General features: G+C 41.5%; 1 non-coding gene across 1 annotated transcript; it reads left to right on the plus strand.

Annotated features, from left to right (window-relative positions):
• The first annotated feature begins 14,726 nt into the window (after positions 1-14,726).
• Positions 14,727-14,864, plus strand: LOC119948432. Its single transcript, XR_005456828.1, has one exon. It is a non-coding gene; the product is annotated as a small nucleolar RNA SNORA7 (small nucleolar RNA).
• The last annotated feature ends 57,225 nt before the right edge of the window (positions 14,865-72,089 follow it).

The following is a 72,089-nucleotide window of genomic DNA, read 5'->3' on the forward strand; positions in this document are numbered from 1 at the left end:
AGCCACAGAAAAAAGGTACTGAAATAGTAACTGTGCTATTTGTTAAGCACTTACTATGTGCCAAGCACTGTTCTAAGTGCTAGGGTAGAGACAAGATAATCAGGTCAGATGCAGTTCCAGTCCCACATGGGGCTCACAGTTTAAGTGGGAGGAAGAACAGGTATTTACTCCCCATTTTACAGCTGAGGAAACTGAGGCAGCAAAGAGTTAAGTTACTCTCCCAAAGTCACCCAACAGAAAAGGTCAGAGCTGGGATTAGAACTCAGGTCCTCTGACTCCCAGGTTTGGGCTCTTTCCAAATAGGCCATACTGCATGGCTTAGTGGATAGAGCATAGGCCTAAGAGCCAGAAAGTCATGGGTTCTAATTCTGCCTCTGTCACTTGTCTGCTGTGTGGCCTTGGGCAAGTCACTCCACTTCTCTGTGCCTCAGTACCTCTTCTGTAACATGGGGATTAAGACTGTGAGTCCCATGAGGGGCAGGGAATGTGTCCAACACGATTTATTTGTATCCACCCCAGCACTTAGTAAAGTGCCTGGCACGTAGTAAGCACTTAACAAATGCAATTATTATTATTATTAGAAAGATAAATAAGGTCAACAACATAGCATACTTCAAGATTATTTAGTCTTAATCTTGTCTCAATTTATGCTGTCGAGTCACCTCCATCTGCAATCATTCTGATAGCGTAACCATAGAGATTTCTTGGTAAAAATACAGAAGTGGTTTACCATTGCCTTCTTCCGCACAGGAAACCTGAATCTCTGCCCTCAACATTCTCCCATGCTGCTGCGGCCCAGCACAGGTAAGTTGCCTTCCACTGCGGCCCAGCACAGGTAAGTTGCCTTCCACTTGCTAGCCACTGCTTAAGCTAGGAATGGAATGGGTAGGCCTGTGCTTGACTCTCCCTCCCACAGCCAAGACTGGTAGAGTACGGGAAACTCTCCAGGTGTGATCCTGAGAGGAATTAGCCTTAACAGGGTAACTGTTTTCTAATCTGTACTTTGCCACACTATTTTTAGGCCTTAATATTATCAATCATTCTATCAATGGCATTTTTTTGTCTGTCTTTCTTTTCAGGGTTACCTTCTGCTCTATCCCAGTCTAGTCTTGTGGATTAGATTTCCCCTTGGAACAATCCCACCAGGCAAAAAGAAAAGCCTGACAAGGTGCAATAAAGGGAAATTTCCACCTTTCTTATAGCCTTCTGGAGTCTAGTTGTCTGTTGCCAAGAGGTTGACACTGACTAGAATTTCATCATGAATGCTGCTTTAGAACATAGACTGTTTGTAGGTGGTTTGAGGAAATGTCATGGCAGCGACAGAGAAAGCATGGGGGGAGACCTGACAGGGAGACAGAAAATCATTTGGTTAGCTGAAACCTTTAAACCTTATTGCTATGCTACAATGTCAATAAAGTAAGCATTTCTCTTTGCTTTTCTCTTTTTGTTCAGCTTTTCTTTTTATTGTCCTCCATTTCACAAGGGAATAGAATACAAAAAGCAAGGACCCAAATCAAGCCCTTTATTGAATAATAAAAGAAGGATGATATCAATATGTTTTTATCTGGTCAAGAAATTTCTCCATTTTGTGCCCTGTGCTCTAATACTCTTATGGCTACTAATGGCTTTTTAATCTCATCGACTGTAATGTTAGAGTTTTAAATCTATTTACTTCAATTTCCTGACATGCATCAGAGACAAAAGAGGTATTTACTGGCTTTGTGTTACATTTTTTATTAGATTAGAAGGTGCCCAGACTTTTGCATCAGCAACTTGACTTGAAGGTTCAAGGCGGGGCAGTGAGGGGGAAGGAAGAAAGGTCACTGGGTAAGTAGTTTCACTGGCCAAGAAGAAGCACCCTATCTCATCTGAAATGCTAATCTAGATTCACACTCCATTAGATATAGTATTGCATATGAACCTTGCCAATTTTCCCATAGGCTGCAGATTGTCATTGCTTTTCCTGTATTTTTCATAAAAGAGATATAGCAGTAGACATTTCATGAGTCTTCCCTCACCTTATTAATATTTGATTCTGTTATGTTGTCTATTATGGGCTGCCTTCTCTGTACACTTCACCCTCTATTTCTTATGCTATCAATGGGATTTTCCCACTTCATTTAGGATTCCATAGAGATCGGTACTGTATATCAGAGACTCAGTTTAGATCATACTTGCAGAGTGAAGTGAAACTCAGGCAGTGTTCCAAATAATTTGAACAAAATACCCACATGTGTCAGAGACATATGTATACCAGTGGGAAAGAATTTGAAGGCTTAGAAAATAAAAAGCTCAGTGACTGCTTCACTTTCTTCATTACGGTAAAACAATCCTTAGAATAAAGGTATTAGAATAGGACTTGGTCCTCTGAATCCAAGATCCCCATTCAATTATTCATCTAGTGAAAAAGAATGCTCCACTGAGAAAAACAGAGAACTGACAATGTTAGATTTAATACTCACAGTATTAGGAAGTTAGGGCCTAGCCCTATTTAACTTGGCTTTGCTTCTTGGATGAACTCCCCACCACTCAGAATGTACTCTGACCATTACTACGGACTTGTTGCATCGTGTATGCAGAATGGAGGGTGCATATGCTCCCTGATGATTACTACTACTGATAATAACAATAATTTTGGTATTTGTTAAGCGCTTACTATGTGCCAAACACTGTTCTAAGCACTTGGGGAGATACAAAGTAAACAGGTTGTCCCACATGGGGCTCACAGTCTTAATCCCCATTTTCCAGATGAGGTAACTGAGGCACAGAGAAGTTAAGTGACTTGCCCAAAGTCACACAGCTGATAAGTGGCGGAGCCGGGATTAGAACCCATGACCTCTGACTCCCAAGCCTGTGCTCTTTCCACTGAGCTATGCTGCTTCTCTACTAATGGTACCTGATGATTGCTATTGACCAGTTTCTTTATGTATTATGAATATTGGGCAAAAGGTACATTTAGATGCTATTTTATGATGGAATTGTTTGTTAAAATATCAAAGACTTTGTGAACCAAACTCCTCAAAAGCATTATCTAAAGTCTCAGAACCCATGATCAAATTGGCAAGTGAAGCAAAAGAGACTGACTTTAAGCAATCTGCAGAAGAAAAGTAAAACAGAAGGAAGCAAGTAGCACCTAATAGAGTCTCATCATGAGCCTTGAGAGGGAGACTGGCCTGTAAATATCCTCAAAACACCTAGTTCATGACGTGTTGACAGCCAATCACAATACGATGTTATCCAAATGCTGAAAATGTAAAATGGGAGCTATATAACCCCCTAGAAAAATGAAGATCTTGGATCTGGAGTCTAAGAAGGGACTCCCTACTATTTCTCTACATGATCTGTGGTCAATGTTTTGCTCGTTCACCAAGAGCCAGGTAACAGTTAAGGATTAAATGATTGAGAGGAGGTTGCATACCTTTTTGTGGTTTCCTGTCAGGAATCCAAACCCCAGCAAGCAATTTGTCCCAGGGTGCCTTTATAAGTCAAGAAATTAGCAGGGGAGGTAACCTCTAGGTAGCAGTGCTTTCCCCTGGGTTGCAAATAAGAGGCATTTGGACCTGTACCCTCTAAGCACTTTCATTCATTCAATCGTATTTACTGTGTGCATTTGATATTCACCCTGCCCTCAGCCTCATGGCACTTATGTACGTATCCGTAATTTATTTTCATGTCAGTCTCCACTCTAGACTGTAAGCTTCTGTTGGGCAGGGAATGTGTCTACCAATTGTGTTGTATTCTCTCAAGTGCTTAGTATAGTGCACTGCACACAGTAAGCACTCAATAAATACCACTGATCGAACCTGGTAAAATCATATCTTCTTGTCCTGTAAACTATAAGCTCATTGTAGGCAGGGAACCATGTCTACCAACTCTGTTAGACTGTACTCTCCCAGGCTCTGCACACAGTAAGCACTCAATCCATATGACTGATACTTCTCAGATCCTGGCTGATTGTTCTTTCAGGAACACTTTCCGGCTAGTTTGGTTTGGGGTCTGTGGTTTTCCTAGTAGCTGGAGTAGTAAAAGAAGTAATGGTATTTATGAATACCATTTATGTAACTGAGGCACAGGGAAGTTAAGTGACTTGCCCAAAGTCACACAGATGATAAGTGGCAGAGCCGGGATTAGAACTCATGACCTCTGACTCCTAAGCCCGCACTCTTTCCACTGAGCCACACTGCTTCTGATCCCATTCACTAGCAATGGGATCAGAATAAAAAATATAAATGAATGTCCAATTAAATATACATTTATAAAAATAATATGTATATTTTCCTTGAGACTCCTTGAGACTTTCCTTTCAGGGCTGCTGCAAACTATTTGGATAAGACAAACCAGTGGTAGGAGACCACATGCCTTTAAGAGAGAAATCCTCTTGGGACACAAACTTGTGTTAAGCTTTAGAACCAAGTCTTAGAACCCTCAGAAATGAGTAGTGGAGAATTCATTAAATGGTATTTATCGAGTGCTTACTGTGTGCAGAGCACTGTATAAAGTGCTTAGAAATTACAATTCAGCAAAAAAGAGAGACAATCCCTTCCCACACTGGGCTGAATTAGGCATGGGTGTGGACACTGGCAAAAGCGGGTTTTAGGAGCTAAGTTTCCCAGTTGAGTTTATTGAAAATCTCAGAGCCACTAACGTGCTGGCTTTGTATTCATTCTGAGGGAGGATTTAGGGCAGCCTAAGGGCCATTTCCATTTGATACCACCAATTAGAAGTAGGAATTCTTTGAACTAACTGAAGAATGTCTGTCATTTCAAACCTCTGGCTCCTCTAGACTGTAAGCTTCTTGTGGGCAGGGATCATGTATACCAAGTCTATTGTATTGTACTCTCCCAAGCACTTAGTATTGGGATCTGGACACAGTAAGCATTCAATCAATAACACAATGATTGATTGTTCAATTGATCATCCTCTTACTGTGGTCATCCTCCCAACACTCTGTTCTGGGTCCTGTAATCAGCTCATTAAATACTCATTCTTTTGAGGAGTTCATCTGCTCACATGGATTCAGGGACCACCACTAAGCAGCCGACTCCCAAATCAATTTCTCTAGCCCTGACCCTACACGTGGCTCAGTGGAAAGGGCACGGGCTTTGGAGTCAGAGGTCATGGGTTCAAATCCCAGCTCCGTCACTTGTCAGCTGTGTGACTTTGGGCAAGTCACTTCACTTCTCTGTGCCTTAGTGACACCTCATCTGTAAAGTAGGGATGAAGACTATGAGCCCCACGTGGGACAACCTGATTACCTTGTATCTACCCCTGTGCTTAGAACAGTACTTGGAACACAGTAAGTGCTTAACAAATACCATCATTATTACTGCACCTTCACTTGCAGCCCCTCATATCCTCTTGCCTCCAGGACATCTCAACTTGGATGTCCTGCTAGCATCTCAAATTCAATATTTATAAAAACAAAACTTCTCACCGTATCCTCTAAACTCATTTCTTGCCCTAGCTTGTTAGTCTCAGTCACTAACACCACCATATTTTCCAACTCAAAAGCCTGCAAATTTGTGTTATTCCCACCTGTTTGCTATGTTCAGGCCTTATGCTGAGTCCTGATGGGTATTTTTTTTTTCCTGCAAATTTTCCCCATCCTTTCCATCCAAACTGCTACCAACCTGTTAAAAACTCTGGTTTTACCAGGTCTAAACTATTGCACTGGCCTCCTGGCTGGTCTCATTGTTTCCAGCCTCTCCTACCTCCAATCTGCACAGGTGGCTACTACCAAATCTGGGAACTATACCATTTTTCACGATTCTGACTAAAGTGGTGACATTATCAAATTTTGGAGCAAGAACTACATTTGCACATGTTAGCAGGCAAATTTTTTAAGCACTTATATGTCAAGCATTGTTCTAAGCACTGGATTAAATACAAGATAATCAGGTTGAATACAATTCCTGTCCCACATAGGGCTCATATTCTAAATTGGAAGGTGGAGGATTTAATCCCTATTTTTCAGATGAGGTAACTGAGGCACAGAGAAGTTAAGTGACTTCCCCAAGTTTACACAACAGGCAAGAGGTAGAGCTGGGATTAGAACTAAGGTCCTCTGACTCTCAGGACTGTGCTCTTTCCACTAAGTTATGCTATTCCTTGACAAACATCACTCTCAGTGGTGGAAGGAATGTTAAGACAATCGCTGTAGAGTTTTTGCAATCTCTTTGACATTCCTTCTTCACCTATAATAATAATAATGGCATTTATTAAGCGCTTACTATGTGCAAAGCACTGCTCTAAGCACTGGGGAGGTTACAAGGTGATCAGGTTGTCCCTCGGGGGGCTCCCAGTCTTAATCCCCATTTTACAAATGAGGTAACTGAGGCACAGAGAAGTTAAGTGACTTGCCCAAAGTCACACAGCTGACAATTGGCAGAGCCAGGGTTTGAACCCATGACCTCTGACTCCAAAGCCCATGCTCTTTCTACTGAGCCACGCTGCTTCTCGCGAGCCACGCTGCCTATGATGAGATTGGCACCATCTCTACTCTTCATTTTAGCAAAGATGAAGGCTTTGCTAAGCATCTTTTGGCCAGCATGTGAAGGTCTTCAAATGTTGTCTGTATATCTCTTGCTGTGCTGCAAGCAGTCCCTTGGAGTCATTCTCATTAAACCTGATCTCATGTTTTCATCCATAGTCTTAAAGGCTGTCTGGTAAGTTGTGGGCAGGGAACACGTCTACCAACTCTTTTATATGGTACCCTTACAAGCACTTAATGTAGTGCTCTGCACACAGTAAGCGCTCAATAAATATGATTGATTAATAAGTAGTTTCTTATATAGACACCCAGTCAATCTTCAGTTACCCGATAAAGGAAGATAAAGTTTCTGGTAAAAAAAAAAAAAATGGGCTGTTTGATGTTGCAGTGAAGTTATTTGCATCTCACTTCAATCTCCAGAAGTTTAACATCCAGCCACTTGTATAGCTTTACTGCCACTTTGTGAGACATTAGTATTATTGTTAATGAAAGTTCAGAACATATATACTATAAACCATAGCCACAAGATTTAAGTACAGCATTCTCATTTGATTTTCTTCATAAACATTGTCTTACAAATCCAGTCAACTAGGGACAAATGCAATGTTACCCACTTCAAATATTTTCTCTTCATTCCTTTGGAAAATATTTGGGGCAGATTTGCTATAATGTAAGCTAAAATAATTTTGCTCATTTTGGCTAAAGAATATTTTTTGCCAAGGTCAACACTAAGAAATTATTTGGAAAATAAGGGCTCTGAAAATACTCTTTGATCTCAATTATAGGGATAATTCAGGACAAATTGTTGTAATGGCCTGAAATTACTGCACATCTGAGAATGAAACGTATTGCTTATCATCATAATCGTTAATAGTATTTATTGGGGGTAGACCACTGTAAAAAGTACAAAGTGCTTAGCATATATATGGAAGTGTAAGACATGATCCTGGCTCTCAAGGAATTTATAATCTAATTAGTAAGACAAGGAGACATAAATTGGCAAATATTCAATAGTTAAAAGAGCATGAGAGTAGATATGAATAATTAATACTATGATAAATAAATTATTAATGAATAAACAAGAGTGCTGACGTGGCTGAGAGGACTTCATCTCTGGAAAGATTATGGCAGAGCTGTGTGTCAAAATAATCACTGAATGCCTCCTGGAGATGGTGGCCTTTTAGAAGAGAGGGACATGGAGAGGGAAGAGGCTTGGTGAAGCTGATGTGAGAAGAAAATTCCAGGCGGGGAGGAAGGAGGGAACAATGGATTATAGGAAGAAGAGTTAAATGCAAGAGATGGCTATTCAATTAATTTGCTTAAGGAGACTGGCATATGCACACCTGATTTGAAGTTATCATTTGCTATTATAAACTCTTTGAGGGAAGGACCTCAGCTTTAGGCTAAATGAACTACTACTACTACTAATGATGATATCTTTTAAGGTCTTATTATGTGCAAAGCACTGTTCTAAGCACAGGGGAGGTTACAAGGTGATCAGGTTGTCCCACAGGGGGCTCACAGTTTTAATCCCCATTTTACAGATGAGGTAACTGAGGCACAGAGAAGTTAAGTGAGTTGCCCAAAGTCACACAGCTGATGGTTGGCGGAGCCAGGATTTGAACCCATGACCACTGACTCCAAAGCCCATGCTCTTTCCACTGGACTATGCTGCTTGGAATTTAGTTAGTATCATGAAGATCCCCTAGTACATGATCTCTCATCATCTCATTTACTCCTCCATGCGATTGTAAGATGCTTAAATGGTTTAGGAGTAAAAATTAGGCTTAAAATATCACAGGTCTATGTATATTATTATTATTATTATTTTAAAAACTGACCTACTGCTGTTTGAGATGGAGAAGCAATAAAGTGTGTATGACAAAGAATATTATACCAATTTCAAAATGTCACAGAAGGTCAGTTTTTAAAATAATAATAATTTAATAGTAATAATTTAAATAGCAAGTGACAACAAAAATGAAAGATTTCAAGGCCTCTTTTCATTGAGCAAGTCACATTCACTGGCCAATATTCAACTAAAAAGAAATACATTAAATGACATCACAAGAAAAAGTATAGGAATGAGTTAAATGCATAGTATTCTTCACTAGCCAGCGTATTTGTTACAGTCTGTCCTTCCTCCACCCTGCTTATTTTTTTCCCCCATTCCCCATACTTCCACACCTCCCTAGTGTGTTTGATTAGTTTGGAATGGCATGCCATGTTTTTATATGGGGGAGTGATATTTATCAGCCCAGCAACTGGACTGATGCACCCATGCATAGTCCCACTACATAAATCCCAGAAGAGGCCTTGGCTGCAGTGTCATGGTGGGGAATTGGGATCAATCAATCAATCAAAATTGCTCTCAATTATTGAGAGCAGCGTGGCCTAATGGATAGAGCATGGGCCCGGAAGTCAGAAGGACCTGGGTTCTAGTTCCAGGTCTGCCGTTTGTCGGTTGTGTGACCTTGGGCAAGTCACTTCACTTCTCTGTGCCACAGTTACCTCATCTGTAAAATGGGGATTAAGACTGTGAGCCCCATGTGGGACATGGACTGTGTCCAACCTGATTAGCTTGTATCTACGCCAGAGCTTAGAAATGACATAAAAAAAGCTTACTGTGTACAGAGCACCGTACTAAGCACTTGAGAGCTTACAAAATAACAGAATTGATAGACACATTCCCTGTCCATCATGAGCTTAAAGTCTAGAGGGGGAGAGAAAGCTCAATATAAATAGGTAAGTGCATTATGAACCTGTGCTTAAGTGCTTACGGGCTGAGGGAGGGATGAATAAAGGAAGTAAATCAGGGCAACACAGAAGGGAGTGGGAAAAGCAGAAATGAGGGCTTAGTCAGGGAAGACCTCTTAAAGGCAATGTGCCCTCACTAAGACTTTGAAGGTGGGGAGGGTAATTGTCAGATATGAAGGAGGGAATTCCAAGCCAGATGCAGTATGTGGGAGAGAGATCAGCAGCGAGATAGATGCAATGGAGGTACAATGAGTAGGTGGACATTTAGAGGAGCAAAGTGGGTGGGCTGGGTAGTGGTAGGAGAGTAGCAAGGCGAGGTAGAAGGGGGAAAGGTGATCAAGTGTCCACTTCTAAGGTGAAGCAGATATTACCTTTCCTAGAAGTTCCATGAGCAAGAATTCAAGCAACAATTGGAAAAACACTATGTCCTGAAAATCTTACCCAAACCCCTGAATACCTGAGTGTCTAATCTCTTCGTTTCCAGGGCAAATCTGCTTAAATGCCTCCATATCCTGTATCCAATTACTGCAAGTGAACTATGTTAACCCACAAATAATAATAATAATTGTGGTATTCGTTAAGCAATTACTATGTGCTATTCACTGTACTAAACACTGGGGTGGATACAAGCAAATTGGGTTGGACACAGTCCCTGTCCCACATGGGGCTTACATTCTCAATCCCCAATTTACAGATGAGGTAACTGAAGCACAGAGAAGTGAAGTGACTTGCCCAAGGCCATACAGCAGATAAGTGGTAGAGCTGGGATTAGAACCCCTGACCTTCTGGCTCCCAGGCCAGTGCTCCAAAGCTCAGAAGCTACACCTGCTGTTTTTGCTCACTGCACCATCAGTAAGACAATGAACAAGGAAAGTGCAGAAGAATGTGAGCCCCAAACCACAACATATGGCCCAAATGTGAGAACAACCACTAAAGTGGCTAACAAATTACTTAAAAAAAAAAGAAAAAAAGAATCAGAACTATCAAAGTTCTCCATACATTCTACTGAAGTGTGTGGATCAAACAAGGAGGAGGAGACTGCCTTCTGGGGCTATGCCATCCATGGTTATGATTTCTGACCAATGCACTACACAGAGCATCTCATATTGTGAAAAGGTTTAGCAGGAATCCTGAAAGAGCTGGCTAACGTGGATGGTGGAGACCACAGTGGGTTGGTAGCCACCCTGGCCCAACCTGCTGGTCTATGCCTTGGCACCACCCTGTGGTCAATTTGACCATAAATATTTTGTTTGTAAAATTTTTACACGCATGTCACAATGTTCTGCACCCCTGCCTCTTTTTATTTGCTACACCCTCTTTCCTATGAAAACGTGACAGACATGGATGGGACAGTGTGAGTGGTGTTGCACAAACCACTAGCACTATCATCAATTCCTTTCCACAGGTATTCAATCCTGAAGTCTTCTATTTTTTTTATAATGGTATTTGTTATGTGGTTACTATAGTCCAGACACATACGAAGCAGTAGGGTAGGTACAAGATAATCAGGTGGACATAGTCCATTTTCCCACATAGGGCTCCCCATTTTACAGATGAGGTAACTGAGGCCTAGAGAAGTTAAGTGACTTGCCCAAGGTCACACTGCAGACAAGTGATGGATCTGGAATTCAAACCCAGGCCCACACTCTTTCCACTAGGTTACGTAGCTTCTCATGCCTGGGCACATGTTTTCTTGTGTCTGGTTCTGTACCTGGCCACACTGCTTATCTTCCCGCCTGAACCCAGACTCATCCACTGAGATCAAATATGGAACATCTTAAACAACCATACTTATTGAATGTTTAATATGTGCAGAGCACTGTACTAAGCACTTGGAAGAGTACAATGTAACAGAGTTGGTATATGCATTCCCTGCCCATGAGGAGCTTACAGTCTAATAAGTATAGTCTATATTAATATCTACAGAAACCTGGAGTGTTACTAGATACCAGGCAGACCAACATATCTTATCAGTCATCATCAGTGGCATTTGTTGAGCACTTACACTGTATGCAGAGTATTGTAGCAAGGACTTGGGAAAGTACAACACAGTAGATTTGGTAGACACTCTCTGTGCCTACAATCTGCTTACCTTAGTGGGACAAAGCAAAGTATGTTTTTCAGATGGCAGGCAAAACATTAGCCCTGGCTATTCAACTTTGAGAGACTCCAGACCATCACCCAGATGAATCCATTTAAAGACAGGGTAATCAAGAAATAGCCACAGACTCCCTAATCTGGAAGTTTCTCCTGGCCCATTAGGGCCTCACCAGAATTCTAGACCCACAAATCCTCCAGACAAGGCCGAACAGGAGTTCCTTATATAGAAATGCTCTGAACTAGCTGGTAATGTGATTATGAATCAAATGCATTCTAAATGTCCACACCTATACTTTTCCTCCAATTACTAGTCATTTAACCATTTGAAACCATTCCTGAAAGTGTTCTGCCAACAAGTGGCACTGGGGGTCCACTCCTGGGTAGGTTCTGAGGATGAAGCAGCTGCTTGATGTGATTACACAATCCCAGCTGTACTCACATGTGCCTGCACCAGTTGAGCTGCATTTGATTGTGTTCCCAGGTTCAGTGGGTTTACTTGCTGTATTACTGCCAATCAGAACTTGTTTCCTCTGCCATTCTGTTGTATTTTACGCCCCCAGATATTTTTTTCTTACAGTTCATTATGTTAAAATAAGTATTTAATGCTTTTAGCTTTTCTTATTTTAATTTTTTAAAATTACCACATTACCCAATTGTTGGACTAGGTTTCACCACTGCGTTCACACTACATGTGTGAATGTGAAGCTGTCCTTCATATTCATAGGCAATGAATTTAATTCATATGTGTGGGTGTTCCTGAATAAACCAATGCAGGGGCCTCTCTCTTTTTCTCTTCCCTCTTCCTCTCCCTCCCCCCAATCCCTTATTGTGCTATGACTTTGCTTCTCAAAGTGCCTGGAGCTGTTTTGGGGCTTGTCTCAAACTCACAGTCCTCCTGACACTCAGAAAGGAGTGACTCTTTTTTTGCAAATTACAGTGCATCAGCATGTCTGTCAGCCAAAGTTCATTTGCATGTCTTCAACTGCCTTCCTGCATTTTCTGGAGCTGCATTTCCCTGCATTTTTAAAGCACTGCCTCTGTTCCTCATAATAATAATAATGACATTTATTAAGCACTTACTATGTGCAAAGCACTGTTCTAAGTGCTGTGGAGGTTACAAGGTGATCATGTTGTCCCACGGGGGGGGGGGGGGGGGGGGGGGGGCTCGGCTCACAGTCTTAATCCCCATTTTACAGACGAAGTAACAGCCACAGAGAAGTTAAGTGACTTGCCCAAAGTCACATAGCTGACAATTGGTGGAGTCAGGATTTGAATCCATGACCTCTGACTCCAAAGCCTGTGCTTTTTCCACTGAGCCACGGTCACCCCATCTAAGCTCATCATAATGTGTTTGGGTATCCTATTGTCATTTATTTTATTCATAAACCCCAATCTAAAAATTTGCATTCTGCAAAGTTTCACTGCTGTTAAACATACTTGATTTTAGGACCTTGTTATCTGTGCTCTTGTCTTGCCCATTTCATCTTGAGTAGGGCACAGGGATGGTACTGATACCAAAAAAGCAGTTAGGCGTGATATCTGTAGTGAATCAAGGTCTCACAACCACATAGAAGTTTGGACACCAGTAGGGCCAGAGGTGATTCATGGAAAAGTATGATTTAAAAAAAAATACTCTCTGGGAGGAGGGGCTTGGGAGGCAGAGTGGCCTAGTGGAAAACAGCACAGATTTGGGTGTGAGGCGATCCGGGCAGTCCTATCTTCACCACCTAGATACTTGATTGTCTTATGTTCTTAGGCAAGTCACTTATTTGCTTTTTAATCTGTTTCCTCATCTGCAAAACGGGAATAAATACCTGTGTTCTCCCTCCCTCATAGATTGAGAGCCAGTGAGGTACAGGGACTTTGTCTGATTTAACTACCTAGGATCTTCCTGAATGCTTTACACCTAGTAAGCACTTGACAAATACTATTGTTATTATTATTATTTACTATTATCATTATCATCATCATTATTATTCTGCTGGCTCCACCACTCAGGTTACTGGCTGCAGGCCTGCCGTGGGACAAGGGCACAAGGATAAGTTACGGGACATGGAAGAGGATGGAAGCAATGGTGAGGCTGGGGTGAGTGGAGACAGGGGGTTGTGAGTTGACTGGGCAAGTAAAGGAAGATAAATAAATAGGAAGGCTTATCTGAGAGACAGGTGGGGTCATTTTGTAAAATTACATACAACAGGTAGTGACAGGAAGGGTAGGACACCCCTCTTTCATCTTCCAGTGCTGTAACCCAGCTTTTGAAATTGCTTATGTCCTTAGGATATTTATTCTGTCCTCCACTAATTTGTACATCTACCCCATTTGTATTAAGCAAAAAAATACAGTGCTACTGACGAATATTAGTAGTATTCTTAGGGGTTAGCTGTTTTCATGAACTATCTCTCCAGCCATTTCGAAAGCAATAGTGGGTTAACATAAGGAGGCACTTTTTAAAATGGCTTTGATTAGAGTTCCATTTGGCATGTCACTAGATAGAAAAGCCCCAGCTTGAAGGATGTGGCCTTCCCATTCTCTGGCTGAGTTACAAGATAACTCTTAGGTATTCTTGTGAGTTGTTCAATAAATTCTCCATTGAAAGCTAAGGGTAAGTAGGTTGAAGCACTCTTGAAAATGATTTACCATACACCAGTTCTTTTTCCATACACCACAGAATATGAAGCAGCTACACCTGGCTTGTATGAAATGAAATAATGCTTAAAGTGTACATTGTGAAAACAGCAAAAGAAAGCAGGTATATTGCTAGATAAAGGATTTAAGGAGCAGGGATAATGAGGATTGTGGGGTGTTTGAAGATACAGATGAAATTCTTCATTAAGCTGCAGGGGTGAATTAGCCACATCACTGCAGCCTAACCACCAAATCTTTAATAAGTGTTATCTAATATACTCATTAGATGGATTTTTTTCCCTCAAAAGGGTCTGAGTGCACTTTAAAATATGAGGTCTATAACAAATGGGGATAGAGGTTGAAATTGGAAGGCACATTATTTTAGGGAATGGAAACCAGGGTCTCTCAAGATTTTTTCTTTTTGCCTGAAACGAATATATTTCTTATTCTCATCTAAAAAAGTTTGTCTCAAACACCACAAGGTACATGGCATTTTACTGTGCACCAATTTACAATTTAAATAAAAATCACAGGGCCTCTGCTCAAGCAACAATCTTACAGGAGAGTTGGTAATCATACAATCAATGTGTATATACACATGCAATGGTACATGTTGTTTTTGCAAGCATAAATGGATATATGAGACAGAGATGGAGAGAAGATCCTGATTTTTGTAAACTCTCCCCTTTCTCAACCAGCAGTCCACCATTCACCCTCTCAGGATCCCCCTTTCACAACCAGCTGTCTACTGTTCACCCTCTCAGGATCATACCTGAAGAGTTTCCAGTACTCTACCAGTCTTGACTACAGGAGGGAGAGTAAAGCAGAGGCATAATCATTCCATTCCTAGTTTGGGCAGTGACTAATAAGTGGAAGGCAATCTGCTACACATCAAAACTCACATGTGCTGGGCAGCAGCGGCATGGGAGAGAGTCAAGGGTGGAGATTCAAGTTTACTGTGCTGAAGGAGGTGATGGTAAACCACTTCCATATTTTTACCAAGAAAATTCTATGACTACACTACCAGAACGATGGCAGATGAAGGTAGAGCATTCTGGGAGAGATGTGTCCATGGAGTTGCCATGGGTTGAAATGAGGTGAAAGCAAAAGACAAGTCCACCATTCTCTCTCTCTTCAAGGTCATTCTGAAATCCCATCTCCTCCAGGGGGCTTTCCCTGATTAATCTCTCATAACCCCATCCTATATCGTTCCCAGCTGCCATTTCAGTTCCTCCATGTCACCTAAGCACTGGGGTACTCACCAGCTCCTATGTTGTAGCACTGACCTTTACATTCTCATGCTTGCCCCTACCCCATTTATTTAGCATTTGCCTCCCTTCCTAGACTTTAAGCTCCTTGAGGGCAGGGAATCATGTCTACTACTGATAATAACTATTGTGGTACCTGTTAAGCGCTTACTACGTGCCAAGCATTGTACTAAGCGATGGAGTAGATACAAGATAAACAGGTTAGATACAGTCCCTGCCCCACATAGTGCTTACAGTCTTAATCCCAATTTACAGATGAGGTACAGAGAAGTAAAGTGACTTTCCCAAGGACACACAACAGATAAGAGGTGGATTAGAACCCAGAATTAGAACCCAGGTTTTTCTGACTCCCAGGCCTGTACTCTGTCCACTAGGCCACGATGCTTCTCTACTACAAGCACTCAGAACAGTGCATTGCACTTAATAAATATTATTGATTAATTGATTGTGAAATCTTTGAGAAAAACAACTCTTCTGATTGATGGCCACCATGCTGACCGGTCTGCTGCTGTCATCTCCCAACAGTCTACTGTCAGGTTACGTTATTTGAGACTGTGTTTTACCATGTCCTTGCATAATTTAGTTTTGCCTCCTGCCTTGAATATGGCCACCTTCAGTTCACCAGAGAGGAGCCATTACCAGCATCCTGCTATCACTGGTTCTCTTTACATGATCCTCTCAGCGGAGCTGTGTTACAAGCAATGCTTCCGCGGTGGTGAACTGACTGTTTTCCAGAACTTCATTCTTCGTAATCTTGTCTTGCTATTTTAAATTGACTGTGGTTTATAGGTAACACTGGAGAAAATGTTGAAAAAACTGGAGAGTCTACCTGTAGAAAGTCCAGATCTTGTTGCATGAGAAGCAGCGTGGCTCAGTGGAAAGAGCACGGGCTTTGGAGTCAGAGGTCATGGGTTCAAATCCCGGCTCTGCCAATTGTCAGCTGTGTGACTTTGGGCAAGTCACTTAACTTCTCTGTGCCTCTACCTGTAGAAAGTCCAGATCTTGTTGCATGAGAAACAGCGTGGCTCAGTGGAAAGAGCACAGGCTTTGGAGTCAGAGGTCATGGGTTCAAATCCTGGCTCTGCCAATTGTCAGCTGTGTGACTTTGGGCAAGTCACTTAACTTCTCTGTGCCTCTACCTGTAGAAACTCCAGATCTTGTTGCATGAGAAACAGCGTGGCTCAGTGGAAAGAGCACAGGCTTTGGAGTCAGAGGTCATGGGTTCAAATCCCGGCTCTGCCACTTGTCAGCTGTGTGACTTTGGGCAAGTCACTTTAACTTTTCTGTGCCTCAGTTACCTCATCTGTAAAATGGGGATTAAGACCGTGAGCCCCCCATGGGACAGCCTGATCACCTTGTAACCTCCCCAGCACTTAGAACAGTGCTTTGCACATAGTAAGTGCTTAATAAATGCCATTATAATAGGGGAGGTTGAACATTAGAACAGCCTTTATGGAGTCATGCATCATTAGAGAAGCAGCATGATGTAGTGGATAGAGCATGGGCCTGGGAGTCAGAAGGTCATGGGTTCTAATCCTGACTCTGCCACTTCTCTGCTGTGTGACCTTGGGCAAGTCACTTAGGCAGAACTGGCATTCAGGGCACTCAGGACGTCTGAGCAGCAGTATTTACCAGGCTACCGGGAGGCATCAAACTCCATGCCAGGATGATGGTTTAACACCCACATGGCCAAACTGCATCTTGTGAACTGTGTGCTGCTATTCTTCCCTCGCTCGGTGGCCCACATGCATATGCTTTATAATTTACTATTCTGCCATCTCCAACATTATGGAGGTGGTCTGTTGTGGTGCCTAGCTCATCATCAATCGTATTTATTGAGCGCTTACTATGTGCAGAGCACTGTACTAAGCGCTTGGGAAGTACAAATTGGCAACATATAGAGACAGTCCCTACCTAACAGTGGGCTCACAGTCTAAAAGCTCCATTTCCAGCCTCTGCCCCTGCCGTCATCTGTTCCCCCTTCCCCTCCCAACCTGTCCCTGAATTCCTACTATTCACTACTTGCCACAATGATGCCACAGCTCCCCGTGACACCAGTTCATCTTTCTCATTATTGTAGCCATATTGTGGTTTGGTCTGTGGCTTGACCACTTTCGTAATCATCATTATCATCAGTGACATTTGTCTAGCACCCACTGAGTGAGAAGTACTGTACTAAGTGCTCAGGAGAGTACAAGAGAAACAAGACATCCAAGCACTGTCCTCAGGAGCTGACAATACATTGTGACTGACAGGCATACAAAATTATTTACAAGTATTAGTGGAATTGACCACCCCAGGTCAACAAGAAACAGCGTGGCATAGTGGATAGAATCCAGGCCTGGGAGTCAGAAGGATTTTGGTTCTAATCCTGGCTCTGACACTTGTCTTCTGTGTGACCTTGGGCAAGTCACTTCACTTCTCAATGCCTCATTTACCACATCTGTAAAATGGGGATTAAGACTGTGAACCCAATAAGGGTCAGGGACTGTGTCCAACCTGATTAGCTTGTATCTATCCCAGTGCTCAGTACAGTGCCTGGCATATAGTAAATGCTTAACAAATACCATAAAAAAAATGAGATTGTTGTGTGTGAAATCTGGACCTACTAGAGAAGTCATATTCGGACCCTAGATCCACCCAGGGTCTGTGTCTACCCTCGTGCCTAGTACAGTGCTTGCCATATAGTAAGTGAAGTAGAGTGGCCTAGTGGATAGAGCAAGGCTTGGGTGTTAGAAGCACCTGGGTTCTAATCCCTGCTCTGCCATTTGTCTGCTGTGTGACCTTGGATAAGTCACTTAACTTCTGTTTACCTCAGTTACCTCATCTGTAAAATGGGGATCAAGACTGTGAGCGTCATGTGAGACAGGCACTGTGTCCAATTTAACTGACTTGTAGCTACCCCAGCACTTAGTACAGTGCCTGGCACATAGCAAGTGCTTAATAGATACCACAAAAAAGTGCTTAGCTAATAATAATAATAACAATCTTGATGACAGTATCAAGACATCAGTTTATTATTTAGAAGCAAATGAGAAATGATTCAAGCCAGACCAGAAAAAACATGAAAGGCCACATCTGGCCCTCAGTAGGTAGAGTCTATAGATCACTTGGACTAGTTTTGTCAAGATCATTTTTCCACTTCATTAGCTTCACTTTGCCAGGAAATTACAGTGTGGTGCCCCAGACCTCCTCAAACTGTCTGCTCCTGGCAAAGCCACTCAGGACACAGCAGAGAGCTGTCAAAAAGGTCCGATCAGCAACCTTCTACTGGAGCATCTCCCCTGCACGCACTCTCACCTGCAGAAGCATCTGTACAGAGGAGGGATTCGGCATTTCAAAACCTGGACAATGCTGCCTAGAGCAGTAGCTATCTCCCACTGCCCAAAAGGCAGCCTGGCAAGAGTCTTAATGAGCTTTTGATACAGTGGATCAGAGTGGCAAAGTCTGGATTGTTTGGCATAAAATGAAGTAAAGTGACCCTTTTGAATAGTGGGATTGACGAAAAGAAATGCAAGACGCAGGTTTTATCTCAAGGGAGACAAAAACTTTGGGGACACATTTTCTCTTGTCCCCCTGGGAATAAGAGCCCTACTTTGCACTCATTCTAATAGGAGGAAGTACCTATGTCTTTGTGGCCCTGGCCCAAATGCTTGCATTTGTAAAATTTGTTAGGACGAGATCAGAATAATTGAAACTGTCTCATTGGCTCATGATGATTTTGAGCACTGCTATTAATAATACATTGCTCTTTGCTTAGGAATCCTTCAGCCAACTGACTTCTAAAAAGTTTAGGCAAACTTCCCATCCTTCAGCAGAGCCACAACTCCATGTTCAGTTTGATTTTTTTGTTTGTTTGTTTTTTCCAGGATGGTATTAGACCAGCTCCTTCTCACTTAGATCTAATAACACTTTAGGCAGCAATAATTAGTTAACTATGGTACTTGTTAAGTGCTTACTATGTACCAAGCACTGTTCTAAGAACGGGGGTAGATAAAAGTTAATCAGGTTGAACACAGTCCCTGTCCCACACAGGGCTCACACTCTTAATCCCCATTTAATAGATGAGGTAGCTGAGGTACAGAGAAGTTAAATGACTTGTCCAACTTCACACAGCAGACATATGGTAGAGCTGGGATTAGAACCCAGGTCCTTCTGATTCCCAGGCCCATGCTCTATCCACTAAACCATGCGCTTCTCAGGCTTAAGTTTATGTACAAAGTGTCTCGTTGGGCTGTAAGTTCCTCCTGTAGACCACAAGCTCCTTGTGGGCAGGGAGAGTCAAGCAGAGGCCTACGTATTCCATTCCTAGCTTGGGCTATCTGGTACAAGTCAAAATTCACCTGTGCTGGGCAGCAGCTGCATGAGAGAGAGTTGAGGGCAGAGACTCAGGTTTACTTCATGGAAGAAGGCAATGGTAAACCACTTCTGTATTTTTTACCACAAAACTCTATGGGTACACTATCAGTACAACTGCAGATGGAGGTGGGGCATTCTGCGAGAGATGCCTCCATGGAGTCGTTAAGGGTCGGAGACGACTCGACAGCATAAGAAAAGACAAGACAAGTCGATGAGGAGCCTAAGTCTGTTCTCTTTTATGGTTGATGGTGGGATTTGGAGGGAGGTGGTGGGAAGAAAATGTTAAAAGATTGGCTTTATAACTGGCCATTTCCAATTTTACTACCCTACCCGCTGTATCTCATTTCACCTATCTCTCTGTTGACCCCTTGCTCATGTCCTCCCTCTGTTGTGGAACTCTCTCCTTTTTTAATGGTATTTGTTAAGTGCTTACTACGTTCCAGGCACTGTATTAAGTGCTGGGGTAAATACAAGAAAGTTAGGTTGGACACAGTCTATGTCCCACACGGGGATCACAGTTTTCATTCCCATTTCACAGATGAGGTAACCGAGGCACAAAGAAGTGAAGTGACTTGCCCAAGAACAGACAAGTGACAGAGCTGGGAGTAGAACCCAGGCCCTCTGACTCCCAAGCCTTGCTCTATCCACTAGGCCATGCTGTTTCTCTCTCCCTTCATATTCAACAGACCACCAAATTACCCACCTTCAAATCCTTATTAAATCAAATCTCTTCCAAGAGGCCTTCCTCGACTAAGCTCTCTTTTCCCCTACTCTTTTGCTCTTCTGTGTCACCCTTGCACTTGGACTTGTATCCGTCATTCACCGAACTCTTTCTCCATGCCTCAGCACTTATGAACATACCCATAATTTATTTTAATGTGTGTTTCCCCCTCTGCACACACTAAGCACTCAATAAATATGATTGATTGATTGGAACATGTCTACCAATTCTGTTGTGCTGCACTCTCCAAAGCACTTAGTACAGTGTTCTGCACACAGTAAGCCCAATAAATACCACTGATTGATTGATTAGTTGTGTGGTTTGAAAGGAGGTTATCCATTTGCAAATGAGAATACCACCCAAATAGCATGAATGTGTCGTATTTGCCCATAATGCCAAATATATTGTTGTCAAGGTTAAATTGCCATGTGAGAACTACTTAAAATTCACAACACACAGAGGGTGCTAAATACATGGATTCAGAAAGTAGGGGAGTGAGAAGAACTTGTCATTTCCAAAGTACTTGAATTTACACAATTCAATCAATGAATAGTATTCATTGAGGATTTACTGTTTGCACAACATTGTATTAAGCACTTGGAGAATGCAATACAGTCAGTAGACACTATATACTGATAAAATAATTTGCTTCTAGCTAGCTAGTTATTCTTTATGATTGTATCAGATTTGACTATAATTTCTCTTTAAGATTAACAGCCAAAATAATTCCAAAGACATCCTGTTAATGCATTTCCGTCCTGTAATTTCCCTGTGGTTTTTTCCCCTCTCCTTTGGGTACCAGTGTCTTGGTCACTTGTAATTTTTAAGCCCTACTGACAGTTAAGCCCTACTGAGAAGCAGCATGGCCTAGTGACCAGAGGATGGGCTTGAGAGTCAGAAGGACCTGAGTTCCAATCCTTACACTGTCACTTGTCTGCTGTGTGACCTAAGGAGAGTCACTTCACTCCTCTGTGCCTCTGTTACCTCAGCTATAAAATGGGGTTTACTATGCACATTAAGCAATGGTGTGTATTGTAATAAAAATAATGTTATTTGTTAAGCACTCACTATGTGCCAAGCACTATAAGTGCTGAGCTAAGTGTTTGGATGAGTACGATGGAATTAGTGGACACAATCCCTGTTTATAATCTAGTGGGGAACATGGATAGTGAAATGAATTAAAGATAGGAGGAAGCAATAGAGTATAAATATTTTTTATGGTATTTGTTAAATGCTTACTATGTGGCAGGCACCCTACTAAGTGCTGGGGCATATATAAGATAATCAGGTTGGACATTATCCATGTCCCATGTGGGGCTGACAGTCTTCATTCCCATTTAACAGTTGAGGTAACTGAGGCACAGAGAAGTTAAGTGACTTGCCCAAGGTAGCACAACAGACATATGGTGGAGCTGGGATTGAAACCTAAGGTCCTCTGTCTCCCCGGATCCATGCTCTTCCCATTAGACCACACCGCTTCTTGATCCCTGCTCACATAGAGTTCCTCCTAAGCCCTGCCATCTCTCAATTTCTCAGCATTTGCATGAAATTCAGGAGTCTTAAAGTGGAGATCCATATGGCACTGGAGATTTTCCTACTCCATTAGTTTTCTGGTATAACTCACTAGAAGATATGTACATCAGTGCAATGGTCAGTCAGTCAATCATATATATTGAGTGTTTACTGTGTGCAGAGCACTGCACTAAGTGCTTGGGAGAGTGCAATATAACAATAAACAGACACATTCCCTGCCCACAATGAGCTTATAGTCTAAAGGGTGGTTGGAAGGATAAGTACCCAAGGGCTTAGGTGGTGCCAAACTGATGCACCACTAGTTGGGAGGGAAACAGAGTACATGTATATCTGGGGCCCAAATTTAACTTATTTTTTTTCCCAAATTGTGTAGCTTAGTTTCCAGATGAATGATGTGCTTCATAAAAGTTAAACTATCCACCAAATATGCAAATCAAGGCATTCTAATTCAAGTTGAATATCCAAACCTTTCAGAATTCATCCATCATTAATGCATTTTTCTTCAGCAAAAGTTGTCTGACACGTTCACATCAAATATTTTCATTTGTTTTAATTATTAACTTTTCAAAGGAATGCCTTTAAACCAGTGCGCCCTTCTGAAATTAGCTAGTTGCCGTTTTAATTTCCTCCCAGAGCTTGATCTCTGGTTCACCTGAGTAAAATCTTTTACCTTGTCTCAAAGAAGGACAGAAACATGTGAGCCTCAAAATAACTTTCACAAATTGAAATTTCACTTGCCATTTGGCAATACTCTCAAAGATTCTTTGGCATTTGCAGGTTTTAATTCAATGTAGTCGAGTTAAATGACTTTCCCAAGGTCACACAGCAGGTAAGTGGAGGAGCTGGAATTAGAAACCAGGTCTTGACTCCCAGGCCCGTATTCTTTCCACTAAGTCATACTGCTTCTTATCAATCAATCAATCAATCAATCAATCAATCGTATTTATTGAGTGCTTACTGTGTGCAGAGCACTGTACTAAGCGCTTGGGAAGTACAAGTTGGCAACATATATATGAGTAGTAATAGGAATAATATGTAATTGGGACTTTTGGTGTGAAAGGCACTGTACTAAGCACTGGGAAAGAGTACACAAGTGGGAATTAAACATGATTCCTGTCTCACGGGGGGTGGGGGAGCTCACGAAATCCTGAAAAAAACCCTATTTTTCATTTTGCCATTAAGGATAGCCTTATTTTAATTGAGGATATCTCAAGGATAGCCTTATTTTTCTGAAAAACAAATGAATCAAACACATATAAGTATGCTTGCTATACTCTTGTGCAATTTACATGACACTCCATGCAAACTACTTTGGAAGCACCATTCATTCATTCGTATTTATTGAGCACTTACTGTGTGCAGAGCACTGTACTAAGCACTTGGAAAGTACAAGTCGGCAACATATAGAGACGGTCCCTACCCAACAACAGGCTCCCAGTCTAGAAGGGGGAGACAGACAATCTCTCATCTCCAGATGCAATGTGCCCTAATGGATAGAGCACACAAATGGAGCCAGGAGACCTAGGGCGTAATCCTGACAATGTCAACTGCCCGCTGTGTGATCTTTGACATGTTACTTAACTTCTCTGTGCCTAAGTTTCTTTATCTGCCAAATGGATATTAAACACCTGTTACCTCTCCCCCTTAGACTGTGAGCTCTGTGTGGGATAGAGATTGTGTCTGATCTGATTATCCAGACTGAGGCAGAAGGAAATTACTTACAAATACTACAAGTGGAAGGAAGAGCACAGATAAAACTGGTAATAAAACAAGGATCTAATTAAGGAGGCAGCACGGCCTAGAAGAATGACATAGGGTTGAGGCTCAGGAGACGTGGGGTCTAATCCCAGTTCTGTCACTGGCCTGCTATGTGACCTTTGGCAAGTTACTTAACCTCCCTGAGCCTTAGTTTCTTCACCATGAAAATAATTGTCAGAAACCGTGATCCCCATGTGGGACAGGGAGTGTGTCCAATCTGATAACTTTGCAGGCTTTACTCTAGGTTTTAGCATGTATTATAAGCACTTAATAAATGACATAATTAAATACCATCATTAATAGTCATGATATAGAAGTATGAATATATTCTGAAGATTATCTTCAAATCATATATTATAAAGTAATTATTATATCTTTGAATTATATATTACAAATTATTTATTATCTGCCTCCCCCTCTAGACTGTAAGCCTGTTTTGGGTTGGGAATGTGCCTGCTAATTCTGTTGTACCATACTCTCCCAAGCACTTAGTATAGTGCTCTGTACACAATAAGCATTCAATTAATACCTTTGATTGATTGATTGACTAATGAATAACTGGATAAACACATTCATAAGTAGTAAATGGCCCTTGAAAATATGAAATGCACAGCTGATTTGGCTTGCTTTCTGAGATCATCAATTATTCTTAGCATTATTATTATGAATAATATTTGTTAAAGGCTTAGATTGTGCAAACCATTGTGTTTAGTGTTTGGGAAAATTATAGGGATAATAATTTAGCACAGTTCAGAGATTGTTGCCAAATTTCTTATTAAATTACATTCATACAAGATTATACTAGCCCCAACACCTTTAGACTCCTTTTCCCATAGAATATACATTAAGCTTGTACAATTAAAAGGATCTGCACCATTTTCATTTTTACTCAAAATTCTTAATTTAAGACATTTCATGTTCTGATTCATTCATTCATTCAATCATATTTATTGAGCACTTACTGTGTGCAGAGCACTGTAGTAAGCACTTGGGAAAGTCGGCAAAATTTAGAGACAATCCCTACCCAACAATGGACTCACACTTCTGATGAATGGCAATAAAAACCTTACCAAATTTATATCCTATTTCAGCTTTAAAAGAATGGGTTTCAATTTACAACAATAAACCCCTTAAATGGAATGAGATTTGGGGGTGCAGAGCCTGCAGGAGGAGGCATGGGAGTGGAGGAGAAATGGGGAAGGTTTTAGTCAATCAATTGATGGTATTGATTGAGCACTTACCATGACCTGAGCACTGCACTAGATGTTTGAGAAAGAACAATGTAGTGGAGTTGGTTGACATGTTCCCTGTTCACAAGGAGCTTAAAAGTCTAAAGGGGGAGAAAGACATTAAAATGAATTACTGATGGGGGAACAGGTTGGAGCTGAGTCACTAAGGAGGGCCCAAGAAGCAGCATGGCCTACTGGATAGAGCACAGGCCTGATAATCAGAAGGACCTGGGTTCTAATACCATCTCAGCCACTTGTTTGCTGTGTGACCTTGGGCAACTCTCTTAACTTCTCTGTGCCTCAGTTACCTCATCTATAAAATGGGGACTAAGACCGTGAGCTCCATGTGGGACAGGGACTGTGTCCAACCCAATTTGCTTGTATCCACCCTCAGTGCTTTGTACAGTACCTGGCACACAGTAAGCACTTAACAAATGCCATTATTATAACCAATGGGGGAACCTCTATGAAACAATATAAAACACTAATGTCACTAGCTATACTACCCATCCACAATTGGTAAAATTAGAATATCTGTCTTTAGTTTATGAACTAGTCATAGCATCATTCCTAAGAGAAAATTGGTTCTGAATTAATGATGATGATATTTATTAGACACTTAATATGTGCTATCGTCCTAAGTACGAGGGAAGATATAGATAATCAGAGCAAACAGTCTGATCTTGTCCCACGTGAAGCTCACATTCTAAGAGTGAGGGAGGCAGATGAGGAAACTGTAGAACAGAGATATTAATTTACTTATCCAAGGCCATACACCTGGCAATTGACTCCTCAAGGGCAGGGATCTTGACTACTAAATCTACTGTGCTCTTCCAAGCACTTAGTACAATGCTCTGCACTCAATAATAAGACTGTGAGCGCCCCGTGGGACAACCTGATCACCTTGTAACCTCCCCAGTGCTTAGAACAGTGCTTTGCACATAGTAAGTGCTTAATAAATGCCATAAAAAATAGTGCTCAATACATACTCTTGATTGACTGAAGTGGTTGAGCTGTGACTAGAACCTGGGTCTCCTGCTTTGCTCCATATGGGGCTCACAGTCTTAATTCCCATTTTATAGATGAGGTAACTGAGGCACAGAGAAGTGAAGTGACTTGCCCAACATCATCCAGCAGACAGGTGGCAGAGCCAGGATAAGAACTCAGGACCTTCTGAGTCCCAGGCCCAGGCTCTTTCCACTAGGCCACAGTTTGACATGACACCCTTTTTAAGAACCACTTGTGTCATGTGTGAGCTCTGCCTGTACATAATAAAATAAATGCTTAAGTTTCTTTAACCAACAAGGGGTCTTTCACCACTTCTTCCATTAAGAATTTCCCCTCACATATTTAATAACACACTGTGCTCAATCTTCTCTGAATATTTTACCCTCCCTCTGAAGCCAGATTACAAACAAAACCAGTGAAACTGCCAGAGAAATCAATCTTACCTCAGCCATGAAATGATGATCTTGGAGCCCCAGCAAAGCTTTCTGAAAAGCCTTTGGAAAAGAAGGACAGTGTTCACCATGGGATTACTCTAGTTCCGACTACCGTCTCATCTTTCACCAAGCATCTGCTGCCTAAAATTTTACTGGCATCCCTATAGCTGGCCAATGAATTTCTGCCAAATATTGTTTCAATCGAATTGCACATTCCTGTTCTCCACGAAATAGATGGAGAACACATTTTTTTAAATCTGTGCATTTATATTTCTCAATTATAAAATTAAATTCAAAATATATCTTTAACTCTTTCATCTTTGATACTTCTATAGGGAAACTATTAACAGGGTTTTCCTTTGCACTCCAGCTGCTTCTTAATCTCTTTTGTGGGCTCCTCCTCTGCCTTCTACCCTATAACTGTGTGAGTCCCTAAAGGCTCAGTTCTCGATCCCCTTCCATTCTACATCTACACCCCTTCCTTTGGACAGCTCATTCCCTCCCACAGCTTCAACAATCAGCTCAATGCAGATGATTCCCAAATCTACCTCTCCAGCCCTGATCTTTCTACTTCTCTTCTGTTTCACAATTCCTCCTGTCTTCAGGACATCTCTACTTGTATCAATCAATCACATTTATTGAGTGCTTACTAGGATGTCCTGGAGAAAATATATCCTTAGGGTCACTATAAAATCAGAAACGACTCGAAGGCACTTGGTAACGATAATACTGTGGGCAGGGCACTGTAACGAGTGCTTGAGAGGGCACAACATAACAGGGTTGGTAGAAACGTTCCCTGCCCACAATGAGTTTACAGTCTAGAGGCTACAATCTACAGTCTACAACTATGTACCACCAACACCTCAAACTTAATATGTCCAAAACAGAACTCCTCATCTTCCCACCCAAATCCGCTTCTCCCCTCACTGGTCATCAATGTTGCCAACATCACCATCTTCCCTGTCTCACAAGCCTATTCTCTTGGCATGATTCCAAGATGGTTTGGCATACTTTGTTTTATGACATGTTAATGAAGTTTAATCCTTCAGGATGATTCCATTCGGTAAGGCTTTATAGACTCACCAAACTTTGGTAGGGCTTTATAGACTCCATCCAAACCGCTACCTTGCTGGTTCAATCGCTCATCCTATCCCGACTGGATTACTGCATCAGCCTCCTCTCCAATCTCCCATCCTCCTGTCTCTCCCCACTTCAGTCTATACTTCACGCTGCTGCCAGGATCATCTTTGTGCAGAAACACTCTGGGCATGTTACTCCCCTCGTCAAAAATCTCCAGTGGCTGCCTGACAACCTATGCATCAGGCAAAAACTCCTCACTCTTGGCTTCAAGGCTTTCCATCACCTTTCCCCCTCCTACCTCACCTCCCTTCTCTCCTTCTACAGCCCAGCCCGCACCCTCCGCTCCTCTGCCGCTAACCTCCTCACTGTATCTCATTCTTGCCTGTCCCACTATCGACCCCCGGCCCACATCCTCCCCCTGGCCTGGAATGCCCTCCCTCCACACATCTGCTAAGCTAGCTCTCTTCCTCCCTTCAAAAGCCTACTGAGAGCTCACCTCCTCCAAGAGGCCTTCCCAGACTGAGCCCCCTTTTTCCTTTCCTCCTCCCCATCCCCCCCACCCTACCTCCTTCCCCTCCCCACAGCACCTATATATATGTTTGTACAGATTTGTTACTCTATTTTACTTGTACATATTTACTATTCTACTTATTTTGTTAATGATGTGCATTTAGCTTTAATTCTATTTGTTCTGATGTCTTGACACCAGTCCACTTGTTTTGTTATGTTGTCTGTCTCCCCCTTCTAGACTGTGAGCCCATTGTTGGGTAGGGACCATCTCTATATGTTGTCAAATTGTACATCCCAAGCACTTAGTACAGTGCTCTGCATGCAGGAAGTGCTCAATAAAAACGATTGAATGAATGAATGAACTCACCTGACCTGCTCTTTGCCAACTTTATACTATGAAGTCGCTGGGCTTTCCAAGCAGGGGGGTGGTGCTGGGGAAGAGAGAGGGGGGACTTTGAGGTGAAAGTCGTGTAATGCAATCCTGACCGTCCCAGATCCTAGGGCAAGGAGGGTCTCTTCACTCTGCCTTTCGTAGCAGTCCTGCCTGCAGCCTAAGAAAGGCAACATAGAGGCTGATGTTTGTAAATTGAGCCAGGACCTCGGAGGAAACATTTCACTTAAGAGATAAAATGGAGGTGAAGAAGCAGGGATTGGGGCAGGCAGACAGGGAACAAAATTTACAAACACTTATATTATGCTCTTCTCACATTTTCAAGTATTGGGGAATTAATTGATAGAAAGCCACCTGCTTTGGAGTCTGTTTTACATCTCTCTCTGAAGTATGAGTCAGTCAATCATCCGTTTTTGCTGAATACTGTCCTGGGCACCAGAGAAGATGGCTGCAAATTATAATATCCTATTGAAACAGTAAGAATTAAAGGAGACCATTTTTTTTGATCCATTCATTATTCTGATCATCTAGTATCATGCCTGAACTCCATTTGTATTTTAAACCCACTCTAGCCTCTACAAATGGAGTTGTTCCCTTTAAGCACTCAATATTCACCCCACCCTCAGCACTTATGTACACATTGATAATTCATTTTAATATCTATCTCCTCCTCTAGACAAACTGTTTGTGGGAAGGGAATGGGCCTACCCTCTTAAGTGCTTAGTACAGGGCTTTTGCACATAGCAAGTGCTCAATAAATACTATTGATTGGCAGGAAACTCAGTGACTACTTTATCAATTGTCTTGGTTTCATGAGGAAACTGAGGCACAAAGTGACTTGCTCCTTACTTCTCTCTCACTACACTCCAGCTAGCAATCCCACTCCCACCCCTACTCACCATGCTTTCCCAAGCATTTTGTACAGTGTTTTGCACTGTGCTAATTAAATGCCACTGATTTATTGATTGAGCTGAGTGACCTTAAAATTTTCAGCAGGTAGTTGGAAAGAATTGAATGTGGGTTGGGTGGATGAAGGGTGAGGACGTGTTAGTTCAGGGGCAACCCTGCCAATGTAGTTGTGAATTAAACACTACAGTTTTAGTAGGGCGGGGGCAATGCCATTACTGGACCTCCTCTGTGTTTCCTAGAATACTCTCAACTGTTAATTGTGAACAGGGACACCTTTATTTACAACACAGAGTTTCTGAAAAACACTTCAAAAGACAAAGTTTTGAGAGAATTAATACATTCCTACTCAATGGTACATCAAATTACAAAATGACCTACCAGTGGTTGTTGCTCCATACTTTAGACAATGAAACATTAGCATCCAGCATCCCAGGCTTTGGGGCTATACAGCAGAGAATATACCTTAAGTATTCACCACCACCTCCTCAGTTCTTTCCAGGTGCTGTGAAGTGAGCTTCAGAGCCTCTCCTTTTCCGTCTCTCTCTCTCTCTCTCTCTCTCTCTCTCTCTCCCCCCGCCCCTTGCAGGTATGCAGGTAAATCACCCTGAAATCAGAGACCCTAGCCACCTGATCATTTCTTCAAAATGTAATTTGGGAGAGAGTGGCCCACACCAACTGGGCAGGTGTGGTGGGGGAGTGTTGTGGCTGGACTCCTGTTACCACCCCCTAACTCTCCCAGTGTTGTCAGTGGTGCTTCCTAACAGCCATTCTCCCAGGAGCGGGGGTAGGGTTGAAAGGAGGGAGAAGATTCAAACAGAAACAAGGCCTCCCTCCTGTAAGAAATGTAGAAAAATAATTTATATTTTGAAGAAATTATCAAGTGGCTAGGGTCTTTGTTTTTTCTGGTGCTTCCTCCATCCCCACCTTCAATCCTAACTTTCCTCCTACATTCTTCAGTATCACTGTAGTTTGATGTACATGTATATTGATAACATTAATTTGCCAAGGTTGAGCAAAAGAGGACTTTTGCACATCTGTTCACATCAAATTTCTGTCATGTTCAATATACTGCATTCAACTCTAAGGATTATAATTTATTTACAACACATGTACATTAAAATGCTATTTTTGGCAGTGTCATATGAAAAAAGACAAGAGTGATGAGTTAAATTTGTCGGTTCATATTTATAGGTCCAATTTTGGTGAATTTTCCATTAGCTTATTCATGCTGTCTCCAAGAGAGCATCTGGGTTGAAATAAATCATGTGCATTTCAATCAAAGTCCAATGAAAAAAAAAATCTGGAAGGGACCAAATAGCTTAGGAAATTGTTAATGGTATTTGGAACTCTTTACCTCTTGATCATGAATATGAATCCGAAATATAGGTTGGTAGGGTAGTTCTTAAAAGCTTGCATCAAACATCCAGCAGCTGTATACGAACTATATGAAATTACAGTAAAATCTCACCTATATACATTCTGCAAATTAGGAATTTGTGATAAATCAGACACATTTCAGACATATTGAGAAGCAGCAGTTTTACCTAGTCGAAAGAGCATGAGTCTGGGATTCGGAGGACCTGAGGTCTAATAGTGACTCCACCATGTGTCTGCTGTGTGATCTTGGGCAAGTCAATTAACTTCTCTGTGCTCCTATTTCCTCATCTGTAAATTGGAGATTAAATCCTCCTTAGACTGTGAACTCCATGTGGACAGGGACTATGTCCAGACTATTTTGTATCTACCCCAGTATGCAGCAGAGGGCTTGGTACATAGTAAGTACTAACAAGTACCATAATTATTAATTATCACTCAGTAGTGCATTTCAAGTCACATAATGCCTTTTTCCTTCTGGTGAGCATTATTCCCTGCAAAGGCCAAGGACATGGAAGCGAAAAGAGGCCCACTGCTGTCAGAGAATGGAAGAGAAAGGCTCATCAGCAACTTGAAAGAACTTCCCTGCTGTGTTCACAATCCCAGGTCTGGTGGGAAAAAGAAATATGTACCATTCATTCATCCATTCATTCAATCAATCATATTTATTGAACACTTACTGTGTGCATAGCACTGTACTAAACACTTGGAAAGTACAATTTGGTAACAGAGACAATCCCTACCCAACAACGGGCTCTAGAAGGGGGAGACAGACAGCAAAACAAAACAAGTAGACAGGCATCATTAGACCATTAGATTAAAGGTACTCTGAGGGCAGGGAGCATGCTGTCTACTTCATTTATATGTTCCCAAGTGTTCAGTTGATGATGATGGTGGTGGTGAGGGGTTGTGGGGTGATTGTGATGTTCCGGCTGTTGGGAATAAAACTGGAAGGAATCTATGATTAGGCTAGTAGCAAACAGGGTTCTCATTGAACAGAACACCGTGGGCTAGTGGATAGAGCATGGTCCAGGGAGTCAGAAGGATCCGGGTTCTAATCCTTTCTCCGCCTCTCATCTGCTATGTGATCTTGGGAATCTCCCAAGCAACCGTTTCCAGAGGTCTGAAACTTATCTTCATTAGGGAGTAGAAAGTGTTGAGAGGACAGTTAGTTGAGGGGCCTTAGAGCCCCAGAATTGAGGGAGAGAGCACAACCCCGGCCACTTCATTCATGGACACCAAATGCCTCTTAAAGAAACAATTCAGAGTAGGTTTACCTGGGGAAAGTGGTAGAATAGAGGAATTTGGAAGAATACTCATGAATTTGGGAAGCAGTGTGGTTTGGTGGACAGAGCCTGGGCCTGGGAATCAGAAGGACCTGGGTTATAACCCCGGCTCAGACACTTGTCTGCTGTGTGACTTTGGGAAAGTCACTTAACTTCTCTGGGCCTCAGTTATCCCTTATGCAGAATGGGGACTAAGACTGTGAACTCGATGCAGGACAGGGACTGTGTCCAGCCTAATTAATTTGCATCTATCCCAGTGCTTAGTACAGTGCCTGGCAAACAGTAAGCACTTAACAAATACCACAGACAATATTGGAAGCAGCATTGTCTAGTAGGCAGAGGCCAGACCTGGGAGTCAGAAGGACCTGAGTTCAAATTCCAGTTCTGCCACTTGTCTGCTGTGTGACCTCTGGCAAGTCACTTCACTTCTCTGTACCTCAGTTATCTCATCCGTAAAATGAGGATTAAGATGGTGAGCCCCATTTGGGACAAGGACTATGTCCAACCTGACTAGCTTGTATCTACCCCACTGCTTAGTAGTACACTGTCTAGTACATTGGAAGCGCCTAACATAAAAAAAAAAATTGAGCAGGGCTTTCCCATTTTAGCCTGCATTTGTGAAATGATAAGGTATGTGGCAATTACAGCCTAAATATTATGGTATGCATAATGGAAGAAAGAACAAAATACAATTCCTACCAAGGGCCCTAGTTTTAACAACATCAGATTACCTGTATTAGTTGCAGTGGTTACAGATTTTATGGTCTCATCTGAAAAGCATCAGGAAGGAGCCAGTATGATTCTACCGTGACATGGGGTAGGGAAAGGCACCAGACAGCATCACCACATCAACTCAACTGAAGCGTGATAGAAGAGCAGAGACAACTGCCCAACCATCTCTGTTCTTTCAGCCACCACCACCAGCATGGTTGAACAGAACTTTTCAAGCTGTTCCCTGAGGGTTCCTGTTCAGGTTCCTGTTCAGCTCCGCAACATTGCCAAGATCCGCCCTTTCCTCTCCATCCAAACCGCTACCCTGCTCGTTCAAGCTCTCATCCTATCCCGTCTGGACTACTGCATCAGCCTTCTCTCTGATCTCCCATCCTCGTGTCTCTCCCCCACTTCAATCCATACTTCATGCTGCTGCCTGGATTGTCTTTGTCCAGAAACGCTCTGGGCATGTTACTCCCCTCCTCAAAAATCTCCAGTGGCTACCAATCAATCTGCACATCAGGAAGAAACTCCTCACCCTCGGCTTCAAGTCTCTCCATCACCTCGCCCCCTCCTACCTCACCTCCCTTCTCTCCTTCTACAGCCCAGCCCGCACCCTCCGCTCCTCTGCCGCTAATCTCCTCACCGTGCCTCGTTCTTGCCTGTCCCGCCATCGACCCCCGGCCCATGTCATCCCCTGGGCCTGGAATGCCCTCCCTCTGCCCATCCGCCATGCTAGCTCTCTTCCTCCCTTCAAGGCCCTACTGAGAGCTCACCTACTCCAGGAGGCCTTCCCAGACTGAGTCCCTTCCTTCCTCTCCCCCTCCTCCCCCTCTCCATCCCCCGCATCTTACCTCCTTCCCTTCCCCACAGCACCTGTATATATGTATATATGTTTGTACATATTTATTACTCTATTTATTTATTTATTTATCTTACTTGTACATATCTATTCTATTTATTTTATTTTGTTAGTATGTTTGGTTTTGTTCTCTGTCTCCCCCTTCTAGACTGTGAGCCCGCTGTTGGGTAGGGACAGTCTCCACGTGTTGCTGACTTGTACTTCCCAAGCACTTAGTACAGTGCTCTGCACACAGTAAGTGCTCAATAAATATGATTGATTGATTGACTGATTGATGATTGTGGTATTTGTTAAGTGCTTAAGAGTGTCAAGCACTGTACTAAGCACTGGGGGAGATACACGATCATCAGGTCTCTCGAGGGGCTCACAGTCTGAAGTAGGAGAGAGAACAGGTATTAAATTTTGCTGATGAGGGAACTGGGGCACAGAGAAGTTAAGTGACTTGCCCATAGTCACACAACTGGCCAATGTTGAGCTGTTGTGACTGATTTCTGGCCCAGCAAGAACCTGCCAGGAAATTGCCAAGGCAGTATTTGTGGCCCATGGGTCACATAGGCCAGTACCACCCTACCACTGGCTGGGCTGCAGAAACCAGGGGCTGTGACCACTGGGTTCACTGCAGTTCATCCATCTTGAGCAGAGGCATAATAATAATAATAATAATAATAATAATGGCATTTATTAAGCACTTACTATGTGCAGAGCACTGTTCTAAGTGCTGGGGGGATACAAGGTGATCAAGTTGTCCCACGTGGGGCTCACAGCCTTAATCCCCATTTTACAGATGAGGTAACTGAGGTGCAGAGAAGTTAAGTGACTTGCCCAAGGTCACACAGCAGACATGTGGTGGAGTTGGGATTCGAACCCGTGACCTCTGACTCCAAAGCCCGTGCTCTTTCTACTGAACCATGCTGCTTCTCATAAGTGCTAAGTGCTAAGGCATAAGTGCTAGCCTCTCCTTTCCCCTCCCCTGCACAGGCTCTCTCTCCCAATCTATACATATAGATACAGGGCTTAGTGGAAAGAGCATGGGCTTCGGAGTCAGAGGACCTGGGTTCTAACCCTGCCTCCACCACTTGTCTGCTGTGTGACCTGGGGCAAGCCACTTGACTTCTCTGTGCCTCAGTTACCTCATCTGTAAAATGGGGATTAAGACTGTGAGCCCCACCTGGGACAACCTGATTACCTTGTATCTACCCCAGCGTTTAGAACAGTGCTTGGCACAGAGTAAGTGCTTAACAAATCCCATTATTATTATTGTTATTATTATAAACGTATATATCTAGATATAATCTCCTCCTCTTTTCTCTGTCTCCCCATCTGAACTGTAAACTTCTTGAGGACAAGGACCATATATCTACTAATCCTATTGCACGGCAGAAGCAATGTGGCCTAGTGGAAAGAGGACAGGCCTGGAAGTCAGAGGACCAGAGTTCTAATTCTGACTCCACCACTTGCCTGCTGTGTGACCTTGGGCAAATCACTTTACTTCTCTGTGCCTCAGTCTCCTCATCTCTAAAATGGGGATTAAGACTGTGATCCCCTTGTGGAGCAGGGATTCTGCCCAACCCACTTATTTTATATCTACTCCAGCACTTAGTACAGTACCTGGCATCAAGCAAATGCTTAACAAATACCACAATTATTATTATTACTCTCCCATGTGTTTTGTAAAGTGCTCTGCATGCAGTAAGTGCTCCATAAATACCATTAATTGATTGATTCTTTCCTCCTCATACTTTAATGTTCCCCTTTTTGATGGCCTTTTTGATGCCACCTCCACAGCACCTTGATCTCCCTCAATCAATATGGTCATTTACCTGATCGTCAATCTCAGGTAGCAGGCCCAATCTCAACAAAGCAGTTAAATTACTATCTTATTAAAATATAGTTTCTTCTAAATATGGGGGCAAAGCTAACTGTTTTTCATCATTTCTTCTACATCATTTTAAAGGGCTTCTCTGCAGTGAGGCCTAGGTTTACTAAACTTTTCAATTGCTGGCTGAAACCACTTAAAAAAGCAATTTACTTCAAAGTTGTTTCAGGTGAATTTGTGAGCAAAAATGAACAAAAGGGCACTGCCAGAGGGGCTCTATTAACTGAAAATGCTTTCTTTTCTCAGTTGCAGGTCTTTCTTTAGTGTCTCAAAGGCAAGTACACAATCAATTAATCAATGGCATTTATTGAGCACTTACAGAGTGCAGAGCCCTATACTAAGTGCTTAGGAGAAGGCAACAGAGGTGGGCCTTGGAGTCAGAGGACCTGGGTCCTAGTCCATTCTCTGTCTCTTGCCTGCTGTGTGACCTTGGGGAAGTCACTTAACTTCTCTAGGCTTCAGTTTCCTCATCTGTAAAATGGGGATTCAATACCTGTTCTCCCTCCAATTTAGATTGTGAGCTCCATCTGGGACAGGGACAGTGTCCGATCTGGTTATCTTATATCTACTCCAGCACGTAGAACTGTGCTTGGAACATACTAAGCATTCATTCATTCATTCACTTGTATTTATTGAGCACTTACTGTGTGCAGAGCACTGTACTAAGCGCTTGGGAAGTACAAGTTGGCAAGATATAGAGACAGTCCCTACCCAACAACGGGCTCGCAGTCTAGATGGGGGAGACAGACAACAAAACGCTGAGAAGCAGCATGGCTCACTGGAAAGAGCACGGGCTTTGGAGTCAGAGGTCATGGGTTCAAATCCCGATTCTGCCAATTGTCAGCTGTGTGACTTTGGGCAAGTCACTTAACTTCTCTGTGCCTGTTACCTCATCTGTAAAATGCAGATTAAGACTGTGAGCCCCCTGTGGGACAACCTGATCACCTTGTAATCTCCCCAGTGCTTAGAACAGTGTTTTGCACATAGTAAGCGCTTAATAAATGTCATTATTATTATTATAAAATAAAACATGTACACAGGTGTCAAAACCATCAGAATAAATAGAATTATAGCTATATGCACATCATTAACAAAATAAATAAAGTTGTAAATAGGTAAAAGTAAAATAGAGTAATAAATCTGTACAAAAATATATACAAGTGCTGTGGGGAGGGGAAGGAGGTAGGGTGGGGGGGGATGGGGAGGAGGAGAGGAAAAAGGGGCTTCAGTCTGGGAAGGCCTCCTGGAGGAGGTGAGCTTTCAGTAGGGCTTTCAATAGTTCTCAGTAGGTGTTTATAGCCTAGAGGGGGAGACAAACATTAACATAAGTTATGGATATGTACTTAAGTACTTAAGGGTACGGACCCAAGTGCATAGGCAATGCTTCCTGTCATTCTGCAAAGGTTATATCTGTTGTGGCAAAAAACCACACAGCAGGCACCTTACATTCATTTCCCAAGCATCAGCTAAACTGGACAAAGCCATGGATGTTCTCATTAAAAGTCAAGCACAAGTCAGTAGAGAAATGCTAGGGCAGAAGGCAAATAAAGGGAATTATTCAAACTTTCTCCTAAACAAAAAGCAAACCAATTTTGGAATGTACAGAAAGCTCACCTTGTCCCAGCCTAAACCTACACCTCTCGAATATAACAGATTAGATGCACTGGTGAGGAAGGTCCTGTGAAATCCTAACTTTGCCAACTAAAAAACAATGGTGGCATTTTTCCTAACTCATTTGTTAATCAATCAATTATATTTATTGAGCATTTACTGTGTGCAGAGCACTGCACTAAGCACTTGGGAGAGTACACCACAACAGAGTTGGTAAACATGATCCTTTCCCTTAAGAGGCTTACATTCTACAGGGAGAGACTGACATAAAAATAAATTACAGATGGGGGAAATGGCAGGATACAAAAGTAATTACATAATACTCTGGGGCCAGAGTGAGTATCAAAGTGTTTAAGGGGTGTTACAAAGCCAAGTGCACACGACGCAAAGGACAGCATGAATAGGGGAATCAAAAGGCTTATTCTGGGAAGGCCTCTTGGAGGACATGTGAAGACAAATAGACACACTTTACTGAATATCTACCACATAGATTTTTTTTTCTAGTGACAAGATTTGAAACCAAAACATTGGGATGAAAGGCTCTGTAGACAAGAATCAGCAAGCTTTCCTTTACTCTGGGCTGCTATCTTCCAACATTCATTGTGCAGATTCAGTGAGCAAACCTATTGCTAACCAAATCCACCTCTGAATGTTTCATTTGGAGGGCCTGGCAGTAGGCTAGCTATTTAGCGCTGTACAGCTCTAAAGGCAGAAAGCCCATAGTGTTACGATGAGCTATCCAAAAAATGACTTTTTAAACTATTTATAGTAAACCACATTTATGAGAAACTCAAGCCTTAAAATGCCACACTGACCATAAATATGATAATTTTAACATTTGCCACCTATTTTCCTCCCAGAAGTCATACTCTCAGCAGGCCCACCACTTCTGACATTTTCTTTCATTTTACAGAGATAAGTAGCCTCCTGGAAGTGCCTTCTATATTCCCCAAGCCATTAGCATTCATAATATTAATTGCCAAAAATTACCAGCTGCAAGAAGTTTTATCTAAAAAAGCTGCTCTGTAGCTTTCTCTAGACAATTTAGTACCATTTATGTCCCAAGCAAACACTTAAGAATGTAAATAGGAAGAAGCCCTCCATATAATTAAAAATGTCAGACTAAACTAAGCAATTTCTTGACAGTCATCTGCTTTTTCTTTTCTTTTTCCTAAGTCACATGTTACTCTCAGTGTTTCATTCTGGAATTTAACAGAGCAAGTCGCAACTGATCTGGGCTAAGTGTTTTACTATAAAGTGTCAAGAAATACCCAGCCATGTACTGGTTCTAGGCTTGAAAAGAAGGTACGAATAACTCCAAAATTTCTAGTCAGTGGAATTCTTTTATAGGACTGGGTCATTTTCCTCATGAAAGCAAATCATTTGAATTAAGTTAATTCATCAAGATATAAATCAGAGCAGCAAAATGTGTGACTGATGCAGTCAGTAGAAAGAGAATTCTTCACCATTTGATACATATTGATTAATTGCCTGTCAATAAAATTGCTATATTTTGCATTCTTTGCAAACCTACAATGAAGTCAAATTGCCTCCATTAGCCAAGCGATCTTCTTTATTCCGATTTATAACTGATTCTTGACAGTCACATCAATTGCTGTCACAGTTAAAAAAATTCACTCAAGTGAAAGGGGTCCCTACATTTTCAAAGGCACCTGGCAAATATGTGAAATGGAATATAGCAGTTGAGTGGATCCAGAGCCTCCCCTAACTGTGCTGCATTTCTCTTAGCCTATCAATACTGCACTTAGAGAAATTGGAAGGTGGGGGGTGAGAGATGATGTACTCGAAAGACCTGTCTAGAAATTAGTTGTGACATTCTTGTTTTTTAAGGACATTGCTAATTCCTTGAATTAGCCAGCAAAAAAAAAAAAAAAAGATTAGAAAGTGGCATAAAGATAATGGAAGATACAGGAATAAAGATTTGAATGAGTTCTCAAAAAGCAAGCTCTAAAGCAAAAATGAAAAATCTTGCTATGTAAAAACATGACCTAAATTTTTGTAATAACAGTATTGTGGCATTTGTTAAGTGCCTACTATGGGCCAAGCCTGTAGTAAATGCTGGGGAAAATAGAGTGCAATCAGATTGGACACAATCCCTGTCCCACATGGGGTGCACAATCTAAGGGGGATGGGGAAATAGTTTTAATCCCCATTGCACTGGTGAGGAAACTGCGGCAAAGAGAAACTAAGTGATTTTCCCAAAGTGACACAGCAGGCAGGTGATGGAGCTGGGTTTAGAACCCAGGTCTCCTGACTCCCAGCCCCGTGCTCTTTCCACTAGGGCACACGGCTTCTCTAATTCTGTAAATTTAATTGTGTAAAATACAACCTAAAAAAATGCAAATCAACCACGGGCTAAAAATTTAGAAATGGGACTGTGGGTGTAAAATAATCTGAGGAGAAGTCTTCTTGATGCTCAAATTGTATTGACTGTCACAGAGTAATAGGAGGACTCGAGGCAAAGTACAGGCTCAAAGATTTGTTTTAGTTCAGCCTTTTAGGAGAAGGATGCGAGATCTTCCAACATGCCATTTGGGCAGCCTTTTGTTCTTTAAGAAAGAGCCCAATCAATGAATCAATTGTATTTATGTAGAGCTTACTGTATGCAAAAAACTGTACGAAGCACTTGGGAGAGTACAACACCACAATACCTTCCCCAGCACTTAGAACAATATTTCACAAATAGTAAGTGCTTAACAAATACCATAAAAATACCCCCAAAAAATATAACTGACAAATTCCCTGCCCACAACGAGCTTACAGTGTAGTTGGTACAGTGGCTGTGAGTGTCTCAACAACGATGTACAAACTGGATAATAATGATTAATAATAATAATAATAATAATATTTAAGTGCTTACTTTGTGCTAAACACTGCTCTAAGTGCTGGGATAGATACAGTGTCATCGGGTTGGAACAGTCCCTGTTCTTCATGGGGCTCACAGTCTAAGGGAGGAGGGAGGACAGCGATTGGATGTCCACTTCACTGATGAGGAAACTGTGGCCCAGAGAAGTGAAGTGATTTATCCAAGGTCACATAGCATGCAAGAGGCAGAGCCGGGATTAGAACCCAGGCTCATAGTCTGGATGAGGGCAGCCAGGGATACACCTTTCTATGGCCACAGGCTGCACCTATATGTTAACTGACCATCTCTGGTCACCACTACTGAAAAACAATTCAAGCACAAGTCCTACTGATAGTGCGATATCTCATGTTGCCATGCAAAAAAGTCCTATGTGAGTAGGCAGTTGAGGATATTGGCTGCTTGTTTGCTGGAGAAGCAGCAGCACCACTCAGGAGCACCTTGGGTTTCTGAACCCCCCTGTACTGCTCATCCTGAATGGGGAAGGAGACTATAAAAGGTGTACTTAAAAATTTCTCTGCCTCTCCCAAACCCTGCTTGTGTAGCTGTGGACAGCTCCAGGCAAACTATAATGATGACAACACAAGGGTCAGTCTTTTTGTGTGCTCAGTGTGGCCAGGACTGTGGATCCCACACTGATCTTTTCAGATATACAAAATAATTATGGTATTTGTTAAGCACTTACTAAGTGCCAGACACTGTGCATGCATTCACAGGTTAACTTCACTGTCACTGGTGTATTCTTTGAATTCAAGGATCAAATATATATATGGAAATGGAAAGTAAGGAGATGCCTCAGGAGCTCTCTTTTGTCTCTTGTTGTTTTTTCCCTAATTCTCTCAAGAAAGTGGAAAAGAGTCCTTCAGCCTTTTTTTGTCTACTCTGAGTGCCCCTGTGATCCCGACCAGCTGTCTGCATTGTCTGCTGCTAGGTACAGAGGGACAAGGTGAGAGAATGTGAATGGGGCACGCAAGAGCATCACCACTATGGCAGCAACACAAGCACATGTCTCGCTGACTGTAGAACATACCTTTCCCTTCAAATTCTGGTGTCTGACCACTGCAGTGTTCCAGAAAAGGTGCACTACTGTATTTTCATGGGAGTCGGGTGCTCGAGAGTGTGACACTGATGGTCATTGTTACCATCTCACCTTCAGCAGCTTCACCTTCAAACTAATGGACAATTTTATTTCTTATTGCACTGCCAATTTAAAAATCTACCAGGTATGGCCTTCTGGTGAACCCATTTTTTGACTGGTGTGAAAGGAAACTTGGGGTGCACAATGAATTTCTAACTAGGGCTGCTCAGACACCTAGAGTGTCTCCAAATGTCATCACTGTCTCATCTGTGATCAAACAATCCATATCCTGAGCCTCCTACATGAACGGGACTTTTTTCAAGGCGGAGAATGGGGTATAGCACCATCTGCAGAACATGCACTTGAATTCTCATTCTAGTAGATGATCTGCTTTGAGTTATCCAAGCTCGCTCAGCAAATCCTCCTGGAGAAGCAGCGTGACCTAGTGGATAGAACACAGGCCTGGGAGTACAAAAAGACCTGGGTTCTAATCCCTGCTCCACCACTTGTCTGCTGTGTGACCTTGGGCAAGTCATTTAACTTCTCTGGGCCACAGTTACTTCATCTGCAATAGGGGGATTTAGGCTGTGAATTCCATGTGGGAGAGGGACTGTGTTCAACCTGATTAGCATGTATCTACCCCAGTGCTTAGTACAGTACCTGACATATAGTAATCACTTAGCAAATGCCACAAACAATACAGCAGCACAAACTGTGACATGGCTGAGGAGGGTTGGGATGTAGTCTATGGCAGAGGGATAGCCTATTTCTGGATGAGCAGGCACTGCTATGTCCTCACCCACCTTTTACACCACTGTTGAGTTTGGCCCTCACACACACCATGAAAAAGCACTGGAATCTTTGTGGTTATTCAGACTATTAAATGGGATACCATCAAAAAGCTCTCAGACCAGCTCCAGGTCCAGTGTTAGTGAAAGCCAAGCCCAGATTTCTGGGGCTTCACACACCCCTCTTTCCCCCACCCTCCAACTCAATGTTCAAGTCTCCCTCTGATGGTGATATTGGCGCATAGAGAGGCACATAAACTTTTTTGTCACTTGGGAATCATTGATATCATCATAAGATAGTTCTGAAGTTAATATCCCAAACTGCAGCACTGCAGAAGCAAAGCATGGTGCCTTTTCTCCCTCCGACTCTTATGAGGGAAAACATGAGATAAACAGGAGGCAGATTCTTTTGCTGGCTAGTTATGAATACCAACATTATATGTGCTGATTCTCATTGCAGAGTTCATTGCACATATGTTCGATACTGATGCGCCAAAGTGGAGAAATTCACTGGGAAAGATGTGACTGGTAAATTCAGCAGTAAAGGCTTCCTGGTACTTATGAAACATGCTCAACATCAAGCTTTCATTCTCCAAATAAGAGAAACCAGTCCTCGGAGCACCCAAGAACCAAGATGTGATACTTTACTGATTATGGGATCATCTGACAGCAAGACATGAAGGATGCTTGTATTTTTGCTGCAGTGAGGGGTGCTGAGTTCTGGACTCATCATTCATTCATCCATTCAATTGTATTTATTGATCACTTACTGTGTGCAGAGCACTGTACTAAGCGCTTGAGAAGTGCAACTTGGCAACATATAGAGACGGTCCCTACCCAACAATGGGCTGACTGATTCATTCCAAACTTTCACAAACAATTATAAACAACAAAAGACAAATCTGCTTGGTGAACAAGGACTAGAAACAGGGTCATTGTCTCAGAAAGAAGCTTCAAGACAATTGGTACACAAAGAGAGAGAAACAAAATTGGCACCTGTCACTGTCACGGACAAAGTCATCATTGCAAGAAGGGGCAAGTTTTGAATGCACATATAGGGCACATCTATTTTGGTATAAATATGTTTATCAAATATATATATACATATATATACACACACATACATATATGTGTAGATACATGTACATATATATACATATATACACCAATATATGGTTGGAGCTGTTGATAAAATCTATGCATATTGGTGAGCATATGCTTTTCTTTTTATCATTATTATTGAAGGTATCCATTTTATCCCCGCCCCTGCCCCTAGGCCCCTGCCTCAGGAATTCAATAAAGATTTAAAATAGGATGTTAAATAAGTAAAGACAGGATATTAACATCCAACATTGATGTGATTCTTGGCTCATCCCTCCATTCATGGTCAGGTAAACTCAGTATTTTTGTCTTTACTATTTTGTTGCACCATATATAGACAGAAGGGAGAGACATAAGGGGCAAATAAGTCTATATGGTTGGAAACTCTTGTCACAGTATTTCTCTTCTTGAAGAGTAATACATATCAATATGTATGGTATGAGGTATAATAAAATATATGCTAATTATCATGATACATTCAATTCAACTAATGAGAAGGCCCATCATAGTAAACAAGCACCTAAAATTTTACTACAGATTAACAAATACCTGCTTCAAATTATTTTGGAATTTAATGAAGCATAATCAATTACAGTAATTCATTGCTGGACATCTTAGTCTATTATGCAGTCCAGTGTAAGTGTAATTGTCTTATTATAATGATACAAGTAGAGGTTCATAGAGATAAGAAGACTAATGCATCTTTCAGAGACAATTAGAGCCTATTGTCCATTAGCCAGAATGAAGTAAGCTTAGTTTTCATCAGTGACAACTTCGGTCTTCGGAAGGAGGCAATGAGAGAAGTAGATGATCTGATTCTCATGAGTCATACCATTTGTCCCTTCTTTGGCTGGATGCCAGTACTTCACTGACAAGAAAAACTCATCATTATCCTAAGACCCTTTCATTCTTCCCAACCCCAAATCAATTACTAGTTACTGACAATAAGCATGATGTCTTGCTTCTATCTCACTGAAACAGTGGATGGTTGGGACTAAAAACAGGCTCTTTACTATATAACAGCCCTCAGCTTTCAAATGTGAATTCATTTCCCCTGCAATTTAAGACTGACTTAAGAAGTTAATATGAGCCCTGTCTACCTCCGCTTGGGCAAAGCTGCGGGAGTGGAGTCGGACTCTTCCGACAGTTCTGCTTTCCTCAGAATGGTCCCGGGGGTCGAATCGCCCATGTCTCTGGCGTTTCAAAAAGGCTCTGGAAATGCAGAGCGTAGGAGCCTTTGGAGGAGGGGGCCCCCAGGAATCGCTGCTTCCTGCAGAATAGGAAAGCCGTCACGACCCACGTGCGTACACTTCATACCCATGCCCTAAGCGTTACAGCTCATTGTGACACTTGGAGGTAGCCAGATAATGTGCATGTACTGTGCCTTCGAATCATCCACAGACTTATTTTTGATGGCATTTATTAAGTGCTTACTATGTGCAAAGCACTGTTCTAAGCGCTGGGGAGGATACAAGGTGATCAGGTTGTCCCACGGAGGGCTCACAGTCTTAATCCCCATTTTACAGATGAGGTCACTGAGGCACAGAGAAGTTAAGTGACTTGCCCAAAGTCACACAGTTGACAATTGCCGGAGCCGGGGTTTGAACCCATGACATAATAATAATAATAATAATAATAATAATAATAATGGCATTTATTAAGCGCTTACTATGTGCAAAGCACTGTTCTAAGTGCTGGGGAGGTTACAAGGTGATCAAGTTGTCCCACTGCGGGCTCACAGTTTTAATCCCCATTTTCCAGATGAGGTAACTGCGGACCAGAGAAGTTAAGTGACTTGCCCAAAGTCACAGAGCTGACAGTTGTCGGAGCTGGAATTTGAACCCATGACCTCTGACTCCAAAGCCCGTGCTCTTTCCACTGAGCCACACTGCTTCTCAGACTTACAGCATGGGGTAGTGGATAGACCTGTGTCTGGGAGTCAGAAGGTCATGGGTTCTAATCCTTGTCCCACCACTTGTCTGCTGTGTGACCTTGGGCAAATCACTTCACTTTGCTGGGCCTCAGTTACCTCATCTGTAAAATGGGGGTTGAGACTGTGAGCCCCACGTAGGACAGGGACTCTGTCCAACCTCATTTGCTTATATCTACCCCAGTGCTTAATACAGTGCCTGACACACAGTAAGCACTTAACAAATAACACAATTATTATTATTATTACTATTATTTGATAAAAGCACATGTTTGCACAGCTTTATTACTCTATTTATTTTACTTGTATATATTTACAATTCTATTTATTTTGTTAATTATGTGCATCTAGCTTTACTTCTATTTATTCTGATGACTTGACACCTGTCCACATGTTTTGTTTTGTTGTCTGTCTCCCCCCTCTAGAATGTGAGCCTGTTGTTGGGTAGGGATTGTCTCTATATGTTGCCAACTTGTACTTTCCAAGCACTTAGTACAGTGCTCTGCACACAGTAAGTGCTCAATAAATACGACTGAATGAATGAATGAATGATGAGATGGCATCAAGATGGCTTATTAATTGCACTTTTTCCATTGTTTAGACTCTTTAGGTTAATTCTGAAGGTGAATCATGCTGCCTGTTTCAGTCCATTTTCTGTCTTTCTAACTGGGCCAAGTTCATCTAAAATCCTCCACACAATCTTTAGGAAGATATATACAGATGTCCTCATATTTCTACCAACTCAGTATGTGAAAATTTCCTATAATGGCATTTATAGATTAGGGAACCCATTTGATACATCTCCTACTTGCAATGACAGAAATTTGAATTTGATAGAGCAACTGGCTCTGGTGCTACTGCTGCTATTGTTGTTTTTCCAAGAGAAATCTCTGCAATTCCCAGTTGCGCCTTTGTCCCAGTGGGAAAAAGCAGGTGTGGGAGAAGGGTGAGGATTGGGAGTCATCAGTTTTTCTGTTTTCTGGGGATTGAGGCTTTCCCGAAGAGGCGGGATATTTGTGTGACTGCACTTACTGTTTGATTAGTCTCTGCAAAGAGGTTGTAATGCCAGTGAAATAGAAAGAATAGATGGATACCTTTCCAGGAACACATCTATCCTATAGTTCCAAGGATGCCTGTCTGGTAAATTGAATAAAAATGAAATAAGTCATTCAGATGAAAATAGCCTTCAGTTATGCCACTGTGTGGGTTTCATTTCAATATGTGGTCTTTTGGCAAATAGACATTTCCCTTCCTTTTTAAAGAAACAGAATTCCCTGTCATTAAGCTACAATCCCAAAACAGCTGTTTTCTAGACTATTTTGTGAGGCAATACATGTAATTGACCTCTTTCAATGATTCATTTCTTCACTCCTCCAAAATACTGGAGTCAAAAGTGAACAAGTCAAAACATCAAAGCCAGCTTTGTGGTCCAGGTCAACCAGTGGCAAAAGCTATTACTAGTTTTTCCTTTCAGGTTCCATTTTCAAGCCCCCAGGTAATGGTGACATCTCAGCTAAACTGGGAAAACTATATGATAGATATCTCTTAGACAAACATCAGGTACAGCTAAAATTCCATCATTTTCTAAAGATATACATCTGCATCCAAAAATGAATTCTGAAGCTTGTTGTGGGCAGGGAATGTTTTTTACTAACTCTGTTATATTGTACACAGTAAATGCTTAGTAGCTGTGATTGATTGATAATTCTGACCCTGGAAATGTATTGTAACAAAAAGTATGGCATTAGGACAGACTCACTTCAAAGTTTTGAGGACAAATAATTATTAATTATTTGGACCACATTGCAATTTCAGGCTTCTGCTTTTACTCTAAGTACCAATTATTGTTATGTTTAGCTTCACAGTCCCTTTTTCTTTGCTGAAACAAGTGACATTGACACCTTCAAATGAGGGGAAAACACAATTTATAGAAAAGGGGAAAAAGCCTTTTTTTCCAAACGTTTCTTGATGCTCTAAACTAAAAGAGGATTTTATCTAAGGAGGTCATTCACACGGGATAACGTGTTCAGACAAATAGCAACAATTTCTTTCAGTGCAGGCAGGCAACTAATGTACTTTGGTCTTCCCTATCTCCTGCTGTCTCTCAATCTCCTACAGTGAAAGGTACTTTTTGATCTTGGGTTGGGAGATAAGATGACAAGAAAACAACAAAAAAAAGAAATCCCTTTACATGAGTGCTCCTTAGCTCCTTTTCCCCTTATGCTGACCACACTCTATAGAGAACAGAGTCAACTGATTTGATTACCTGAACCCTAAACCTAACCTAAACCTAATCCTATGCTTGAGAGTAGCTTGGAAACGTTTTCTCTTCATTGGAGATGAAACCAGGGTAACAGAGCAGGATTGTCTTTCTATGGTATTCAATCTTTTTTTTTTATCAGAAACATTTTTAAGTCCTTCTGATGATTTTTCACACTGCTTTATCTTTTTTTCTGGCTTTTTGATAAATTACCTAATCTCCTATTGAAAAACAATGTATGAGCCTTGGTCCAGTCATAAAAGACTGGAAGATCGAAACTTTTATTCTCTTGCCCGTGCGAGCCATGTTCTGTTTAGGTACTGAATGCAACTAGAGAGCAGGCCAACGAAGGTGCAGCACTTTGAAGATTTTAATGCAAAATCCATTTATGGCTAAAATGAGCTCAGTAATGTGCTGGAGCTGTGTTTTAGCTAGCTCCCTAACCCTAATTCTGAGATCACTTCGTCACTGCTGCAGTGCTCACTGACCATATTACCCAACATTTTTCAGGATTCCCACTGGGCTTCTTCACCCCAAGTGGTCCTTTGGTCAGAGACCTTCATCATCAAACTCAAGTGAGGTGTGGCTCAGATTTGGGGTGGAGCTAATTTCACCTTCTGCCTTATCCAAAGTGAGATACTTTTCTTTTTCATATTGCTTATATCATAATATCAGACATTGCCTGAAAACTGCACCACATAAATATGGAATCCTATTTTGCAGGAAATAATAAATCATTGAATTTTATTGTTTAGCAAAGAGGCCATGGTGTTGGTTTTTCTCAGAGGAAAGGAAAAAATAATGTATTAAGTAAATGTGGAAGAGTTCAATAGAGATAGTAGACATGATCCCTGCCCTCAGGGAGTTTATGATGAATCAATTAAAATCAATCTCATATAAAGGTAGGTACATAATGGCTGAGGAGGTGAGGGTGGAGTGGGGGTTAATAATAATAATAATAATAATGATGGTATTTGTTAAGCACTTACTATGTGCAAAGCACTGTTCTAAACCCTGGGGGGATACAAGGTGATCAGGTTGTCCCATGTGGGGCTCACAGTCTTAATTCCCATTTTACAGATGAGGGAACTAAGGCACAGAGAAGTTAAGTGACTTGCCCAAAGTCACACAGCTGACAATTGGCGGAGCAGGGATTTGAACCCCTGACCTCTGATTCCAAAGCCCGTGCTCTTTCCACTGAGCCACGCTGCTTCTCAAAAGGCACTTTTCTCCCCGTTGGGGAATCGAACCCCAGCCTCCCGCGTGACTGGCGGGGATACTCACCACTATACTAACAAGGAACAGTACAGTGCGGTGCACACAGTAAGCGCTCAATAAATATGACTGAATGAATGAATGAATGCTAGAAAGGAATGCCTTTTTACATTCCATCTAAAAGCACAAATTGGACAATCAAGGCTCATGCAGGCTATCCCAGTTCCAACCTTGAACATTTAAGCAGATTCATGTCTCTAAACAAAGCCAAGGTGATGTCTCTTCTCTTGTCTTATGATGGGTAAATGGTGTATGAACTAGCTCATTAAAAAGCTCTGTCTAATGTTCAGCTAAATCTACTAGCAGGTGGTTGTTGTTTTTCTCTCAGCCTCAGGGGCTTTATTTCCTTTTCATGGAAAATCCCATATTTTAGAGTCCAGTATGGTGCAATGAATAACACAAGAAGAGACAGGATTTTCACACAAATTCATTGGTATAATAATAATGTTTCCTGAAGCTCTCAGAAACTGCTCAGTCTCCTACTGGTCAAGGCACTGCTGTCAATATTTAATCTGCATTGAGCCATGGCTTGATTACAATGCATAATGCTGATTACATCCATCTTCCCATACAGCTTGGTAGTTATTTGTGACAAAACTCTATTGATACATTTAATTTGCCCTGACAGTGCAAAACTGTAAAACTGCTGAGGTTTCCATTTTCCTTTGAACTTCTTTTAGATTACTACTCAAAAGAATACATGACCATATTTGCAAAACTAACCTACTCTAGTTTTATCACAGATTTGCACATATGCGGATAGTTCTATAAACTTGTCTAGCTCACAAAATTATTTTACCAGCTGACCCTCCCCCCCTAAAGGTTTACCAATGAGAAAATGATTGCAAATGGCATCCTTTCCCAGGACACAACATTATTTGACAGGGAAGAGAATGACTAATTGCAAGATAATCCATTTTTTAAAAAATCAGTTTTTCAAAAGATATTCCATTTTCCCTATAGAAAACCCCTAGACATGATTAACCATCCATCCACACTGTGCGAATGTGAAGATTGTCTTCACTTCGCTAATGCATAAGCTGCTTGTATTATTCATTACTGATTTTAAATGTCCCTTTTCATAGAGCAGTATTCTAGAGGCTTCTGAGGATGGAGAGCAACTCTATTTCTTGCCATACACTAGGCTGGTTGGTCTGTCGTAACTGTGTCTCGACAATGTCCGTTCGAGACAACTTTCCAGTCCACCTTTCAGTTACCATACAGCAGCTGCTTGGATACCCCTGCTGTCATCTATTCTTCTCACATTTCCCATCCAGTGAAGCTATGTTGTGATCATGGTGTTAATACTACTAAACTGATTGCTTTCCATAAGCTCATTTTTGGGAAGTTCTCCTGCTGTTTAATGTTGGATATAGATCATAGATGATGCTGGTGAAACTGCTCAAAACCAATGCAAAGATACTTTTTCCTAGATTAGATAACAAAAGAAAAATAGCAGGTGATTGTAGTTGTTTTCAAATATTTAGAAATAAGGGAAACAAATACAGATATTTCGCCTATCTCCCTATCTCCTTCACTGTCATACTGTGCAAATACATGAGGAAAGAAAGGTGTTTGTATTACCTTTTAGAGTGTGCTATTACAATTTTAAAGCAGAATAGCTATCCCCCATACATAGGTGCACTTTTATGGGAATACGTTCATGGGAATGTTCCACAAATTCCTACCACGAAAGGTAGCTAATAACCAGAAGCAATGACATTTACTCCATTACATTTCTTACCTCCATATTGATTTTGTATGCTTCAAATTTACTTGGTTTCCCAATCTGAAATTTCCCTATTCAATCTGCTGAGGGAGAAACAAGCACTCGTCTTGGGGTTGAAAAAGAAATGGGAAATTCTGGGAGAGTGAATGCTAATTCTAACTCTGCCACTGATTTTCTGGGAGACGACTATTTAATTTATTTTTGCCTCAAGCTAATAATTGAAATACAGAAATATTAACACATTTGAAAAGAAGAATAATTGCAGTTTTTTGCTAAGTGCTTGCAATGTACTAAGCACTGTATTAAGCACTGGGGTAGACACAAGGAGCAGAGTGGCCTAGTGGATGCAGCACGGGCCTGGGATTCAGAAGGACCTGAGTTCTCATTCCAGCTCTGCCACCTGTCAGCTGTGTGATCTTGGGCAAGTCATTTCACTTCTCTGTGCCTAGTTACCTCACTTGTAAAATGGTGATTAAGACTGTGTGCCCCACGTGGGACATGGACTGTGACTAAACTGATTACCTTGTATTGACCCCAGTGCTAAGAACAGTGCTTGGCACATAGTAAGCACTTAGCAAATACCACAATTATTCACATTAGGTTCCACATGGGGCTCACAGTCTATGTAGGAGGGACAACAGGCATTGAATCCCCATTTTGCAGAGGAGCGAACTGAAGCACAGAGAAGTTAAGTGACTTGCCCAAGGTCACTCAGCAGACGAGTGGCAAAGCCAGGATTAGAACTCAGGTCTAAATCCTGAAATCAGAAGCTTCTCTACTCCATGGAGTTGTTTTAATTACAGTAAATGATTGTAAAAAGCCTTACAATTAAGCCCTCAAGTCCTCTTTTCCCTGACTACCTTTCCCTTCTGCATCATGTATGCACTTGGATCTGTACCCTTTGTGTATTTGGTATTGACTCCACCTTCAGCTCCACAGCATTTATGTACATATCCATAAATTATTTACTTACATTAACATCTGTCTCCTTCTCTAGGCCATAAGCTCCTTGTGGGCAGGTAAACTACTTACAAATTCTGTTGTACTGTACTCTCCTGAGCACATAGTATGATGTTCAATAATAATAATAACGGCATTTATTAAGCGCTTACTATGTGCAAAGCACTGTTCTAAGCGCTGGGGGGAATATAAGGTGATCAGGGTGTCCCACGTGGGGCTCACAGTCTTCATCCCCAGTTTACAGATGAGGGAACTGAGGCCCAGAGAAGTGAAGTGACTTGCCCAAAGTCACACAGCTGACAAGTGGTGGAGCTGGGACTTGAACCCATGACCTCTGACTCCAAAGCCCGGGCTCTTTCCCACTGAGCCACGCTGCTTCACACGCACTAAATGCTCAATAAATACCATGGATTGATTGATTTACAAATCAATGTATTGCAAGTGATTAAATGCTAAATAATGGTTCTGAGAATTACTTAGCAAGCCTTCTTAAAATCATATAATAAAAAAAATAATAATAATTGTCGTATTTGTTAAGCACTTACTATGTGTCAGGTACTGTACTAAGCGCTGGGGTGGATACAAGGAAATTGGGTCGGACACAGTCCCTGTCCTTCATAGGGCTCTCTGTCTTAATCCCCATTTTACAGATGAGGTAAGTGAGGCACAGAGAAATGAAGTGACTTGCCCACAGTGACACAGCAAATGGGGAGGATCAGGATCTGAACCCAGATCCTTCTGATTCCCAGGCTTGGGCTCTATCCATTAGGCCAGACTGCTTCTCTAAGAGGCCTTCATGTCTAAGCCCACTTACTCTATCACCCTCCCCTCTGCATTGTCTATGCACTTAGCTGTGTACCCCTTAAACACTTTGACACTCTGCCCACTCCTAGCCTCACAACATTTATGTACATAGGCTTATACTATGTAACCTCCCCTATCTATAATTTATTTTAATGTCTCTCCCTCTGAGCTGTAAGCTCCCTGTAGGCAAGGATCATGTCTAACAACTCTATTATACTGTACTCTCCTAAGAGCTTAGTAAAGTGTTCTGTATCCAGTAAGTGCTCGATAGATGTTAGACAGATATACCATTGATTGATTGGTTGATTTGCCATAAGAGCTCAGTGATGTTGTTTGGGGTCCTCTTTGGTCCATAGAGTAAAATCTCCTCTGGTCCATTAAATGGGAACTTACTGACCAAAAAAAGGTGTAATTACATCCTTAATACAGATAGGATCAGGCACATAAATTAGAGAAGCAGCTTGGCTCAGTGGAAAGAGCCCGGGCTTTGGAGTCAGAAGTCATGGGTTCAAATCCTGGCTCCACCAATTGCCAGCTATGTGACTTTGGGCAAGTCATTTAACTTCTCTGTGCCTCAGTTACCTCATCTGTAAAAGAGGGATTAAGACTGTGAGCCCCAAGTGGGACAACCTGATCACCTTGTATCCCCCCAGTGCTTAGAACAGTGCTTTGCGCATAGTAAGCGCTTAACAAATACCATAAAAAACATAAACAGCTCCTGTTTAGTTCCTTTAAAAAACATAGGTTGGCAAACTGTTTGGGACTTTTCATTTGAAAGATGTAAAATCCTGAAATGTTTAATATTAATTTATGAAATGAAACAACCCTTGGAGAAAACCATAGCCATCAATTTCAGACCTGTATCCCTTTTCCATCCCCTTCGATAAAAATTTGGACTGCATATGAATCCACTGAACCGGTTTAGGTCACTCTTTGAGCATATTGCCTATAGAAACTCAAATGCCCTTCCCTAAATACTATATTGTTTCAGAACACAGACCATTATTTAGAGTCCATTTTACACTGGTTTTTGTTTTAGGTGGTACCTCCAAATGGAATGGTATCTCCAAATGAAATGGTAACCATCAATCAGGCTTAACCCAGGTACCAGCTTCCCCTAGCTGCGTAACCAAAGGTGGCACTTAAGGCCACCTATCCATACCATACCACCATTCTGGGGATGTGGGCAATCTATGCTGTCACTTTAGGATCCAAGACACTAGCCTAGGCCTACCACTACATTTCCCTATTGCTTGGAGCACAAAGGAAAGGACAGTAAGAGGACTTGTGAATTACCATTCACAAGTAACACAGGAAGTGGGCAAGTCATATGGGAAGGTAATAATGGCACTGAACCCCGGAGGGGTAGGAGGATTGGCAGCTTCCAAGTTGTTACTGTGGCTGTACTCTGTTTGCTTCTCCTGAGTCACCCTAACTAGAATGGCATGACAACCAAAAAATGCTTTCCTGTGTCTGGAAGGGAAAAGTAAATTAAATAAAGCTTCTGCAAGAGGACCACAATAATAGTATTTTTTCAATGCCCTAGTTCTACACGTATTCATTAGAGTGGATTGGTGAGTTTAGTCATTTCAGGGGCTCATTCATTCAATCATATTTATTGAGTCCTTGCTGTGTGCAGAGCACTGTATTAAGTGCTCGGGAGAGTATAATATAACAATAAACAGACACATTCTCTGCCCACAGTGAGCTTACAGTTTAGAAGGGGAAAAGCAAACGCAAGAGCTCCATCTTTGTGGGACAGAAACTATTGTTTCAAAAATATTGAAACATTGACCATCACACCTATGTGCCTGACTTGAGGCAATTCACCCAACTGTTCATGACACTAAGAAAGGACAAAGTATCAGAGCCTTTACTACTCTAAGCTCAGTTCACGCGTGCATAGCTCTAGGAAATCAGAGCTAGCTCAGTGTGCTTTATTTCTACCATTAAGTCAAAGAGGGATTTTGTCAACTCATTTGTCAGTACCTGCATATCTCTCCTTATAAGTCACAAGAGAGTTTTATAAATGGAAGTATTGTAACATATTTAAGAGATTAATCCCACAAAGTAGAATGTTGTGACAGGATACTGATCTCCCACAGGCAAAGCTCTGGAGACATTTCCTTTCAAAGTGGCACACCATTATCCTGTCTCAGTGTTCTAGTCCTAATGACATTTATTTCTGTCATATCAAGTGATTAAAAGATAAACGTGGCAAAGGAATAGGAGTTTTGGCTAGCCCAACAGAAAAGCATCTTCTTGGGGAGGCAAAGTTCCCCCATTCCCGTAATTATAAAGGATCTTACTTCTATTAACAGTAAATGACCCTGTTGTAACAAATGGTTCATTCATATGAGGTGAATTAACTCTGTCAAATACTGAGCTGTTGACTTTAATCATTAATCTCTAGAGATTGTCATAGTCTGGTATATGCCATTTCAGTATACCCCTAGGCCAAGGGGCACCAAGTGGTTTGCTGTGCTCATTGGTCCTGAGTATTCTGGGCCTCCAAACACCCTTTCCCCACTGCCACAGAGCCCAGGTTGGTTCCAGGCCAAGGCTACCTCATGTAAATAGCTTAGCAGCTAAAAGATTCCAAAAAAGTACTTTAGAACAGTCCCTGGCATCTAGTAAGCCCTTAACAAATACCACAGAAAAATAAAAACAACAAATAGCAATTGGCATGGCTTTTTGATGAACAGATATTTAGAGGTTACTTTAATTTACTTTTGCTACAGAAATAGGATTTGAATAAGGAGGAGAAGCAAAGTCAGTCCAAGTAAGAAGAAATATATCCAAATAGAGACTAGAGATTTCCAAGTCACTGATCAATGGAGTCTCCAATTACAGCTCTTGGAAGGCTCTCCTTCCCCTAGGTGGCAGATGTCTCTGCTCGAAACCCCAAAGACATATTTGTTATAAAAAATGTGTTGGCCATTTCATTTTTACATTTTTAACAACTAAAACATTATTTTAGAAAGATATCCTGTCTATATGTGCCTGCAAATAAAACTCTTTCCATATAATCCAGATGGACCTTTTATAGTCAATTTCCCCTTCTGATTATAACCACTAGAGTCAGATCCACCTTCTCATCCTCCTGTGCTAGCACAATGCAGAGGTGGAGGATTAAAGCATGGAAAGAAAACTGCTGTAAGAAAATGTACTCTACCTTTAAATCACTAATCTAAAATTATTTCTGTTTTATATGAACCTTGACAACTTCTCAAAATGGCCCTTAATTCTGCTGTGTAACTGTTAATACAGTCTAATTTCTAAGCGCAGGTAGAATAGGATATTGAAGGACTTTTTTGTTTTATGAATCTTTTATATGCTTGGGTAATTCTGTTTGTCTCATGTACCTCATTAAACAGTAAGTTCCAGGAAGAACTCGATGCACAAATCCACACACTCAAAAACTATCCTTTCTACCAAACTCTCTCTCATCCCCCTGTCCTTCCATCAGCCTTACACCACCAACACCCACCCCATATCACCCCCCGCCCACCTTCATCTCGGCAGAACGTTTCCACTACACTTGTGCTCATGCTACGGAACACTATTGGCAGAAATCCAAGCATCAGGTTGACTTAGCCAACTTCAAATTCATCCTTGCTTGCCTTTTAATTCTGCCCTCTCTTCTGCTCAGCAAAATTACTCGTCCCTCATCTACTCCCATGCCCATTGTCCTCACGAATTTTTCCAGGCTTTTAACTCCCTTATGAATCCTCCAAGGTCCCTACTTCCCCCTTCACTTGCTCCTGCTGACCTTGCCAACTACTATGGTGACAAAACAAAAAGCATCAGATGAAAGCTCCCCAAAGTCTCACTTTCACCTCCCCGTTTCCTTCCCACCCCCACTATTTCATTATTCTCAGTTGCCTCTAAGCTCTGGAGTAAATACAAAGATAAACAGATTGGACTCAGTCCAATGGCTCAGGGCTCATTGTCTAGTAGGAACAGAGAGGCATTTTATCCCCATTTCACAGATGAGGAAACTAAAGCACAGAGAGGTCAAGTGACTTGCCCAAGGTCACCCAGCAAGTCAGTGTGGAAGAGCCAGGACTAGAATTAGGGTCTCCTGACTTGCAGTCCTGTGCTCATCATACTAGGCCATGCAATTATCAGATTCTTTGTTGCATCTTCAAGCATGATTGCATCGAATAGGTTGACCAGGACCAGATCTAATAAATAGTTCTGCTTTACTCTATTGGTGACTCTGCCAGTCTCAGCTACAGGAGAGAGTCACATAGAGGCATATCCATTCCACTCCTAGCTCGGGCAGTGGCTAGCAAATGGAAGGCAATCTGCTACAGGTCAAAACTAACCCATGCTGGGCAGCAGCGGCAAGGGAGACAGTCAACGGTGGAGACTCAAGTAGACTGCGCAATAGTAAAGAACTTCCGTATTTTTACCAAGAAATCTCTATGGATGCACCACCAGAATGATGGCAGATGGAGGTGAGGCACTCTGGGAGAGCTGTGTTCATGGTGTCACTATGGGTCAGAGATGACTCGACAGCATAATAATAATAATGTTGGCATTTGTTAAGTGCTTACTAAGTGCCAAGCACTGTTCTAAGCACTGGGGTAGATACAAGGTAATCAGGTTGCCCCACGTGGGGCTCACAGTCTTCATCCCCATTTTACAGATGAGGGAACTGAGGCCCAGAGAAGTGAAGTGACTTGCCCAAGGTCACACAGCTGACCAGTGGAGGAGCTGGGATCAGAACCCACGACCTCTGGTTTCCCAGCCCGTGCTCTTTCCACTGAGCCACGCTGCTTCTCTAAGCATAAGACAAGTTGCACCAGGAAGCTTGATTTCACAACGCTAAAATCCAACCTTTTCTCTCCATCCAAACTGCTACTATGCTGAACTAAGCACTTACCCTATCCATCCTTGATTTCTACTACATCAGCCTCCTTGCCGACCTTCCTTGCCACCTGTCTCTCCCCACTTCAGTCATTCAGTCAGTGATATTTATTGAACACTTACAATGTACAGAGCACTTTACTAAGTGCTTAGGAGAATATAATATAACAGAGATGGTCGATGCATTCCCTGCCCACATCGAGCTAAACGTCCATACCTCGTTCTTCTGCCTGGTCATTTTCTACAAAACTGTTCAGTCCAAGGTTGCCCAGTCTTCAGGAACCTCCAGTGGTAGCCCATCCACCCCCACATCAAACTGAACTTCCTTACCATTGGCTTTAAAGCACTCTATCACCTTGCCCCCTCCTAAATTACCTCACTGGTTTCCTGCTACAACCCAGTATGCTCACTTCAGTCCCCTAGTGCCAACCTAATCACTGTAACTCAATCTTGTCTATCTCAATGTCAACCCCTCAACCAGGGCCTCTGGCCTGTAATGCCTTCCCCTTTCATATCCAAAAGAACATCACTATCTCCACCTTTAAAGCCTTACTAAAATCCCATCTCCTCCAAGAGGCCTTCCCCAACTAAACCTTCATTTTCTCTTCTTCCACTCCTTTCTGCATCACCCTTGAATTTGGATTTTCACCCTTAATTCACCCACTCTCAGACCTTATGTACATAGCCATAATTTATTTCTTTATTATTTACATCCTGCCTCTCCTTCTAAGCTCCTTGTGAGCAGGGAACGTGTCTGTCAACTCTGTTATATTGTATTCTTCCAAGCACTTAGTAGAGCACTTAGTGCTCTACACACAGTAAGCACTCAATAAATGCAATTAATTGGCTAGACAATTGCCAGCCATGGGGAGCAGTGAGATCCCATGATGGTTTCTGTAATGAGCTCTCTTCCTGTTTTTCCTTGAAAATGGTGATCATTTTTGCAACTCATGTATTTGATCCCCAGTCTCAGTACCTATGTAAATATGTATATGAATATGTTTGCATATTCAATTATCTAGTCAGTTACTTCATCCTTATGCTACTCGTAATGTCCTTGTTCTTTCTCCTGCTCCCATTCTTTGTAAATAGCTTTTGGTTTATCTCCCCATTAGATTACAAACTCCATAAGGAAAGAGAACCTATATCCTCTTCCTGTTGGACTCTCCCATATGTTTAGGGGAGTGTTTTGTAATAGGTGTTTAATAAATAAAAATGACTGATTGAGGTTATTTTATGAATAGCTGTACAATGGGGTACATTTACCCACAGACTTATGTGTTGTAATTTAAGTTCATATCTGCAACCTCTGAAAAAGCAATATGAAATTCCTTTTTGTGCTATATACTGTAATAATGAATGTCACTAAATGATAGTTTTATCTTTCTTAAAGAAATTCAAATCATAACAGCACTATATAAAATAAAAAGTTTGAATACAATTAGAAGTCTTTGCAGGAGGCTCCAGACAGAATATTACTTTGCTGACTGCAGTAGTGGTTTTTCAACTTTAGAGAAGAACTCAAGCTGAACAGCAGCCCTTTTCTTTCCTCTTTTTAAATCAAGTTGTAGCAAGCCAATTCCTACCTTTGAACTCCTATCTCCATTATGGTCATCATCTTGTTTTTTTTAATGGCATTTATTAAGCACTTCCTATGTGCCAAACACTTTTCTAAGTTCTGCTGTATGGTACAAGACAATCAGGTTGGACACAGTCCCTGCCCTGCATGGGGCTCACAGTCTAATTAGGCGGGAGAACTGGTATTTAATCCCCATTTTACAGTTGAGGAACTGAGGCACAGATTGATCCACTTATGTGAAAATTGATATGTGACCTTTTCATGCCAAAATCCTAGCTGGTGATGGAAAAAAACATTAACTACTTTTTCAATTGTTTTGACATCTCACACTATTGCATTAAGGTTGTTGAAATTCAATGAGGTCCTCTTTGAACATTTCCTCTGAATGAGTTGCAATTAACTCATCGACATCTTGCATCATCCATTTTTAAACTGTCACCTCCACAGGTCAACAACTATTTTGTTATGTGATCAAGATTCTTTTCAATGCCTTGAAAATCTGACACAAAACACTGTGGACAGAGTTTCCTCTAAGATCCATTCATTGTTGATTTCTTAATCTCTGCCTAGTTGGGTGCACTGATCATGTGTCTTGCTTCTGTTGTAGTTATTTTTATTTTTATGGTATTTGTTAAGTGCTTACTATGAAGCAAGCACTGTTCTAAGTGCTGGAGTAGATATGAGAGAATCGGTTGGACACAGCCCCTGTCCCACATGGGGCTCAAAGTCTAAATCAAAGGGAAGGGGATTTAATCCCCACTTTACACGTGTGGTAACTGAGGCACATAGAAGTTAAGTGACTTGCCCAAGGTCAAACAGCAGACGAGTGGTGGAGCCAGGATTAGAACTCAGGTCCTCTGACTCCCAGGCCTGTGTAGGGGAAGCCACACTGCTTCCCCTAAGTGCTTAGTACAGTTTGTCACTCACAACAGGTGCTCAATTCATCCCTATGATGATGATGAGAAGGCCAGGAAGGATTTACTTACCTGCAGGACTTGGCTGAAATGTTGAGGCCTGTCAGAGTTATGCATGAAGAAAGGCAACAACAACAAAAAAAACTGGTTACATCATAGCGAGTTTGTCATCTGAGGTATGTCTGTGGCCTATTGGAAAGAGCACAGGCCTTGGGAGTCAAAGGGCCTGGGTTCTAATCCCAGCTCCACCATTTGTCTGGTGTGTGACCTTGGGTAAGTCACTTAACTTCTCTGTGCCTCAGTTTCCTCATTTGCAAAATGGGAATTCAATACTTGTTCTCTTCCCCACCTCCCGCAGCCCAGGGTGGAACAGGAGCGTGTCCAACATGGTTATCTTGTGTCTGCCCCAGCTGTGAGGACAGTTTTTAACAAATACCATGAAAAAGCATAGTTTTGTGAGAACCAAATTTCTCCAAATTCGAATGAAGTGGAACCAGTTACTATTGAAGTCATTTACTTTCCCCAGAAAACTCACTTTCTAGAAGTTATCAGAAACCCTGAATTGCAATTTGTGCATTATGATTCATTGACACAATTTGAGGGATCCAATCTCTTTGAAACAAAATGATACTTTACTTTATCTGAGTTCATTAGAAAGTTCCACTGTGCACTATGCAGAATTCCCAAAAAAGGTGTTCAAGCCCCTAGAATCTAATAGTTTCAAAATAAAAATACATTTTTCTTCAAACTGTATTACAGGAAATCACTAAAACTTCAAGTTCCCCTAATCATAAGTCGAATTGCTTTAGAAACCCAAATTAAATGGAAAAAAAAGTTTGATACAATTTATAACAAGTCTGAAAAATAAAATTGAGGGCTACTCCATTGCTAGGTAGTGAAAGAATCAGGCAGAGCAGGGGAAGCACTTTATTTTCAAGAAATTTACTTTTAAATTGGTGGGAGAGGAGTTACAAATATATTAGACAATTCCATGTCAGGCAGGCCAAAACCACTTCTTGAAATGACTGAGGTTCTGGTCACCACTTCAGCAAATTCACTAGAGGTGTAGTCCCAATCTGTGTCTTTCCTAGCCCAGTATTTTTTTTTTATGGTATGGGTTAAGTGTTTATTGTGGCAGGCACTCTTTAAGAGCTGGGGTAAATACAAGGTAATCAGTTTGGACACAGTCCATGTCCCACATGGGGCTAACAGTCTTCATCCCCATTTTACAGCTAACTGAGACACAGAGAAGTGAAGTGAAGTGACATGCCCAAGGTCACACAACAAACAAGAGATGGAGCTGGTATTAGAACACAGGTCATTCTGACTCCCAGGATCATGCTTTATCCACTAGGCCATGCTGCTGCTCTTGTCTCAGTCCTCCCCATTCCTGCAAATTACTTTGAATTCATAGATTACATAGTCCCAATTCTTGCTCTCCCCCAGTGTTGGTACCCTGGTTACTCCACTGTCAATGTGTTGACAACTGTGCTGGTCTTCTATTTTCCCCTTGTGTCTATCTCTGCGCTGCTGGATTAGGTACTCCCTATGTAGCAGAATTCAGTGACTGGGTTAAGCTCTCTGCTGCTGATGCAAATCTTTGGTTGCATGCAGAGTTGCACCATTGTAGACTGGTTGGTTGGCTTTCATAAGATTCAGTGTCAGTCCATAATAATGTGCTGAATCTGCAAAGTGATTCAGAATCATCTGCATGGTCTGTATACATTCCTGAAGAGCCCAGTTGTCTGCATAGAGCAGATTCTGAATGATTGTATCCTACATTTCATGTTGCCCACAGATGGGAGAGTATCCCAGTGAATCAGAAGCGTATTCTGACTCTCACTTCCAGATCCCTCAGTGCATCCTTCAGCCTGGACTGAAATCATCACTTTCTTCTTCTCCTTTGAATAATTTCACCAACCTTTAGAGCCTGAGTCTAAAGTGGAGTTAGTTCCTCACCGTTTGGGCTTTCATAAATACTTCCAGACCATCATCCATATTAGCAAATTAACTCTTCCAATGCATTAATTGGCACCCTGGAAGAATGAATGAGTTAATCTGCTTCAAGAAAGTGAGCCATACATACGATAAGATCCATGCATAATTTTCCATCTCAATAGGCTGTCCATATTTCCTGGTATAGCCATGACTGTCCTGGACCCTGATAATGCTGCCTCCATTTTAGAAAAAAAATTTCAAAGGTCGTGGAGGAGTCTGTAATTTAAAGCAACAAAAGATTTCACTTTAGGTGGCAGAAGTCCGGAATTTGGGGATTCCAGTTTGGCACCCAAAATATCTCCAGTGGGACCCATTAGCAAAGAAGAAGAGGAGTGGAGGAGAGGCGATGCCACATAGTATATTAGAATAATTCATCTGCTAACATGAACAGTGGTCTGGAATTATTTATACATGTTCATAAAGTGAGGAAATCACTCCTCCTTTGCCTCAGAGGAAAAAAACATATTCATTCCATACTAGCTTTTATCGCCCACACTGCCCTGGACACATCAGGAGTTATTTCCAATAGGGTCAGTTGCATAGTGGAAGCCCCAGTGCTGAACTTTTCCTTTTTTTCCTTTCCCTATTTTCCCATCCCCTTTCTCTTTGCTTCCCAATCTCCCCTTTTCCTTGATCTTTCTCTTCCCCTGTTTTTTTCTAAATCAGGAGTTCTGATGAAAGTTCATACCCCCCAAATAATAACAATAATAATAAGGACAATTATTGTATTTGTTAAGCACTTCTTACATGCCAAACACTGTAGTAAGTGAGGGGGTAGATGCAAAATAATCGGGTTGGACACAGTCCCTGTCTACATGGGGGTCAGAGTCTAAGTAGGAAGGAGTAGGATTTATTCCCCATTTTACAGTTGAAGAAACTGAGGCTCAGAGAAGTTAAGTGACTTACCCAAGGTCACACAGCAGACAACTGGCAGAACCAGGCCTGGGATCTTTCAACTAGGCCATGCTGATTCTCAGCTATGATACTTCCAGCAACCCCACTTAGTTATGAAACTGTGAATTCCTACACTAGAATGTGTGAAGGGCCTCTTTGTAGCAATATCTAAATGGTCCTTCTTTCAATCCAAGACCTTCTATCCCTATTGTTTTGTGCAAAGGTATGTATATAAATACATGGCAGAATCAAATAGCTAACAAAAACCTGCAAACAATTATTTTTGAAGTGCAAAAATTTGAAGCCTTAGGACTTCAAGGCCTGGAGTAATGTTTGATGTAATTGAATTGCGTTTGAGTGTTTATATTAAAAATAGCATAAAATAAATACAAATCAGAATTGATGTGCTAATTTCTTTTAATTGACATGATTAGCATAATCATACAATTTTCTTGTACAGTCAAATATTTTGAAACTAAATACTCCCACTTTTTGGGCTCAGACCACATGCTATTTAGATTTACATAACTATTGTACAAATGTCATATTGCCCAAGGAGTCACAAAGCACTTTAATATTTGTTCTGTCAATCTTCAATTTATGCATTTTTGATGCCCATCCTTTCATGGTTATTTCCTTAAAATATTCAATAAATCCATTCTGAAAACCTATTAGCTTTGAGAGCATTTGGTTCCTTGACACTGAGAGGGGCAACCTGTTGTCCATTGTTTCCCACATAGCAATAGTTACAATTTAAAAATTTCTCCTCAGGGATCATTCTCCAAGAATGGTCCCAGAACTGTCAATTTCCAAATCAAAGTCTGGCTGAAAAGCATGATCTCCTCCCATCTCCAGCCTGTAGCAATAAAGCAAATATTTTTTATACTCTATTCCTTCCTCCTACTGTGAATTATCGTAGTGTCTATTTCCTCAACTAGATATTAAGATCTTTGAGGACAGAGAGCATATCTACCATGGCATTTATTGAGGTTTTATTGTGTACTAAGTGCTAGGGCAGATCCAAGGTCATCAGATCAGACCCAATCTCAGTCCGATCAAGGTCTCTGAATCTGAGAGGATGTGAGAGCTGAGATCAATCAACTAATCAATTGTATTTATTGGGTGCTTACTCTGTGCAAAACACTGGACAATACACTAGGAAGAGTGCATAGTATTAGTAGACATGATCACTGCCCTCAAGGAGTGTCTAGCAGTCTAGCAAGGGAGAGAGATGCTAAACTAAAATTGTAGTAGGGATCTCACTTCCATTTCATATATGAGAATCTGGAGCCCAGAGAGGTTAAATGACTTGTTCAAGGTCACACAGCAGGCCAGTGGCAGAACTGAGAACAAAAACCCAGCTTTCCTGACACCCAGTCCTGTGCTCTTTTCACATCTACCTACTAATTCTATTGTATCCCCTCAAATTCATTCTTTCATTCATTCATTCAATCAATCGTATTTGTTGAGTGCTTACTGTGTGCAGAGCACTGTACTAAGCACTTGGTAAGTATAAGTCGGCAACATATAGAGATGGTCCCTACCCAACAACGGGCTCACAGTCTAGAAGGGGGAGACAGACAACAAAACAAAACATGTAGACAGGTGTCAAAACCATCAGAATAAATAGAATTATAGCTATATGCACATCATTAACAAATTAATTAAAATTAAAAAATTTTAAATTTTTAAAATTAAAAAATAATTATTAATTTTAAAAATTAATATTAAAATTACAAAATTAAAAATTAAATAGAATAGTAAATATGTACACGTAACATAGAGTAATAAATCTGTACAAATGTACAAATGAGACAAATCTGTCTCAAATGCTTAGTACAATGCTCTGTACACAGTAGATACCCAACAAATATGACCAATGAATTGATTGAGAAGTCTGACTTCATAAGCAATTGAAGGACCCCATTACTTTTCATTGCTGGCATGATCCTTGCCAGCATTTTCTTGGACAGACTATTAAAAAGAATTAATCATGCACTCTCTGAATTGCCAGGCAACTTTAGACCATAGAGGAGTGCTTCAGACATGATTTTTTGCCGAAAGATTTAGAAGAAATGATAATCAGCTTTAAGGCATTTAATCAGCTCTCTCCCACCTACTTATCCACTCTTTTCTCCCACTACACTCCAGCTCACTTGCTTCACACTCTGTTCCAGCAACGCCAACCTCCTTACTTTAACTCTACCTTGTGTTTCTCACTGCCAGCCCCTTGCTCACATCTTCTCTCAGACCTGAAACTCTGTCCCCTTCCTTATCCTACACAGAACACCACTCTCCCCACCTTCAAAACCCTACTAAAATCGCATGTCCTCCAAGAAGCCTTTTCTAACACCTCATTTCCCCATCCTTTTCCCTCTCCCTTCTGCATCATCTATGTACTTGTATCTGTATCCATTAAGTACTTTGTTAAGCACTTCACCATAACCCCTCAGCACATATGTATATATCCTCAAAGTCCCCATAGTGTCTCTCCCCCTAGAATGTAAGCTGCTTGTGGGCAAGGATCCTGTCTACTAACTCTGTTGTACTTTCCCAAGAACTTAGTACAGCACTCTGCACACAATACTTTCTCAGTAAATATTGATTGATTGACTTCATCCCTCTAGACCGTAAGCTCCCTTTAGACTGTAAGCTCGTTATGGGCAGAGAATGTGCCTGTTATATGCTTATATTGTACTCTCCCAAGAGCTTAGTACAGTGCTCTGCACACAATAAGTGCTCAATAAATATGATTGATTGATTCCTCTCAAGCTAACTTACTGTGCCCCCTGCTCTAGTCTTTTCTGCTGCCAAAACCTCATGCTCATGCCCTCCTTCCTTCTTCACCCATGAAGACCACTGTTCTCTCCAGATTCAAACCCTTCTGAAATCATGTTTCCTCCAGGAGGATGTCCCAAATTCATTTCTCATCTCCTCCCTTTATGTTCATTTCTCATCTCCTCCCCAATTGCCACTTCAGCAATCAATCAATCAAAGGCTTTGTGCTCTGTGCTAAGTGCTAGGGAAAGTACAATAGAGTTAATAGACCAGATCCCTTGGGTGCTATTAAGTCACTTGGGCATTCCCACATCCTTGTAGCATTTACGTACATCACATAATATTCTTTTACTTCCTCTATTAGTAATTTATTTGAGTGTCTGCCTCTCCCCCTAGACTGTAAGCTCCTTGAAAGCACAGGTCATGTCTACTGATTCTATTATTCTCTCCCATCAGTTTAGGACAGTAGTCTGCACACAGTAGGCACTTAGCAAATTATTTGAATCGATTGATTGACTTACAAAGCATTAATAATAATAATGTTGGTATTTGTTAAGCGCTTACTATGTGCCAAGCACTGTTCTAAGTGCTGAGATAAATACAGGGTTATTAGGTTGTCCCACTTGAGGCTCACAGTCTTGATCCCCATTTTACAGATGAGGTAACAGGCACAGAGAAGTGAAGTCACTTACCCAAAGTCACACAGCTGACAAGCGGCGGAGCCGGGATGACCTCTGACTCCCAAGCCCGGGCTCTTTCCACTGAGCCACACTGCTTCTCAAAATTAAAGCAACAGACTCGTCTGGGATTAAATACCCGGATTAAATACAATCAGGGAACCTGGACTCTGGCTCTACAATTATGGTTAGGTACAATGGACTGAAAATAAAAGTAGAGAGACAGAAAATACAGTAGAGTTATGCATCCGGTAATGGCTGGATATAGACAGCACGGGATGGACACAGGGAATAAGGAGTGGGAAGTAAAAGTGGTCAATTGATTTAGGCCCCTCTACACTGTAAACTTGTGGGCAGGGAATGTGTATGTTATACTGTTAAATTGTACTCTCCTTTATGCATAGTACAGTGTTCTGCACACAGTAAGTGCTCAATAAATAGGACTGATTTATTGGTTGCTGAGAGTGGTGGGGTAAGCATGGATAATGAGAGTGGATGGTTTCATTCTACCTCCCTGGGTCTCTTTGATTCTCTGCCAGTCATCCTCCCATAGGACCTCACCACTTTCTGCTGATAGTCCCTAGTTCACTGTGCCTGGACCATTTCTATTTATGTAATACCTTTCCCATTTCCATTTTCTGGTCTCTCCCTGTGTCCTTGTCATCCTCTGAGTCCATTTTCTAACACTCAAACGTCCTTCCTGACCACCATTTTACACTCAATAAACCTCCCCTTTGGCCTGTTGTGCCTAAAGACTCAGCCTGAAACAGCAGAGTAATGGCAGTAAATGCCCTGACACATGGAGGAGCAGGAAAATGGCTCTCAAATCTCCCAGAATTACTCCTTTTATCTTTGCAAATAGGATCCTAGATGGCAGGGGAGAGGGTTGCTAATGTCCTTAATCATCACAGTCCCTATTCTTCAGCATCTGTACTTAACAAAGTGGCAGGAAAACAATGGTGACAAACCTTTAATTCATTAGGTGGCAGGGAATGCCACTGTTTATTGTTACATTGTACTTTTCCAAGCACTTAGTACAGTGATCTGCACACAGTAAGCACTCAATTAATACGATTGAATGAATGAATGAAGCTGTGAGATGTTGTTGCCCTCTGAAGTCTCACAATAATGTGGCTTCTCACTTTTCCATAACTAAATTAGAATTCCCTTTTCCCACCCACTTAACTTTCCAAAATGCCATCATTTCTGTTCTTCAAAAGAAACCCTGAAATCCCATTTCCTTCACATAGTTTTTCATCGACTGAAGATTTGTTCCAGCCCGAATACTAGTAGTGGGATAACTACGAACAAAGGCACATTTAGACTGGAAATTGCAAAATCATGAAAAAACCCTCCAAAGCCACCTTTCCAGAGATGAACATTCCCTCAAAGTGAGAAGGTGATATTACCTAATATGAACGAAGACCAGAGGAGTAAAGGTAACAAGCCTCTAGGTAAAATAACAATAGCATTTTCCAATCCTGATTTTCATAAATTTAATTTTGACATGAGTAATAGACTGTGAGCCCATTGTTGGGTAGAGACTGTCTCTATCTGTTGCCAAATTGTACTTTCCAAGCACTTAGTACAGTGCTCTGCACACAGTAAGTGCTCAATAAATACAATTGAATGAATAATGGCCATTTGATTACTTTTGTATGTACTTTTCTGGAGTAGCAGTTTTAGGCATTGGATGTTTATAGCTCTGTGTATCTAAAGCATAACGCTAAACTCTTAACTGAGTGCTAAGTAGTTGCATTTTGCAATGCCAGCTCATGTCTTCCATCAGATCTATAATAAAACCTCATCCATCAAGTGAAGACACTGTAGCATTGTTGAATGAGGACTGTAGTGAAGTAGCAGTGACACAGCATAGAGAGTTTTACGTCCTCTGTGTTTGGAAATAAGGTCATTTTGAAGGCCTAGTACCTGAAACACCCTAGCCCTCATTTTTTTCCATTTTCAAGTACAGTATCCTTAGCATTAACATATTAGATGGAGTTTCCTCTGTCAGTCAAAGAGTGGTACTTATGGAGTGCTTACTGTGTGCAGAGCACTATGCTAAGTGCTTGGGAAAACAGAGAAGAATTGAGTTGGTAGACATGATCCCTGCCCTCAAGGAGCTTGAAATCTAGTACAATCTTACAATCTATCAATCCATAGAAGGATCAATCTAGGATCCATACAAGGATCAATCCCCTTCTAGACTGTGAGCCCACTGTTGGGTAGGGACTGTCTCTATGTGTTGCCAACTTGTGCTTTCCAAGCGCTTAGTATAGTGCTCTGCACACAGTAAGTGCTCAATAAATATGATTGATTGATTGATCAATCATATTTATCAAGTGCTTACTGTGTGCAGAGCACTGTACTAAACAATTAGGAGTGTACAATATAATATAATGGAGTCGATAGACACATTCCATGCCCACAGGGAGCCTACTGTCTAAGCAGAAGTTTACTTTCTGAAATGGCCCTTTCTGTTGTCCCATGTGGGATTAAGATGGTGTCTGAGCATTTTATCTTGTATCTACTCCAGGGCTTAGCACACAGTAATTATTATATTATTATTATTGTCCTCATTAATAACAGTGCATCAGAAGAGAAACTGGTTAAGTATAGATGAGGAACCTAACAAAAATTATTCTACTCTTGTGGAATTTGTTTCTCTCAAATTTTTATATGATCTAGACTGTAAACTCACTGTGGGCAGGGCATGGGTCTGTTTATTGTTATATTGTACTCTCCCAAGTGCTTAGTACAGTGCTCTGCACACAGTAAGCGCTCAATATGACTGAATGAATAAAATAATTCTTCTCTCCTACTTAACAATAGCAGAGCCTATCCAGAAAGGTGTTTTCATGTGGACAGGCTGCTTACTGTTGTTTTGAAGCTTGAGACAATGAACATTAATTCAAGATTGCATGCCATCACTTTTCTCTTTAAGACTTTTGAATTAATATGTCATATTGTACTCTCCCAAGCTTTTAGTACAGTGTTCTGCACACAGTAAGTGCTTAATAAATATGATTGATTGAATACTTCCCAGCACACAGTGCCAGTCTACTGTGCTTGATTTGGGACTTGGTGCCCAGAAAGGCATTAAGTATTGCAACTAGCAATAACAATCACATTGTTATGAAAGGGTCCAGATCTCTTGACTCTCAGCTTAGACCTATTTCCTGTTCTGTCCTCAAAACAGCTTCAGAATAGTCGGTTACTGGAGCCTTGGCATACCGACTACACATTTTGACAAACTAATTGCTGTAGGAAATTTCCAAACACTTGTGAATAGTGATGCTGAAGCAGGTAAAAAAAAAAATGTTATTGGATCAGAAAATGAAATAGCAATGGCCTAACTTCTGCTAGGTGAATAGGCCAAATATCAACTTGTAATCACTAATCACTATTTTCCACCTCCCAAATAACTGGAAGAATTCACCGATGCATCCAAGTATAAAAAATGGCATCCCCTAGATCATGTCAACATCGGTCAGTGGGACTTGAAAGATTTATGAATCACTGCAGCCACACGAGGATTTAAGTACTGGAGTGATCATCAGCTCATATGCTCCAAATTTGAACTAGCAATACAGTGAAAAGCAGCATCCAAACCATTAAGAAGGCTCATTAACAATCTTCTGGAAAATAAACCCTGCAAGGTGCTCTGACTACAATAGAGATGTGAAAAGTGAATGGGTGCTTCTCTGAGACACGGTCTATCAAGCAGTCATGAAGGCACCACACAAGACTGGAGTGGTGACGATGACACAGAAATTGAGTGAGAAAACTACTTGTAGCAACTCCAGTACCTTGTAGTTCCTTGTGATCATGACAAAATGGGCACATACAGAAACCAACAATAGAACATTCAGATCAAGCTAAGAAATGTGTGATCAGTGATGGTGTCAAAGTTGCAGAAATCTAGGGGTCCGCTTACCACCACCAAACCAAGGACTTGTATCATACACACCACAGTGACATCATTGTATTGATGCCACAACAGTGGAACTGTCTTTTTACTGGACTTTTAGTATAGTGCTTACATACAATAGGCACTCAACAAATACTACTGAATGAATGATAGACTCATGTCCTAGGATATGTTTGAGGTTGTAATTTGTGGCTCAGAGACATCATATTGTTCTCACAGCACTAACACTTCAAGGACTGGTTCAGGGCTGAGACTGAACTACATTCCGATGAGCTGTTTTAAGAAATCCTCAGCTGAGCTATTTAGAAACAATAAGATGAACAGTTTAGAAGAAAGCCAGATAATGTATCTTACAAGTTCATATACACTTGCATACACCCAAATATTCAGTTTTGTATTTATTTCTATATCTCTGTATAGATACTTCTATCTTTAGCTATATCTAAATGAGGTAGTAGTAGTGTCTGTTATATTGTATTCACCCAAGCGTTTAGTACAGTGCTCTGCACACAGTAAGCACTCAATAAATACAATTGACTAACTAGTAGTATTTGAATGAATGAACTTAGTGAGTGCCCTCCAGGTGCAGAACACTGTACTAAACACTTGAGAAATGCAAAACAAAGAAGTTGAATGTTTTCTGCTCACAGAGAGCTTCCATTTTCCAGGTGGAGAGAGATGTTAAAATATTAATGAATAGCATGATCAAAGTAATTGAAATTAGATTGAATGGCATACACAGGAATACCTCTGGTTCCAAAGGACTATAATATGTAAAATCAGGAGAGATGTTATCAACTATGTGTTGACATAGGCCAGGGGCCCAAAGCCTGGGCTGACAATACATCCATTCACAGCAGGAATTTGATTTCCTCTCTGCCCCTTCCTCTTCCCAAATGCAATCTGGAAACCACTTTCTCCACAGAGAAACCCTCATTCAGCTGCTGCCCCATCTCCCCAAACACAAACTGGAAGCCAGCCTCTCTGCTCTATTCAAATACAGCACAGAGAAATTCATGTTAAGCCACTGCCCTGCCTCTTTAAAAAACCTACTGGAAACCAGATTCTCTGCTCTATTATTATATCGGTGGTATTTGTTAAGCACTTACTATGTATCAAGCACTGTACTAAGTGCTGGGGTAGATACAAGAAGATCAGGGCCCAAATGGGGCTCACAGTCAAAGTAGGAGGAAGAACAGGTATTGAATATCCATTCTGTGGATGAGGGAACTGAGGCACAAAGAACTTAAGCGATTTGCTCAAGGTCACACAGCAGGTAAGTGGCAGAGGCAGGATTAGAAGCCAGATCCTCTGATTCCCAGGCCTGTGCTCCTTCCACTAGGCTATGCTACTCTATCCAAAAGCAACATAGAATCAGGGTGAGGTGGAAAGGGCAAACTAAATCCACCTAAGATTTAGCTTGCTCCAATTCTGTTTTGCTTTTACATGAAATGAAGAACCCCCTCATTGATCCGCAGCCCTTCCCCATGTCCTTTGCCCCAACCAGGATATAAACTAGAAGCTAGCTGTTCCACTCCTTCTGAAAGCAGCACAAAATTGTGATAGTAAAGAGGAGGCTAACTAAATGCGTTCAAAAGTCTCAGTTCTCTTACCTTACCCTGATTCTGTGCAGCTTTCAGTTCCATGGCGGTTGGGCAGATTTTGCTAATTATACTAATTTGATATTTTTAAGTGCCCACGATATGCCAAGTAGTGTAATAAACAAGATAATCCGGTCCCACAAAAGGCTCACACTCTAAGTAGGAGGGAGAACAGGTATTAAATCCCCATTTTACAGATGAGAGAACTGAGGCAGAGAGAAGTTAAGTGGCGGGCCCAAGGTCACCCAGCAGGTAAGTGGTGAAGCTGGATTTAGGACCCAGGTTCTCTGGCTCCCAAGCCCATGCTCTTTCCACTAGGCAACACTGCTTTTGCTTTACAAAATGTTGCACTGTAGGCATTACCTGGCCCGGTGGTAGGCAAATAAAAACCCCTGACAAAATTTGGTTTTCCTTTTATTTGAAAAACTGAGAAAAAAAAATTTCTTGGGGACAGCACTGGTCTGAGGCAGGGGCAAGGGAAGCAACTGTGGCCATTGACCCCCAGTGGGGCTGTGTGCAGGGGGTGGGCACTAGGCCAGCATCAGATTGCATCCTAAAACTGGGGCAGTGGGGCAGGGAGGAGGTGACACCGTGTTGGACTATAGTTCAACCCCTTCGCTTCGGGTTTGGTTGAATTGACAGGGCATCCAGACAACTTCTTAAGCCACACAGATATCTCTTATGCGAACTGCACCTCTGTCACAGAGTCCTGCTTTTAGAAAGAGCAGAGAAACCCCCATTACCCAGCGGCGAAAGAGGTGGCTGTTATGGCTGCCAGAAAGGATAGAATCTCGGCTCTACCACCAACTAAGATTTTTGAACTAAAGGGGCTTGCATCAATTTTCAAGAAAACAGATACACTTTTCAAAATGATTGAAGAAGCCCCTGATAGAAAGTGCTCAGCGCTTAGTGTTAAGTGCTCTGCGCACAGTAAGGGCTCAATCAATACTACTGATGGAAGGGTTCAAAGGTGTGCAGAGATATTCAGAAAGACAGCCTATTACAAGGTGCTTTACGATGAAAAGAAGCAGTTGTTCAACCTAAATTGGACACATAGTTCACTGAAGTTGAAAAGGCAATACCACATTCAGCTGGGCAAGTTTCTGCAGCCTCCTGCATAGACTAATAATAATATTACAAC

This window comes from Tachyglossus aculeatus, chromosome X4 (genome assembly GCF_015852505.1).
Source record: "Tachyglossus aculeatus isolate mTacAcu1 chromosome X4, mTacAcu1.pri, whole genome shotgun sequence".
Lineage (NCBI taxonomy): Eukaryota > Metazoa > Chordata > Mammalia > Monotremata > Tachyglossidae > Tachyglossus > Tachyglossus aculeatus.